Here is a 72089-nt window from a genome sequence, read left to right as displayed (position 1 = left end):
CATAACATTTACTTTGTGTGAGGTATTTTAAGTCATCTACAGATGATTCAAGGTATATAAGAGGAATGTGTATCTTATTTGCAAATACCACATGATTGTATAAGACAGAATTGAGCATCTACAGATTTTGGCATTCATCGGAGTCCTGGAACCAGTCCCCCATGGACACTGGGGATGACTGTACTTGTGAAATAAGTAAGTGAGGCAGCATCAATGGATACAGGTGTGTCCATTTTCATGGATCCCTGGTTACCCTGAGGGACCCCCTGCCTGCATTCTGCATGGCCTGGTATATGAGAACAAGGACCCTGGAGTCCCAGTGTGAGGGTTCACATCCTGATCCTGGCTCTGTCACTTATTAACTGCCTAATCTTATCTGAGCAATTACTTAGCATTTCTCTGCCTCAGTTATTCCATCTGTAAGACAGGGTAACAATAGGGACTTGAAGTAGATGGGAAAGTGGAGTGAGTGACTCCAGTGGAGTATGTAGGGACTCGAGAAGTGTCATCTCTTATTGTGCATCCACAACAGAGGAGTCTGCAGCCTTCATCTGACAGGTCATGTCCACGGGTCTGCTCTGGACCAGTGCCTCTGTCAGCATTTTGCCAGGAGAGCGGAGAGTCCAGGGTCACTGCATCTCTGTGGTAGTCACGTCCCAGGTCCCCAGCTGTCAACTCCCCCTGAATCTCTCTCCCCTTCTTTTCATTTTGTTTTTGACCTCAACAAATATTATCGTCTGCTTTTGTGCCAGATCGAGAGCCAGACAGATGAGACAGCAGAATAACTGGAAAGGCAGAATTTGTAACTGCAGCGACTGTGAAGGGTAAAATCGCAGGAACTTGGGGAAGTGTGTAAGGGCGAGCGCCTGACGAGCAAGGGGGACGTGGAGAAGGCTTCTTGGAGTCAAAGCCACAAGAGCAGAGACCTGGAGGAGGAACCAACCGTAGGAAACTGCAGATGCCCTCCAGGCTTCAGCAGTGTGAGGGTCTGGGGTATGTTTGGTCACTCGCAATACTAGCAGTGTGGCCAGAGCCTGGGAGGTGGGATGTCAGAGAGCCCCGGGGCATGTTCTCAGGTCCCTGTGTCTTTTGAAGGAGTTTGAACTTGACCTTAAAACAACAGAAACAGTTGGACACAGTGAGTATGCAAGTGGGAGGTGTCCAGGAAGGCTCTGGGTCCCAGGGTGGGAACTGGAAAGGGTGCTGGTGCCATTTCTGAAATGAAGAGCTTAGGAGGAGCATCCCATTCAGAGGCAGATGGTGAGTTTGGCTGACTGGAAGTCAATGAGGCAAGGTTTAACGTATAGTAATAGTCCTGATCTTTTTAAAAATTATTTTTATTGATGTATTCTAATCATACACGATAGTGAGGTTCATTATGTCACATTCATACATGTACATAACATAATTTGATCAGTCTCCCCTGATCTGCTTGCTCTATTCTACTAATCTCCCTTCTATTATCATTAGCATCGTTATTGTTAAGTATTGCAATATGTATGTATATATGCAGGATTCGCTGTGGAGTACTTGTACATGGACATTGCATAATTTGGGCACTTCCTCTTTAGGTTCCTCACTACTTTCCCATCCCTCCCTTCCATCCTTCCTTCTGATCACCTTTCTCTGTTCTATTGGTCTCTTTTCTATTTTCATGAGACCTTTTTTAAAAAAAAAAAAATTCCTCATTCCCTCTTTCTTTCTAACTTTTACATGACAGAAAACACTGAACCCTGGACTTTTTGAGCTTGGTTTATTTCACTTAGCATAAGGCTCTCCAGTTCCATCCATTTTCCAGCAGATACTGAGTAGAACCCCAGTGTATTTACATACCACAGTTTCCTTATCCATTTGTCTGTGGCAGGCATGTGTGTAGTCTGGCTCCATAACTTGTTGATGGCGAAATGTGCTGGACAGTCTTCATCTTTAAGGGGAGTCTGGTCTACAAACTGTTTGTTATCCATCTAAAAAGAGATCAGAATGAAAACCAAGATTGAGCATTGAGAAAATTTTTATAGCAATCAATATTGTGGTGACGTCAAAGTGCATGATCATTTTTCAAGTAGCTTATATTTATTATATTTTGTAATAGCATCAGTTCACAACAGAATGTTTTAAAAATCTGATCCGTCCTCACAGATATTTTGACAAGCACAGCTACAGAGGACTTCCATGGCCATCCCTACCACGTCAAATCTGTGTGGAACACAGAGGTGATTTGCTCTGAGGGGTGAGGAGTGGAGGCCTAGGTAGAGGGAAGTTGTTGGGAATTTTGCTGATTCTACAATCAGGTCAAATCCAAACCACACTCACACACACACACACACACACACACACGCACGCATGCACACACACAGTATACACTACTCATTGAATGTGAATCCTGCCTGTCCCAGAGCCCTTGCATGTGTTACTCCTTCTGCCTGTTTAGCCCTTCCAGTTCCCAATTCTCATGGGGATGGTGCACCTCCAGAGTGAGGTTCCTGCATTAATACCTACAGGATCTCTCCTGCTTCCCCGCCCCCCCATTACTGTTCTTCACGGCTCCATGTGCTTCTCCTATGTTGCAATGTTAACAAAACTAACTGTGCATGAGTGATTTTATTTCTATCTTCCCACTAAATAGTTTCCTGGGGCAAGACCCAAATCTATTTATTTCACTGTTGTCTGCATAGCCGGCACCCTGCCTGGCACATAGTTGATATTCAATACTTATTTGTGGAGCAAAGGAATGGATGGATAAATAGATGAGAGAAAGAGTGACTGCGTATAAGAGGCTCCTCTGGATAGTTGGAAGCTTTGTTTACCAGTCTCTTCTCCTACTTTTTCTGTCTCCTCCATGCATTATCCCTGGTTTTGCCAACACTGAAAGATAATAGTTGACAGGTGAAAAATTCCACTTCCTTGCTAGCAGAGCCCTACATGGTGCTGACAGAGAAAGCCTTGAAACCCCCCACCCAGCCCTGTGCTCTCCCCCTGTGGAGATGCTGCCGGGTGGGGCAGCAGTCATAGCCATTTGCTATCATAAAGCAAATTTGCAAACCTTTGTAATGTAGCAATCTCATTTCCTTTGAAAAACATACACCCAGATAGTCTTTAGATTGTGAACAGTGTTTTGTTTCATATTGCAGATATTTAAGAAATGTGAAGCAGGGATTGTTAATAACAGAAGGGGAAGAGTGGCCTCTTGTGTAAAGCCCCGAGTGCTGCGCTGTGCGTGCGTGCATTTACCACCATTACTGATAATAGGAGTTAGGCACATAATGCGTGTTCCTGTAAATCCATCCAGAGGATAATATACCCTTTCATTTAAAATAGCTGATAAAGTGTGAATAAAGGCCTCTCATTTTTACCACTTCTCATTTCTATTAAGAAAGGAATCACATAACATTTTAGGACTCTAAACTAATTAACTGTGCATATGGATTTGGAGGGCACGTGCTTTGAGCACAATAGGCTACTCCCGAGCCTGCATCTGTAGGAAGCTGAAGCTCCGGAGCTTGGATGTGATTGAACTTCATGGCTTTGGTTCAGATTGGAAGGACTGTCTGCTTACCTCCCCGCAAAGGAGAAGAATTGCAGTCAGTGGTAGAGAAGGAAGGACCAGAATAGACGAGGTAAATAGAGTGCTAGAGGAAAGAGATTAAATCCGGTAGGTGCCTGCCCCATTGCCTTCAAAACTCGACACACACACGCTGGGAGACCCTGAAACCTGCTCAGTAGTGGTGATTCTGCTGTCAAGACTGCAGAGGTCCACAGTATAGCATCTGACTAGGTTTAGAATGCAGAACTGAACAAAAAAGGAGAACAAAGAAATTTTGATTTAATATAAATATATAAAAAAAAGTATCTGCTTTCTAGTTGCTGTATTGTTTGCGATTTGCTACCCACCTAGCTTTTGATGTTTACCAGGCCTTTCTGGCTAATGTCGACCTTGCTGATGTGTGGTCTTCAGCTGTGACATATGTAATTAACAAACAAGATAAATACACACTTTGCCATTCTGATATAAGTGGTGTAATTAGATATTTCTCTTTACATTCCTTCCTTAGGGAGAGATTCACAATCAGCAAAAGAATGATTAAAACAACAAACTGATACGTTTTCAGGATTCAACAAAAGAAACCATTTCAATAAAAACCACTAATTCAAAAATCAAAGAAATTGCTTGATATGAACTCTTAGTAAGCACTCAATGAAGATGTGTTCAATTAAATTGAATTGCTCTGAAAATTCAAAGGAATCATTCATATTCAATTCAAAGTAGTGCTTTCCAAATGTCAGGAAGTTGGAAGCCACTCTTTATTCACAATTTCCATACAGTTTGTGGGGGAAAAGTATCTGTCTTGTTATTTCTTCTTCCCCATGTAATTAAACAAACACTATAAAGTCTTGTCGAGACAGTTTCTTGACTTTAAAATATGTGAACAATATAAAGCAGATAGATCTTTGGGGAGGAGAGGAATTGCGGGGGAGGGGGGGACACAAAACATGTCTTGCATTCTGGGAGACCCTTCAGTAATTGAGCCACCTTCAAGGACAACTGGGGCCATCAGCACTTAATGGAGAAACTGCACAATTTGCCAGTTAACAATTCTCATTTCCCTCTCCCCCTGCTCCAAACCCCCAACTGAGGTTTTCTTTTGTTTGGTTTATTTTCCATTTTTGATCCTGTACAGTTCTTGATTTGAGGGCAAATGCAGCAAACTGGCAGTATTTCCAGCTTGAAGGCAATTCTCTACTCCTGCTGAAGAACTTGGGGACTTTGCTGCACAGATTTGATCAGGCAACATGTGACTCGAGGCTTGTCTGTAAAATGCTCATGGAGCAAGAAGGAGGCTCATAATATTGCTTTTTCAAAGTGCAATAAAACGCCCAAGTCTACCAAGAGCTAGTGGGCCCTTGCCCATGACAATTAAACATTAACAGGCCCGGGGGCCCTGGGAGCAGGGCCCAGGAACCCTTTGAAGCCCTGTTTGCCAATTAAACACCGTCTGACATTTGCGTCAAGGTGGCAGGGATCCAAAGCAGAGATAGGAACGTCAACCACTTCAGGGGCATTCATTAGCTCCCCAGACATTCCTGGCGTGGCCTGTTTCTTTACTATTGCCAAATCCACACCCTGCTCAGGAACTCAGGGCTCTGAGAAAGTTTACTCAGATAAGCTTATTATGGAAATAGCACTTTGTCACCGTTTACTACTCACTCTTGTTCAATTATCTTTTATCTGTTTAGAGTATTTGCCAGCTCTCCCCAGGCTCCCCAGGATGAAGCCGCTGGATCCAAAGTCCTCACTGGGGCTGCAGGGAGGTGGGGGAGGTACCACTCTGTGCTCGCCTTTCTGGTCCAAGAGTGCCAGGCTCTCTCTAGAATTTCAGAAACTGCTAAGAGGATACTAGTAAAAGATCTTGTATTTTCTGATTATGGGAAAACTGCCTTCTCTTGAGACAAAGACCAAGGGGCCCCTGAGGCCTCCCAGCCAGCAGAAATAGGGACGGAGTGGTACTTGGAATACAGTGGGGAGCATTTCAGGTGTTCAGAGCCAGGAATTTCGCCACTGGGCCACCCTAGTGAGGGATGATCTCTGCAAATTAATGCATAGACGTGGAAGATGTCATTGAGGGTTTTATTGATGAGCCTCGATCAAGTCCTTATCCCCTCCCCTTTCATAATGCCTAAAGACTTGTCGGAGTCTATCACTGCTTGAACTGCATGGTTGTATCCTGATGCCTTCAGACTTAGTGACAGCTCTGCAGTCAGCTCATTAAGATGTCAGGATACAGGTGGCACTGTCGCGGCTGTGGTGGTTTTGCACTATGTCCACGTGGTGAAGAGATGGAGCTCACGTCTCTCCCCTCGAGTGTGGGCAGAACTTACTGACTCACTGCTACAAAAAATGCAAGATGGTGAACATAATGGACACGTGGGTCACAAACGACACTGCAGCTTGGTTTGGATGGTTCTCCTTGGGCCACTTATTCTTGGCTGCCATGTTGTGAGGCATCCCAAGAAGTCCCAGGGAGAGGAAATGAGGCCTCCTGCCTGCCACAGGCACAGACCCTTCAGCCAGACACCACGGGACCAAGTTTAGGCACCATCCCATGGCCCGGTCAAGCCTGAGATGACATGTCCCAGTTGTGCGACTGCAACCTCGCCTCAATCAGAGCTACTCAGTCACTCTGCTCCGGAATTCCTGACCTGCAGAAACCATGAGATAACAAATGCTTCTTGTTTAAACCACTGCTTGGAGTAATTTGTTAAGCAGAAACAGATAACTAAGACACCTGCTGCCAGCCATTGCCAAGAAACTGCTATAAGACCTCAGAGCAGAGAGTTGAATGATGGAACTGAATTCTACAAAAATTGTCATTATTTGCAGATTCTGTGCCCTTGGGATATCTACCAACTTCTGAGTGGACCCATACACTCTTCCAGGTTTTTCCTACCTTAGAGTTTCTTTGGCCCTGCCTGGGTTGGCAACTTCAGGAGTTGTCACTAAATTCATAGCTTTGTTCTGTTATTCAACTTTCAATGCATTACAGCCACAACTACCACCATGCTGTGGGCATTAGGGAGAGAGTGCAGTTTATTTACACCTGCATTCCCCATACTGAACCTTCCCTTAAGCTGGCGGAATCTACTAGCCTTACTGTTACTTAGGAAGGAACATGAGTGTTTCCTGGCACAGTATTCAACATTCATTCTAAGAGATTCCACCTCTGCTCACTCAGAAAGGCAACTTGCATGTAAGAATGGGGCCATGTAACAATCACCTCAAGCCACTTACTTACTTTTAAAAGCCACTGTTTTTTCTCCCCCCTTAGGTAGGTGAGCTAGAAAAATATAAAACCTCCTTGTAACATGGAGAGGATTGAAAAAGATACTGCATGTCAAACCCCTGTCAGTGCAGAGGATTTAGAGGTCAATGAAGAGCAGGTGCTCTATAGAATGGATGACACTTGGGTGGCATCTAGGCCATATCTACCAACATCAACTGAAGACAAGAACAGCCCAATTCAAAGGAATACTACTAAGCAATGAACTAGGCCTTTACCAAGAAGGAGATAAATTGTGGAGTGACTAAGACTTTATTAGAAAACATGACAGGCAGATGTGTGTCACTGCCTGGTTCTTTAAACCTTCCATTAAGAGTTCTGCCTGTCATAACCAGGTGCTGTAACAAAGTGTCTGTAACTTGGAAATGATTTTCTCTTCCGTGTAGGGCCAGAATGTAAATATGGAACTATGTCATTATTTTCCCATGGTCGAGTGCTGGTTCCTATTTTTCCTTCTCCCAGTTAAGAAACAGAGCCATGAAACTCCTCACTATTAACTGTAAACAATATTACCCCAAACAGTGCACGTTCCCAATCTCTAAAGTTTCAAAAAGTGAGACCTCTTGGGAAACCCTCCTTTTTCCTAAAATTGGAATTAGAAGTATGTGTCAATATTAGATGCGGTCCTGCGATCAGTATTCCCCACTTTCTTCCTTCTTTCCCCAAAAGCAGATAGAGATTATTTAATTTTAAATTAGAAAGGATCATTTCTGTGGGTCATAGTTAAATAGTGTGCCAAGGATTAGGTTCATGTCCTTTCATATAGTACTTTGTCCAAGATTGAACAAGAAGTCTCATGGGCCAAGAGGATGTTGGTCATCTTGACCAAGGGAAGTTGGAAACATATGGGCTCCTGTACCTTGACCATGGCTCTCACAGACCACAGGGTCCTTGGAGGCAGCCACAAGGCCTCCTTTGTCTCTGAGTGCACCACTACTCAGAGAGCCTGAGCCCACACCAGGCCTGTGAATGAGATGATGGTCACTCTGGATGTGCATTTTCTCTTCACAAAGCCAGTGTGATGTTTATTGTTTAATCACTCCATTTAATAAATTTAGAAGTGGTGGGTCTCATAGGAAATTGAAACAAAATTAGAAATATTCTGAAACATGCATAAGCTTTAGATGTTTCTCTTTAGCCATATTAGTCTGGATGTTTTATGGGAGTGAATTAGTTACTGCAGGCAGGGAGGGAAAAGAGAAAAATGTGTTGATGTTTCTTCCCATGAAGTAGCATTAAAATAAACTAAAGATCCCAAATATGGGTGTATGCTGGCATACTTCTGAATCGGTTGTTCAAGGGACCACTTTAAGAAATTTAAAGAAGGCAAAACTATTAAGAATATACTGGACAAAAATATTTGGGGACCCAGAAGAGATAAAATACACTTTCCATTTGTAGATTCAACAGACTTTTATAACCAAGTTGGGTAATGCCAACAGCTGAGAGGGAATATTACAAAGCCATTGTATTATAGTGCTTCTTACCTTCTATTTGCAAAGAAAAATGTTCACGTAAGAATTTAACTTTGTTGTTGATATTAATTTTTGAAGGAGTTCAGTGAGTTTGAGCCTCTAATGCAAAATTCAAGACTTAGAAAATTTATGAATATTTTTTTCTTAGCACCATAAGTTTAATCAGTTGCCATGGCTAAAACAAGCGAAGGACTTCCTAAGGGGGTCTTTCCTTCAAATATAATGCCAAGCCCAATCCCATTTGTTATAGAACTGTTGTTTCCCTTTGGGTCTTTGATGCTACTTTTACTGAATGTTTCATCTTCTTCAATATCTCCTCTGTTCTATTAAAATACCTGAAGAGTCTTGTAACAGTACTACATTTAAAAAAAAATGATGGTGGTTTTAGAAATTTTGTCATCTAAAAGGGAAATTCCTCCATCTTCCTCACTTTTGAAAACAACAATTTAAGTTATACTACAATAAATAAAACATTCCAAATATTTATCTGTTTATCTTCCAGATAAATCCCAAATGATTTTCAAATATCTGGCATTGGTATTATAGTCAATCTGTAAGTCAGTTGATGTCTTTATAGTACAAAATCTTTTATTTGAGGACTTTTTTTTTTTCCATCCACGTGGGTCTTCTTTTATAATAAAGTAAAATATTTTTGTTCTCATACAATTCTAATTTACATTAATATTGGGCATTTTATAGTATTTTTGCTTTTGTAAATACATCAGCTTCTTGATTATAGTATCTACTTATAACTGAAATAGAAGACATTCACAGAGGGTTCTATACTATAGGAATATAATACTCATGTCGTATTTTGGCTTTTTTGTTGGTCTCTTAATCATCTAAAGGAAGTTGTCTTGTCTTTGCTTCTTGGGGTGGATGACAGTGTCCCCTCCTTGGCACGTCTACTAATTCTGCTCCACGTGACTCTGTGCTGTGGGACCTGCCTGAGTCCCTCCATCTTCACCACCTCATTCAAGCTCCCAGAGGGTCAAGGCCAGAGTCTCCCAACGAGTCCACTCACTTCCTCCCAGCAGAGCTCCACACTGTGGGTGTCCTTCATGCTCGGGGGCCCTCTCCTCCCTGAATGGCCTTGAACAACACTCTCCCTGTTCACCAAGCTCCAGCCCCGGTGGCCTTCGACTCCTCTCCTCACAAGTCAATTCTACTCACTGTTCCACATACTCCTCCTCACTTAGCTCCCCACCCCTTCCACCTGGGTTCTAGAATCCTCTTTTGGGGGAAGCCTTTTTTGTCCTTCAAACCCCCAGATGCCTATGCTGAAAGTACCCTCAGAGCTCTCCTGTGTCGCATTTACCGCGAACACAGTTTTACATATTCTGTGCAGTCGCTTAGCAAATGTCTATCAATCCCCCTTACAGACACTCAGTAATACGTGCCAGGAGGCCAGATACCATCTCTCTCTTTTATTTTATTTGTAGTTGGACACAATACCTTTATTTTATTTATTTTTATATGGTGCTGAGGATAAAACCTGGTGCCTTGCTTGTGTTAGGCAAGCGCTCTACCTCTGAGCCACAACCCCAGCCCGCACTTACTGTTTCTCTTTTTGAACACCATTTTGTCCCCGACGTAACAATAGATACTTAATAATCCAGATTGAGTAAACATCTACAAATGCAGCATCTCAAAAAAATTAAGGAATAATTGTGCTTTCGATTTTTTTTCCTGATTTTAGAACAAATGCCTAGAACGTCTCGCCATTTAGGACATTTGCAGTTGGCTGCTTACACGGGCAATTCTTTTGCATCCTCTGCAAGTGTCCTCCAGATCATCGTTGTCTGCCACAGGGGTGCCAGTTAAAGGTCCTTCTCAGGTCAGTATTCTCAGCTTCTTTCTGTCCCAATCCTCACCCACAACACCTTGCTTCAGATCCATCCCCTCATCCCTCAGAGGTGAGGTTCTGTTGCCAGTGCCCCTCTGCTGTGGGTCTGGCAGTTCTCTGGGCTGTAGTCTTTTACTGGATATTGAATGGAGGCTGAGAGTGAGGGGGACCGACAGCAGCAATGCTGCAAAAACGATCGCCTTTTGAAAGTGGCTGCGTCAGAGAAGAGCATCAGAAGGACATCTCGTGGAGAATTCTCCTAAGCAGCCACTGGGCGCCCAGGCCCTGGAGAGGCAGCCGTGGGGAGGGGCAGTCAGCTCCTACCTTCTTTCCAGGATGGCCGTGTGCTGCGATCTTTCTGGCAGCAAAGCCTTTGCCAATTACGAGTCCTGACTCCCAGCCTGCTCTGCCAGTGTTGCCGTTGACAGGATTCCTCCCAGAGTCTCACCGAGTTCAGCTGCCTTTTCCCTGTGAGACTCTGAGAGCTTCTGGTAGGGGCACTTTGAAGTAGAAGTTTTTAGATCATTTCAAGAATGACAACCCCCGCCCCCCGAAGTGGGGAGGGGGGCACAGAGTTTTAACTCTCAATCAATAGATACTCTCCTGAGAGTAGGCACTGAGGGGAAAAAAGAGGAAGAGATCTCTAGAAACCTGAGACCTGAGCAGGGAAAGGGAGGACAGGTGGAAAACTGGTCTCACGAGCAGCTATTAAATGCTGGGACCCTTTGAATCAGGGACAGGGGTCCAATCGAAGCTTCTCTGTTCTCCAGGACTTACGTAGCTCATTCATGGGCTGAAATATACAACCTCTGGTGAGACAGACTATTCCCTTAAACTCCTGTGACCTCAGACCATTAGAAAGCTGTTGTCCTGGGTGGTGCCATGCGGGGGGCAGGCAGGGGGGCGCTGGGCCTGGTGACAGAGGTTGACACCAAGAAATTTTACACTCTTTTCCTTGTCCTTGTCAAAATGTCATGAAGAACCTGGTTCAGAACAAGACTGAATCATCTTCAAGGGACCCCCCTGGGGAAAATTTCTGTCTTGCACTTCTGGAAATAGGTGTATTGCCTGAGGAGCCGATGAATTTTCATCCCGTGTGACTGCATTGGGTAACTGATTGTCCTTCCCTCTCTGTATGAGCTATTGGGAAATTCAGATCAACTTTGATGGCAGGGAGGACATTAGAATATGCAATTAAGCATTAGCATTATTTTGCAAGGTTTATTGTGTTATTGGTCCATGCTAACTGTAGGTTCAGTAGTGATTTGATAGTTTTATCTCTTAAAATCCTCCATTAAAGGATCTCTAATTCAAATGCTATAATTCAAATCCCTGTGGAAATAAAACAGATGGGGAAAAATAATTTTTGGCTCTTATTCTGTCTGTGCTTCGCTGCAAAGAAGGTAACATGCTCTTCTGGCATTGCATGATCTCAAGGTCCCTCTGTGGTATGTGTAGCCATCCAAAGACATGGAAGAAATGTTCACAGGCAAGGAACTTGTGCCCATACACCAAATGAGAGCCATCAATCATTCATTCACTGGACAAGCATTGCGTGGCCACCAGCTATTCTATTATATGGCAACTCATAAACTCTTAAGCAGCCAAAATAAAATTTCAGAAAAAGATCATGCATGTGCTTGCATTTTCTCTCATTTTGTCTTCTGGGAGCACATGGGTTTTATATAAATCATTTTTGATATGTCTAGGTTTGCAAATACAATCAATGCCGTGTGATATCAAAGGCATCGAAAGCCACGGGTATGCCTGGAAGATATTGTTCTGTTTCGGGGTAAATTGGTTATGGTAGACTAGCTGCTATGGAATTAAATCCAACACATATTAGCTCAACAAAGCAGTAGAATTAAACTCTGACAGGCAATGGTCCAATAAAAATCCAGGCTACTTTTACTTCAGGTTGACAGTCCCAGGAATTAAATAAGAACACGCGGGTTCTCTCTTTTGCTTGGTCACTCTGGGACTCAGAACTCCTTCCACTTGTGGCTCTGCTGTTCGTAGGGACTCCTCATTATCTGCATTTAGCTGACAGGAAAGGAAAGCTCTGAGGACACTCCTGCCCCAGGGTCTCAGGGCTCAGGCCCAGCATGGTATCAGCTCGCCCAAACTTCCCTAGTTGTAATCAGCACATCTAACCGCAAAGAAGACTGGGAAGTGGAATCTAGCTGTGGTCCCTGAAGAGGAGAATAAAGATTTTGATAACTAGCAATTTCTGTTCACAGAAAGGAAAGCGAGTTCCAAAGGGTATTGAAGGAAGACACATCTGAGCTAAGTCACAGATAAACCTCCCTAAAAAAATGATAAGTGTCCAGTGGTTCAACAGAGTGCTTTATGGTGTTGTGAGAAGATTGGCATCCTTAGACCAAGGCCAGGCGTCCACATGGCACAGCTGCTGCAAAGATCAGTTCAGCCTGGTGTGCAGATTCCATTCATAAAACTGGGGCTGGTGTTGGCTCCCAATGACTTACAGCATGGGGAATGTACTTCTTCTAAACATGCACTCTTTCCAGATCTCTACTGAAATGGACCCTCATCACAGAGGCCTTCCCTGGCCATCCCCTGTAGAACAGAGTCTCCGTCTCCTTCTGACACCTTCCTCGAAGGCACCAGTGCCTGAATTTCTAAAATGGTGCGATATGCTTGTCTGTGTCTCTCTTCTGTTTCCCATTCTGATTCTAGAATGCAAGCTCCTTGAGGGAGGCTGATGCTGTTGTTCTAAGACATTTCCCTATTCCTGGGAGAGGGTCTGGGCAAAAACATTTATTTAATAACTAAATAGAAAGAAGATAAAATGTAGACACATAAAGACTAAATGTAATTGACCTAAAGCACAACATTCACATAAATTTAAGATCAAAAAGCTAGAAAAAGTCAGGGTTCTTTTTAAGTCAATATCCTCATTGCTTCCTCCTTTTGACGTGATTGCCAATCAAAAAACATTTGGAGGAGGGGAAAAAAGAGGGCAAAAGAGCTCTCTGGGATCCTCTATGTAAGGGCACCAATCCCATTTATGAGAGCTCCATGCTCATGAGCCAGCCACCTCCAAGAGGCCACATCCCCTAATATTAGCACATTGGGGTTTATGATTTCAATATGTAAATTTTGAAGGAACACCAAAATTCAACCCGTAATAGCCGATATCAACCTTCTGCCGCTAAGTATCTCTGTGAGTCTTCATAACCCTGATGTGTCCTCTTTTAAGGCTTAATACTCCCACGAGTAAAGAAGTATGTGCACTGTGTTTCACATAAGCATATTATAAAAAAATTTAAAAAATCACAAGACTTGAATCAGAACAATTCAGAGCTTGATTCTGCCACATGATAATTGTGCAAAATACTGCAAAAACCAATTTACCTATTGGACACTACTGTTCATTATTTGCAAACTAGATCTCTAAACATTCCCTTAGTTGTTGCAGCTCATTTAGGAATTTATCTCAGAAGACCTGGAACACACTGTTAAGTCAATAATACCATCTGAACTAAATAAGGTGAGGAGATGCAGTCAAGTACAAGTAGGAAATTCAGTACAACTGTCCAGCCTGGCTTCGTGACTGGGTGAGTGCATACCAAGGCTGGTCACTCCTCAAGGAAAGTGACCATCATCCCGACCTTCTAACCCTCACAATGCTGAACACCAGGTTGAATTTCATGCAGACGATCAGAAAATCAGTTTTAATTATTTGAGGCTTGAGTAATTAAGTGACACTTCACAACATGGAATTAGTCATTCACATATTCCCTGTTTTTGTGTACAATTATAGGAAATACACTGTCTTTATAATTGATGAGAACATTCAAATGTGTTGTTTCATTTTATCCTAAAATCCATCTTGAAAGAGCAGACGTCTTTCTCCCCACCGTTCAGTAAAGGAAAACGAGAGGCTCAGAAGGTAAATCATTTGCTCAAGGGAGAGAGCTCTGTGTGTGACAGAGACATAACCCCGAACACTGCCCTGCCTCTGCATCTGTTCCTGTCCCCTCCAGGGGAGTTCCCCCAAGAACACAAGGGAAATCTTCCCTGGCTAGAAACAACTTACAAATCCCTTCCTTCGCCTTACGAACATTGTCCAGGACTGGGGCGTCCCTGGGGGTAAACGGCATAGCTTAGCAGGCTCCTGAACTGGTGCTTCATGCTTCAGACCTTTACATCATGTCTGTAGGGTTATCTTCCCCTCTGCTAGGTAAAAATAGTCCTTGCACTCATCTCAGTCGGAGCTGGGGCACATGATGCTGCCTTATCTGGGACATGCAGGCCTCTCCTGCACTGAGCCCCACTTAGCCACATGCCTGGGAACCTCTGACCGCTGGTCAGCGGCACGGAAGCCAGCACATCCTGCGTGGTTCTGGGTCTGCCTCCTGCTGCCAGTTTCCCAAGCCTACCACTGTCTGCCAGTGTGTTCTTCCTAAGAGAGGAGAACCTACCCCTGTCTGGTTTGATCACTAGCTCATACTTAAAGGTTCCGTAATGGAACCAACATTGGTGAAATGCCTTCACTGAGTTGGGATTTGTTACATGGGTAAACTGAAGAGGTAGTAAGTCCCGTCCTAGCGGATTTTACGTTCTAGGAAGGGGGAATAAAGAGTCAATAATATACACAATAAATAAGTGGAGAACACAGTACAATAGTTCTGTTTTCCAAGATGGGAGAAATGTGTTTGTAGGTGAATGTGAAAGTGATGAAGGGAAATGGATTGGGATGATGCTCTTGACCAGACAGGGTGGACGGGATCTGGTGCAGAAGTGGAGGACATGGCTTCAGATGAGGTGTCATGTTCATTTAGAATAAAAAGATCTAAGGCCACATCTGGGGGCAGGGGCTAGAAAATATCCTTTCTGAGCAGATAGTCACTAGTTTAAACTTTGGGGCCACGTGCTTCCTGCTGCACTGACTCATTCTGCCGAGGTGGCTCTACAGTAGCCATAGGCAGTATCTAAGTGGTGGGTGTGGTTGAGTTCCAGGCCAGCTTGATTCAGAAGCAGGGGCCATGGTTTGCTGGCCCCTGGTTGAGAGTATGCTCCTGAGATGGCACACTCACATCTATTCTCTACATCAAATCCAAACACAGATGATGCGCGGGCAGATGGAGCTGCACTTCGCTGAATCCCTGTAGAAGTGAATTCTTGGTTAAGAATTCACTTCTACAGGGATTCAGAAAAGTGCAGCATGAGCAGGACCGCAGGGCCCTCCAGCAGGAAACCATCCCTACGCCCCTCCAGTGCTCCACCATCTAGTCCAGGCCAGCACATGGCAGAACAGTGCTGTCATGGGCACCTGCAGAGTCACTGCGTGGTGTAGGAGGGGCTGTTCATGCAGAGAGCAAATGAACCAATTCCACCTTCCCAATCTCATTTCACCCTGGATTCTGAGATAAAATTGGGCCATCTCTGCTGCCCCTTGAGAGGGACCAACGAGAAAAAATGAGGCTGATCATTTCTATGCCACATAATTGCCTTTCTTTGTTGAATAAAATTATTGATTAGGAAATGAGTGAGAGCTTCGTAGTGGTTGATTCATTTGGCTTTTAGTGGATTCAGGCAGATGGATTTATACAGGAGATGTAGCCGAGAGCAGGGATGGTACTTAGGGTTGAGCAGTGGGATTACCTTCGGGATGAAGAAGCTGATGATGGTGGCAGAGGCAATCATGGCACTGAGAGTGATGGTGGTGCTGATGGGGGAAGTGCTGGAGAAGCAGTGGTGGCTCCAGGCCACTCTTAGCAACCCCGCATCTGTCCCACTGGTGGGCAGTAGCTTATCATGGGTTTGAATCTCAGCCTTGAAAATGATTAGCTGCTCATCCTTGAACTAACTAATCACTTAGGATTTCCTGAAAGATTCCAGCTTGCTCGTTAATCTAGTAGGAATGAACATAATCTTGCATATTTAACAGATTCTTGGTGAGGGGCAAATTGGCTCTGAGGTCTGTACCAGACTCACAGTTAAGATCGTCCATCTCTTTTTCAGACTTTCACTATGGTGTTCTTGGTAGGATCTCATTCTTCCTCTGGGCCTTCAACTCTGAAGGAAAGAAGCTGAGCAAAGAGTTATTTTAAAATAGCAGGGATTATCATCAATTCACTTATCGGTCTATAGAAAAAATTATATATTTTCTCAATCCCCGTACACACCTAGTGACCAGGAAAAAGACCTGCTCCTGCAGGCTCAGGTGCTCTGGTCTTCAAGCTGTGGGTGACTTCTCCAAGACCCTTTTCAGTGGGTTCTAAAAATGGTTCATGGCTCCTCTCACTGGTTTTCACTGAGGTGAACTTTATCACCAAGGCACTAAAGCCACAACCTTTCTCTCTCCCCAGTGAGGTACATCAGTAGTCTCTCTTCCTGCCTGGACACCTAATCAGATAACACTCTTACAAGTTCCAAAGTTGCATCCAAACTCTGAGCCTACGACGGTCAACAGAGGCCCTTGCCTCTGATCAAAGTCATGTGGCCCTTTTCCAGAGTTCTCATGGGTGCTGATGGATCTCCGGATCTATGTTTGACACAGAAATCTTCAGATGATGCGGAAAACAGCATATCACTCCCACACACTGCCCAGCCCATCAGTACTGCCCAGGCTACCGCTCCCAGATTCTTCACAGAAACCGTAAACTTCTCCCTGAAGAGGCCAACCCTGCTCCCTGGGCTACTTTATCTGGGTACCTGAATCCCACAGCCACATCCTGCCCCTAAGCCATAGCAGAGAGCTAAAATGCCATCTCTATTGTTCCCTAGAGACGAGACAATTCCTGTTCAGCAGACGGTTCATGTGCTCTTCTACATTTCCCCACTTCCCTGGTGATTAGCATGGAACTATATTAATATTTCAGATTAGGGTGGGTAGAAATACTTTCATAATTGGGAGTAGAAGCTACTATAGGTCCATATACATCTTCCACCACTTCTTCCCAATTTATAAAAATCATAGAAACAACAATCCCCACAGCATGACCAGAAGATGAAGTTAAGATGCTCACCCTCTCAAAAAAACTAGGAATGCAAATGAAATTTGACCCATTTGTCTCACTCCTTGGTATATGTCCAAAGGAGTTAAGATCAGAATACCATAGTGATGCAACCACATCAATGTTTATAGCAACTCACTTCACAGTAGCTAAGTTATGGAGCCAACCTAGGTGTCCCTCAACAGATGAAAGGATAAAGAAAATGTGGTATATATATATACACACAATAGAATATTATTCAGCTATAAATGAAAATGATTTTATGACGTTTGATAGTAAATGGATGGATCTGGAGACTATCATGCTAAGTGAAATAAGTCAGCCCTCCCAAAACCAAAGGTCAATGTTCTCTCTGATATGTGGATGCTAACACCCAATGGGGGTGGGGGAGAGAATAGATGTTCAGTGTATTGGACAAAAACAAATGAAGGGGAGGGAGGGGGAAGGGAGTAGGAAAGATAGTGGAATAAATCTGACATAATTTTCCTATGTACATATGGGGACACACCACAGTGAATTTCAACACTGTGTACAAGGCTAGGATCCTAATTAGAATAAGACATACTCTTTGTTTGTATAATACAACAAAATAGATTCTACTGGTATGATAACTAAGAAGAACAAATAATTTAAAAAAAAAAAGGCCTGCCCTCAGCTGATCTCATCTGAATAACTCTTGTTATATGTACATTACAGTTTTAAGACTTGATTTTTGGGACAGCTAATAATAAGTACCTTGACTGGTCCATCCTGCAACCTATACTCAGCAAGGTGCATGTCTTCAGAATTCCCCTTCCAACCAAGCAGGTAAATATTTTAAGGAAAAGCTGCTTTGTGAAAAAAATTTTTAGGATGTGGCTCTACCTTCTGCTGTGCACAAAAAATCCCAAAAGAATACTCGCACATCTTTTATAAATCAAACTTTCAAGCTCTTGGACTGCAACTCTACCACCAAATGTCACAAATATCCTTGATTTATGGATCTCCTAGCACAAAACAAACACAGTGGTGAAATCTTCCTAAGTTGCTTTTGTCCTGCTAGACACCAGTGGCCAGAATGCAAATATAAATGTTACCTTCCGTGTCAGATACTCTATGTGGAAACAATGATATTGTTTATTGGTTTCATTTTAATGCCTTATCTCCTTAGCCCTGGAAGGCATTTTGTTATGCGGCTTTCTGTGATGTACTTCCCCAGCCTCTTTGCTGTAAGAAGTACTAAGCCTTCTCCAGATCTGCCATCCTAACATAGATTGCAAAAGGCTTCTGTGCAAATGCTAAATAGACCTGGAGCAAGAAGAGGTGATCTTTAAGCCCCTTGCCAGAAACAGAATTAACACAGACACATATCCCCAAAGCAGCGTGGGGAAGGGGACAATTATGTAGCACCCACCTTGCATCAGGCATTTGGCTAGGCCCTTTTTCCTAGGACCCCACGGCAGCTCTACAAATTGGGCATGCTATCGCTGCTGTGAAAGAGAGGACACTGAGTCTCAGAGAGGCTTAAAACAGAGACCTGTCACGCTCCAAAGCCATGCTTTTTCCATGACATCATGGGCCTTCCATTCAGATGCTTTTGCCACCAGCCAGATGCCTTCGAGACATTTGGCTGCTGGCCAGTCTAGGAGGGAGCAGGGCAGGGACACCAAGGAGCATTTTACGCACCTACTAAGTGCAAAGCCCTGGGCAAAGTGAGTGCTCTCTGGGCTCATCCTGCTGCCTGACCTTGGACCTGGAGAGGGGATGACTCTGGGGCCTCCTTCCAGGTCACACGCGCCTCCTTTATTAACGTGATAGCTGCCAGGATTCATTCTTTTGAATGAAATATTTTGGGCCACTCAATCAGTTGTTTGGGTTCAATGAGAAATTGATGCCTCTTTATTCAGAGCTCTGTCAGGAGCCTGGAAAACATCTTGCTACTTTGAAAAATGAGGGTTTTTTAAGATAAAAAAAAAAAAAAAAAAGCCCAAATGATTTGAGAACTTCTCTGGGTGCCAGTTGGCCTCGATCCTTCCCTGGGAGCCAATCAGGAGCCACCATCATAATAAAAGCACCCCCTCCCCCTTCCTGGCTGCTTTCAGGAGTGATTAGCAGAGGGGGGGATTCGTAGGCCTTGGTTTTGTGTTGTTTTGTTTTGGGGAGGGTGCTTTCTTTCTTGCACTTGGAGAATAAGTTAATTATGATTGGTTAAAATTTGTGTGTTTTTGCTTTTATCCCTGAGCCACAATTAGAGCTCCTGACAGCCTCCTGGCCCTCAGAAATTCCAGCTGGTATAATAATTGATAACCGTGGTTATGAATAGATTGGAAACAAGACTGTGAAAGAATGCTCAGCCACTTCAGAGGGTCATTTATAGCGGCTGGAGGGAAAGGAGAATTTCAGGCCTGGAAAGCTTAGAAACAGAACGAGTTTTTATCGGTTTCCTTGATACTGGCAGATCAAAGCCTGTGTTGCGCTCTCTAAGGGCTACAGATAATGGGGTGGCCGCTAATTCATTCTGCTGCTGGAGCGGAGGCCTATTCAGAAGGGTGAACCAGGGACTTTTCATAGCAGTGCTTTGTAGTCTTTATCATAGTACCAATGCGAGAATCACCTTTTTATTTTAATGAGACATTTGAAAAGTATTTGATTCCCTCTGGCTAGGGGCTCTTTCTCCCGGCTGAGACAGTAAGAAAGGGTCGCCCGATGGAGCCTCATTTTCTGAAAGCAATAGTATCTGCATTCCACCCCACCTACCCCCCTTGTCAGTTTAATAATTTCAGTGCGAGCAAAAGCCGGGCAAGTGGGAAAGGAACAGAATGCGCTTGCCATTAAATCTGAATTATTGTCACTTGGTTTTTTTGTGGTTTTTTTTTTTTTTTTCCTTTTGAGAATGAGATTGGCAGCAAAGCTGCAAGTTCAAATCCCTTCTTGACCATGCTCTGTGTGAGTAACTTCAGGAATGACTTTGAGATCCCTCTTCCCTAAGCAAGATCCTTTCCTCTGTGGAATGGAAAGTAATAACAGCTACCATGTCAATGCCATCCTGTGGCGTCTAAGTTGCTCACGGTTTCTGTGATGGAGGAATTCAGGTGCACTTGGTGATTGAATAAAAGAATGAATGACAAACCCTGCCCCCCCCCAAAACTCCCTTGACGGTGTGGAGTAGATATTTTTAATAGTCTAAGCATTCAGTAAGCATTCTTAAGGGCTGAATTTTATCTCCCTTATTGTCCTCAAATCCACATGTTGAAGTTCTTGCTTCAGCCCCTCAAAAAAGGGATGGTTCTTGGAAATAGGGCCTTCAAGAAGGCAACGAAGCTAAAATGAGTTTTTTTTGTGTGGGCCTGAATCCAATAAGACTGGTGTCCTTTCGAGAAGAGGAGATCTGGACACAGACGGTGAAGACCATCTGAAGACACGGGGCTAAGACAGCCATCTTCAAGCCAATGAAAGAAGCCGCATGAGAAACCAAAGACGATCACCAGGGTGGTGGGAAAGTAAACTCCTGTTAGTAGGCGCCAAGTCGGTGGTGTTTTGTTACCGCAGCCCTAGCAGACTAGGATAAGCATTTTACAAATTCAAATAAAAGCAGTTTTTTTAGGCTCCAGGAACTTTCTATTTGGCTGATATGAGAAGGGCACAGAGACAGTGTGGACTGGGCTCCGCATTTTGCCACTGTGGGTCTTTGGTCCTCATGCAATGTCCTCTCGGGCCTTCAGGTCTCTCGTTTAGGAAACTGGGAGCAGTAATTGAAAAGTGTCATGTAACAGGGACGCTGCACAGACTTTCAGCTCCCACCCTGGATTTCCCTGGGTGGGGTGCAGTGGAGCCAGAAGTTTGCACATGTCCGAGCCTGCAGTCTCTCTCCTCAGCCCATCTCAGTGACTCTCAGGATGTGACACCTGTTACTTAAGCCACCTAGAACTTCTATCTGAGAAAGCTTAGAAAATCCCAGGAGGGTTGCAAAGCTATTCAAAATCTGGTCATTGATTGTCACTCCTGGATAAGCCAGGGACAGGAGCCTCTGTGCTCTGGCCGGGCCTGGGCAGTCAGCCACACCTCTGTCTATTTCCGGAGAGGAACACAACCTGGTCCTGGTGACAGCACCCCCTCAGGCTTGAGCATGACACGTCCCTGCCCCGCTCCTCCCAGACCCTTCTGGAACTGCTGCATGGAGATGCCGCTCCCAGCAGAGCATCCTAACAGCCGTGCTAGGCCCCTCAAGGGCTAGTAAGGATCTCATCCCTACACTCCCTGCTCCCGAGAGTCCTTGTTTTCCCTACAAATCTTTACCTAGACCCAGTGACAAACTGCCTGCTGTCCAAGGACCCTGTCAAGTCATCTGAGAGCCCAGCAGGAAAAAAAAAAAAAAAAAATGGCTCCTAAATGAGGATGAACCACAGCTCCTTTTCCCCACCTAGAAGATAACAAGGAAACTAAAGACAAAAAACTCACATCTTTTACCTTTTCTTCATCATCCCTGAGGAGTCTGGCAGCATGTACTGAGCAGAATCTGTGCTCAGTAAATATTTGTGAGCTGAGTTTAATTTCTCATAAGTTTGAGTACACAGCTTACTGGCATTTTCAGTTTGATTGGCAGAAATGATTAAACAAATCAAAACACACAACGTAGTTTATGAGTGCAGACATATTCATAATGATTCAGGAGAAAATCTGACCTCATATATAAAAAGCATCACAGAGACCCTGGAAACTGTAATTCTGCCTCCCAGTTTGGAAACCGATTATCCTGGACCAGTGCAAACGCCTCCTCCTAGTGCTCTCTTGGTCTGATCCATCCTCCATATTATTTCTGGAATGAAAACTCCGATCCCATCATTCTCCCTGCTTCACACTCTGTCCCCCTAGGAGAAAAGCCTCGCTCCTTAGTAGCTTTTCAGATTACCTCCGTGTTGAGCTGGCGCACATTCCCATCCTCACCTGCCACCTTTCTTAGCTTCCATCACCTTCCCACGCACATTTCTCTGAATGTGCCTTGCCCTTGAGCCCCCTGTGTTCCAGGCTGTGCCTCCCTCAGCCTGGAACGCAGTTACTTACATTCCCTGTCTATCAAAATTTTACTCATTGTGACGGCTCTGCTCAAATTCCATTTCTATCTTCAGTCCTCTCTGATCTAGTTGGTAGTTTTCACTTCCATCTCCATTTGCCTGAACGCTCCCTCTTACAGCCGCCATGTTTTGGTGGGGTGGAAGGAAGAGGAACATGGGATGGAGATGAAGTTAAAGTATTTTGGCTTCTGAGTTTTGACCATGATATCTTGAGATTCTCAGAGGAGTCTCTGTGCCAGACTCAAATTAACTAAAAATACAGAAAATTATAAATAAATTGTCGGAACACAACTATTGGTAACTAAGGGAACCTATGTCAAGCACTAAAGTATTTGAGACCCCTGAGGAAACCCCCATCTTCTGCCTCATCCTCGAATGCTGGTAGCTAAGAATTAAAATTATTCCCACACTTGTTGCTCGGTTAGCATAAGTAGAATGATTTAGGGAAGATACCACACTGAACTCAAAGAGGTGAGGTGTGCTATTCCTCAAGAGGTCTGCCTCCAGAGTGAGCTGACAGTTGGTGGCCCAGATTCATCACAGGGACATTGTTAGAGGGATGCTGCCATTTGCACTTCCAATCCTAATTTTCTATGCCCCTGATCCTTCTGTTGGTATCTTGTTTAGACAATGTATTAATGCCATATCAAATTATGACCAACAGGCCTTGCTGATCTGAAAACACTCTGCTTCCTACTGGGCAATGGATATTTATTTAATCACACCCAGCATTGGAGGTGGCCTTTGGTATTAGAATTGTTTGTTAATAAATAATGTCTTCCAACCTTGACTGAGAGCAATGAAAACAAAGGGCTTGTGTTAGCTCAGTGTCTGGTACAAAACACGTGGTCAGTAGGTTTTGAGTGAATAGATGGCACAATGGATGGGAGTATCCATGGAGGGACGTTTGGATGGGTGAGTAGATAAATAAATAGATGGATGAGGAAATGAATGTTACCGGAATCCTGATTCTATCCTTGCTTTAGAAGGAAATTCAGTAAGAAAACAAATAAACAGAAAGCATTGACCTATCACCATGATGGATGCTGTAGAACTTCCCACGGTAATAAAGCAGATGGTTTGGAAAAACCCAGTTCGTGCTTTTTGCCACAAACCACCAAAAATTGCCATGCAACTACAAAATACCAGCTATCTAGTTTGACCAGAGGACAGTGCTTCTTATTGACCTCTCACTGAGCTGCACCAAATGCCAGTGTCCTCAATGTCCACATACAAGAAGCTCAACTGAACCTGTCTCTGTAAATTCAGACCTTTCTGTCTCATTTGATATGAAATTAGAATCTGGAAAGTGAACATTTGATTTCTGACTCATCCACTTATTAGCTGTGTGACCTCTGGCCTGGCTTCTCCTCTTTGACATTGATTTTCTCATCTGTGTAACGGGGATAATAATTTCTGTCCTGCAAAACTGATGAGGCTACCGTGAGTAGAGTGATACCCATAAAAGTCCACTGTATATGATAACGTATGACCTGAATGACCGCATACAGTGGCCATGTGTTGTTCTCCCATCATGCCCCCTTCCTTGTGGGAAGTGTTACACCCCATTCTGGGTGAGCCAGACGTCTGCAGGCAGCCTCACCATGCATCCTTGGTAGATACAGGGGGCGATGCGTGATCAGTCAGGGGCATCTGTGCCATTTTATTCCCGGGGAATAGCTGTGTGACCTGTGCTGTCTGTTTAAACTGGGAGCACAGAGAGAGACTCATTCCCTCCCTGGCAATGATATGAGATCTTTAGGGTTTATAACAAGTAAGCATGAGTCAGGGTAAAATGGAGAAGGAAAACCTAAGCAGCGAAACCCATTCACCAAGAGAGGTAGAGACAAGAGGCCCAGATCTCAGTGGCTGAAGGCCTGGCTTCAGAGGCCCCAGGACCAGCTGAATGGCTTCATTCACCTGGGCATGAAAAGTGGCACCTGTCACTGCCCATAGATAACCAAGCTGTACTCTTACCTGCAAACCAAATGTGTTTTGAAAAGCACGGCATTTGACAACTCATCACCTGTCACCTCGTTGTAAGCTGCAGGAAGAGGGACATTTGTAAATCACTTCAGGTCTGTTATCTGTGCATACCAGGTGAAAAATAAACATCTATTCCATAAATCACTATATTATGATGATTATAATAAATACTGGTTTATAAAGAGCTCTAATTATCAGCAAGTAGAATCAGGCACTCACAAGAATAGCAACACCCTCTCAGCGTCTTCCTCTCTCCACACAAAACACATGTTTTCATAATTTGATCTAATGTCAATTAGAAGCAAATAATTCAGAACAGTATCAGGAATGTGGCAATCGTCCATAATTTTAAGCTCAATCTGTTCACAATTAATGTGATATTTTCACTAATCACAGTGGTAGAAACAGGGGAGGTGAGAATTAAAATACTCTTTGCATTTCAACTCTCAAATCTTTAGTTCCCACATCTGCAAAATGGATTTGATATTGTCTCAGAGTTCTTGCAAGGATTCAGTTAAATACCTGACCCTGCAGTGTCTAGAACACAGTAGGTACTCAAGACAAACTCTGTAGTTTATACACAGTGTGTGTCGGCATATCTGTGAAGACACGCCCACACAAACACATGTACTGTTATTTTAACTACTGACAACCTGAAATTTCTTCAAAGTAATTTTTTCAGAAATGCATTCTATCCTACCCCCAACTCCACAACTGTCATTCCAAACTAAAAGTGAACTTTGCAAAATTTTCTAAAGCCACCGGAACCAGGCCTTCTTCAGTGTTATTTGCTTCCAGAAAAGCATCACTGTGTACTTGAGTCCTCCCAGCTCTCTGCAGCTGCCCTGTGATGTCCCCAGCAGAGGTGTTCCTCTGAAGTGCCTTGTTATCCCCCCAAGCATCGCATTCATTAAGTCTCAGGGCCCCCACCCCTGGTCACTGCCCCCAACTCGATAAGTGATAAGCCCAGACCCCCTCCCTGTAAGTGCCAGGAAAATGTGTGCAATTGTCAGGGGTCCCAGCTTTGAAGAGCTGTGCTTATCTTTATGGCTCCTGCTGGTCCCTGCAGAATATAAGAAAGGTCCTGACCTCCCCTTCCAGTCTCTCTGAGGAGAGGAGAAAAGGAAATGGCCAGGAATTACAGAAAGAGAGATTTTAACCCGATAAACAAGCAACTTCCCAGTCACACAGCACAGACCCGTTTCTTCTTCTGAGTTGTCTGATGGGCTCCTGCGATCCACATCCTCGGGGTTCCAGGCCCTGATTCTGTTCTGACAAACAGAGGCCCACTGGGATCATTACCTGGGATATCATGTATGCCTCTCACCCCAGGACTCTTCAGTGGAGTTGGGTTCTGGGAATGTCACTGCCCCGAGTGCCCTCAGGTGGGCACGACCCCCAGCAGGTAGAATGCAGTGATGGTAGTTTAGTGTATAGTGTGCTTTCCTGAGACACAGGCATCTGAAAACAATTTGCCACCTGGAATAAACATGTGTTAATTTTTATAACCACAGAGAATCTACATATTATGTACATATTTATTAATATTTCTACCCAAGATTTTATATCAAATCCAATGGGCACTGGGTGATAAATTCTCATACAAAGTAAATGAGTATATCTTGAACTGTTAGATAAGTATATTCAAGTATCTATGGTTTATGAGGACATAAATGCTTATATTTATAGATTTATGTATATTAAATACTACTCATAAATGCCTACACCTCTGTACATAACCCCAGACCTATGAACTTACGTCTACTTAAGAATCTGAAAAGTTGCATCTGGTATGAACTTTGAATTTTGATCTACTCTGTGTATTTATAACAAAAATGATGTAATAAACTATGATAATGTGATTTGAAAATCATATCAAGAAATAATAAAACTAGTGAATTAAAGTGAGATAGAATGGATAGAATAGCTCCTCCTTTCTTAGCATGATATTTGAATTTTTGTAAGTCTTGGGAATCAAATGTTATATGAATTTCTAAGACACACTCTTCAGCTGAAGGTAATGATGATGTGATAGAGGCTACTTTTCCACATCTGCTACACACCAAGTACAATGCTAGGTACATTAGAGACACTTAATCCTTAAATCTCTGTGTGCTCAGTCTCACTGAGACACTAGAATCCCTATTTTACAGGTTATGAGGAAGTTCAGAGAAGCACATGGTAGTCTAGTGTGTGGCCAAGATTTCAGGTCTAATGCCAGAGCCCTGTTTCTCCTTCTACAATGAGCTGCCCCCCACTCTCCCCATCATAAACTGACTGGGCAACAGACTGGCCACTGCTCCTCTGTGGCTCATGACTACCTAATCTACAGCCCCATGAGCGTCTGTCAGACCAGAAGAGAACAGCAGCAACTGGGCAGGCTGTAGTACTGGTACTGGGTGAATTAGACTTGAGTTGCTAAGCACTTAACATCAATGTGCACTGGCATGCAAGGAATTCTGAAAAATGACCATTCGGTGAATAACCCCCATGTTGCCAGGAAAGCATACAAATGAGGTAGGAAAAAATATAAAGTAATAATTCGGGCTTCTTATGAGTAATATGTTTTTGTTTAGAAAGATGGCCTTTTATTTAAATAAGAAAAAAAAAACAACTAAGATACATTTTCTAAGTAATCAGCTTTGATTGTGAGACTAAACTTTATTTTTACCGTCTGCTTCAACTCTCTGTGTGATTAATGGTAGGCACATCTGGATTGAAAGACTTATTTCTAAACCATGGGTTCCCGAACAAACTTCAGCTTAGAAGCCTCATCCTCCTGGTGAGAAAATATTTGGGAGATAGGGGTTGGAATCTGACACCAATCACCATCCATCCAGAGACCCCTGAGCCACCATCAGAGGCTCAAGTTAGGGATCCAATGTCCAAAGAGGAAGAAGCATCCAGTCCATCTCAAATTAGATCTATTAGCTCAGGGAAAACCAATGAGTCCAAGCAAACAAAGGAGGCCAGCCTATGCAACACCTCACAAGGAAATGATGGGTCCCAAGATCAAAAACAGAGTAGCCGGGGCTGGGGATGTGGCTCAAGCGGTAGCACGCTCGCCTGGCATGCGTGTGGCCCGGGTTCGATCCTCAGCACCACATACAAAGAAAGATGTTGTGTCCGCCGAAAACTAAAAAAATAAAGAAATATTTTAAAAAAAATTCTCTCTCTCTCTGTCTCCCTCTCTCTCTAAAAAAAAAAAAAAAGAAACAGTAGCCGTAGTCTCCCACATGAGAAGACAGAAAGCAACATACCCAGCCAACCTGAGCGACCCCTCCAAGGGCAGATTCTTTCAGAAGACATTTTTATGTCTTGAAAGGGAGGTGACCTCTCTTCTTTGGAACTCCATAATCCTTTCTGTCATCTCTCCTGGGTCAATACTGTGAATGCCAACTTTCGTGTGGAGCTCCCTTTGTTCAAAGAATTCCCAGTCCATGTCAGAACCGAAAAAGACAACGGACTTACATGCTTCGACCTTTACGGCACACATACTCTGAGCTAAGAGTTGGGGATTAAAGGTCTCAGGGCCTAGGAGGAAAACATTCACAAATATGTGTGTCAGTGGGATCTGCACGATCTGCACTCTGCCAGAGGGACCTGTGGCATAGTGAAGGCACTGAGACAAACCAGGTATTGGGCAGGCCTTTACATGGAAGGAGGTAATTGACTTGAGTTTTGAAGGAACTGATAGAATTTATAGACACGTTGGTTTATTTTTTTCCAGCAGAGGTATTAGCTGTCTAAAATGTACCAATATGGTGCAGACACAATCAGTGCCCTTCAACAAAGCAGGCTTGGGGAAGAAAGTGTGAGCTACTGGCCTAGGGGTGAAAATTCAGTGGGAGGGAACAGCACCCTCTCTGTCCACCAGCACTGCCTACCAAGCACCCAGCTCCTAGCCCTGAAGGCAATCAGGCGCTACCCAAGCCTGCCTCCAGCTGCATGCCCTCTTCCTTTTCCAATCCACCTCACTCCATTACTCAGAGACTCCAGAGAATCTGAAAAATGGATACAGATTACCCTGAAAACTTTTGAAAAAAGGGTATAGTAGAGGGGCTGGGGTTGTGGCTCAGCAGTAGAGTACTTGCCTAGCATGTGCGAGTACTTGTCTAGCATGAACTTGGGTTCGATCCTCAGCACCACATAAAAATAAAATAAAGATGTTGTGTCCACCAAAAACTAAAAAAAAAAAAATATTTTAAAAAGGGTGTAGTAGAGAAAAGGAGGGCAGAGCACTGGAGTCAGAGTTCAGGAGCCCTGGAGCTCAAGCCAGACACTTCATGAAGTGGCCCCCAAAAGAACCATAAAGATAACTAGTCCCTCGGCTTCGATCTGTCAAGTACCCTGTGCCTGATCCCTTCTCTAGCTAGTCACATCAGCTCTATTTTACAGATGGGCTCAGTACAGGGACACTCTTGGGCAAAGTCACAGAGAAAGTGAACCATGGATGCTGAGCTGAGGCCTGCATTCCCACAGTGCCTGGCCCTTCCTCCCTCTCTGGTCCTAGTGTCCTCCCCCTTCGTGGGAGGGATGGAGGGATGCCCCCTTGGTCTGTAAGCCATGTTGTTCTGAGATCTGGAAAACTCCCACTGCCAATACCATCTTCCTTCCCTGCTGGACATGGTGGGCACAGACCAGCCCCTTTTCTCCTCAGGGTCTGCACCACTCCACAAACATGTCCCTCTCCACAAGCCAGCTTGGGGTTCTCCGGGAGTCTCCACATTGGATACACACAAGTGGGGCAAGTGATGGGTCTGTTCAGATGTTGTGTGCCTACCCACACATCCATGTTTCTCTAATGGTGTTTTGTCTTTTTATAATAGGTGTGGGGGGCACATATGTACAGACATCCCGATGTCGCATGTGGTGTGTGCCAATGAATGTCTGAGACAGCATAGATTCTTTATGGTGCATTGAAGGCTGGTGGATGAGCATGTAGATGCACTGTGTGTTTCTCTGTAGTGCATGTGTGCACGTGTGCGTGTGGGTGTGTGTGGTCTGATCCTACATGGATCCCTGGCTTTTCTTTTCTTTTTTAATCTATTTTTCAATTGTAGTTGGACACGATACCTTTTATTTATTTATTTATTTTTATGTGGTGCTGAGGATTGAACTCAGGGCCTCGCATGTGCTAAGCGAGCGCTCTACCACTGAGCCACAACCCCAGCTCGATCCCTGGCTTTTCCAGGAGCACCGACCACACAGCTGACACAGCACAACGCTGCAAGAAGCCTCAGGGGAGCGTGGGCCAGCGCCCCCTCACATGCTGGAGGAGGAGCCTGCAGCTGCTGGTGTCTTTCAGGTAGCCGTAGCTCCCCAAACCCAGACGCTCCCTGAAGGAGCAGGGCCAGGGACTGCCCAGGGCACCCACGGAGGGTCCTGCTATCATTCTGAGGGATCCGCGTTGAGGGCAGGGACTGGTCTGAGAGGGCTGGAAGAGGGTCTCCTGAAGATAGAGGAGAGCAAAGTGCTCAGCTGAGCTGGAGGGGACGGTGGCAGAGGTCCCTGGGAGGCACAGATGTGAGGGTGCGCGTGCCTGGGTGATTTGTATGCATGTGTGCACGCATTTGTGTTGTGCGTGTGTCTGCATGTGTGTTGACCCTCAGGATCCACACCCTTTTTTCTCAATCCACTTCCAACTCACCAAGCAGAGTAACCTCCAACCTTCCAGCAGGGCAGGTGTGGCTCAGCCCTCACCTTCTCCCACTGCCCCTCTGCATAGGGTGACACCCTGCTATTCTTCACCACTGGGGGCTCCACGGGATCTTGGTGGGAAGGCCCCAGCTCAGGGTCACCATTTCTTCCAAAGGCAGGGCCTTTGTTCCAGACACTTCGTCTATAGGCGTGCCTTGGACAAATCCTGTTCAAAGTTACAACCTCCGATGACAGTCTAAACTCCACAGCCACACCAGTTCGGAGAAAGGCAGGATTCCTGGGCGCTTCAGAAAACCTCTCTGAATAATCCCTTGAGCCTCCCTACAGGGCTCTCGTCCCCTAATGGATGCTTTGATGACAGCAGATAAAGGCCAAAGGTACTTTTATTCTCTCAGAAATTGCTCCAAATAAACAACCTTGATGATTAAAGCAATAGAAATCCCTGCAAGATTGACGGCTTGGAAAATGCTGTTGAGTGAATGAATAACTTCCCTCTTTATTTCCAAGAGCTAATATTTGTCCACATTTGCTGCCTTTTAGAGAAAAGTGCAACCTTTTTTTTGTGCTGAGTGTTGGTCAGAGACAAATAGTCACCATCCAGTTATTACTTGAACTTTAAACCAAACTCCATTTGTAAGTGACAGGCCTCTTGTCAGCATCCACCCATTGATCAGGCCCCTTTTCGGATCTGCCCCTGGACGTGCCATACCTGTGGGTGGACTGCTAGGGCGGGGCCAGACATTGAAGCACCTTTTGAAGGACTTAAGAGGTCCCATCTCCTTTGCAGCTGCCCCTGGGTCTCATTTTTCAATGGCCACTTTCATTCTGTTTCTAAACAAAATCTGCCTTTGAATGCCAAAAGTAGACGTCAGTCACCCTGTCCTGGCCGACACGGGATTATGGTTCCCTACCACGTACCCTACTCAGGGTGCCATTGTTGGATGAGTTGCCACCTTCAGTGGCTGTCTCTGTACAGCAGGTGACAAGCAGGCCCAGCACAATTCAGGGACTCTGGAAGGAATAAGACTGCACAGTAGTGGAAGGAACTTCCTAAGGTTGATGTAAATGTGCAATGTGCTGCATTGTAAATGTAGCACAGCTCGAAGGTTGAGTGCCTCACACACACACAGATGAGCCCATGTTCCCCTTCTTCCGAATGTGGAGGATGAATGTCCACCCTCCCCAACAGCTGTTCTACCTCCTGAACCCTCTCATCCCCCCAAAGATCATGACTCCACAACTCAGGATTTCCCTCCACTTCCAAGCAGGCTTCATCCTGAGAAACTCAGCTACACGTGATCTGCCAGTTCCCTAGTCCACTCAGTTCCTGTCTTTCCTTCCACCCCAGTTCATCTTCCCATTCCCATGACTTCTCCTAAGAATGACCATTGCCTGCAGTTGCTCCAGCTCTGCAAAATGGAACGCAAACCCGTCTGTCTCTGATTATGCCTCTCAAACTCTTCCAGCTTTGCCTGGGTCCATCCCACTACTTCTCCAGTCCATGCATCTGGCTTTCCTGAGACCTCGTAGCTTAGACCCTTCTTCCTGGCCACCCCCATCCTTCAGCTTGTCCTGCTTCTGTTAATATTTCTTTATACGAATGTAGAAGCGTGGAAACCCTGCAGTCAGCCAGCCAGCCATCTTATCGGCACCCACACCCCACAAGGGGCACATTTGCAGAAAATAACAGGTGCACTGGTTGCTGACCCCTCAAACTGGTGGTCTCTCACCCCATCTGGACCTGTGATATTTCCCCCAAATTCCCCATACTTCCTGAGACTGGCTGGCATCCATCTGCCACAGCCATATTAACTCAACTCCTCACTCTCCTAGAGCCCCGTCTCCTAAGCTTGCCCTGACTGTGAGCTTTGTCACTCATGGTGTCACACACAGATCAGAAGCCACCAGGAAGAAAATCCTACCAGTTGGAAACTATGTCTGCCAAAAGTCCCCAGGAACTTCTTTATTGCTAAGCTATCCGAGGTGTTTCTACCTCCATCTTCTTCCTGGAAGTCTGTGGGGTTCAAATTTTTAGCCCTCTCCTTGCTCTTGTTTACTTTACTTCCACACTCTTCAGTTCTTGCTCCTGCCTATGGGGTAAACTGATCTCAGGGCCCCTCTTCCATTGCTCTTCTTTAGATAGCTCTTCTTTTAAAACATACTCATTCTGAGCATTACCCTCCCTTCTGAGCTCGAGACCTGTCTATCTGGGGACTCCCAGCATGTGCCTACAGAGTTGCTTCTGGTGAGCAGACAGATGTGCATCCCTGTTAGACCAGGCAGCGCTACACATGGCCTCACCCCGGGCATTTCAAACCCTGTATGGTTTGGACTGAGTTTATATTCTCCCCAACCCAGGCCTGGCTCTTCTCCTCTGTTCTTTCTCTTTGTGAATTGTATCCTCATCTTCCTGGCTTTGGAAGCCAGAACCCTGGGTGGAATCCTTCCCCACTTCCTTTCTCACACCCCAGGGACACCAGCACCTCTTCCCTGTGTCTGTGCCAATCCCCCTTTTGGTCCTCTGGGGTTCTCCAGGGTAAGGGTGTGGCGGAGCCATTGGGCAGTTCAGCACCTCACCTGGTGCCAACGTCTTGCTAGGATCTCAATACGTGTCAAATGAATGAGTGACTAATTCCCTGAGTCTAGTGCCATCCCCCTGTTACAGATGCCTGAGGCTCAGAAGAGTTAAATAAGTTAACCAAAGTCATGCAGTTAGTGAGAAGAGCCAAGCTCTGAACCTAGATCTGTCTAAATCCAGAATCTGAACACTTATATTTTTGTCCCGTGTCAGGTTTAGGGATGTGGCATTTTCATGTGCCAACAGTTCTACCCATATTTATGGAAAGTTGAGAGCTAAGCATGTAAGAAATTAGCATTGTGAATTGAACTTGGAAATAAACTTTCATTTTAGTCTCTCGGGCTTTAAAATACCATTTTTTTCCTGCCATGATTTTCTTCAGATAGGGTCCAAGATCCTCCATATCATTGTGACAGGCATTTTAATCACCTCTGCTGGCTGGCCCAGACTCCTCCTAACCCTTCCTCCATTCTTTCCCTTCTCTCTAAGTGGCAATGTGCCATCTGGCAGTGGTGTCCAAGGCCCCACAATGCCAAAAGCACTTCATCTCCAACAGAAGGCAGCAGAGCCCAGAGCTGCCACACTCACACACAGGTACACACACATATGCATGCACAAGCCCATGCACATAGAGGTGCACATGCACACACACATATGCACACACATTTGGCTGGCCTGGCTGAGACAAGGTCTCTGTGCCCAGGTTTTACAACAGCATAAGGATACTTGCTGGGACTCTAGAGGGGCTAGCCAAAATATCCACTGGACTTGGCCTGAAGTTCACACATCTCCTATGCACTGAGTCCTGCAGGATGGGAAATGTCCAACAGCCTGGACATATGGATCAGTGCCAAGCCTGATCAGGAGGAAAGAACTGAAATCTATTTGCTTGTAGATGGCAAGTGCTGGAAAGGGGAGGCAGGAGTTAACCCAGGGGCAGCAAGAAGAGGAGGATGGGGAAGGTCCAAAGATGGAGTGGGAGAACCCACCGCAGAAGAAAGGAGACCAAGACCATGGGCAGCGGGAACAGAAGACGGTGAGAAGCACTGGGCAGCAGCTGTCATGAGACTCAAGAACTTCTCAAAAGATAGGAATGGATGATGGTGTCTGGTATAACCAGAAGGCCCTGGAATGATAGCAACAGCAGCAATAACAACAACCCAGAGAAGAGATGGAGGAAGGGAAATAAAACCATCCATTAAATGCTTATTCCAGGGCTGGGGTTGTGGCTCAGTGGTAGAGCGCTTGCCTAGCATGTGTGAGGTACTAGGTTCCATCCTCAGCACCATATAAAAACAAATAAAATAAAAGTATTGTGTCCATCTACAACTTAAAAAAATTAAAATAAATAAATAAATGCATATTCCATCTCAGTTCTGCACCAAGAAGTCCCCATACATCTGTTCAGTCATTCTTAAAACATCCTGTAAGTATTAATATCTGTATTCCACAGATGAAGGGGGACTGAAAAATATCCTTTGGACTTGGCCCAAAGTAGATCACTGGTAACCTCAGAAGAAGCGACTTTTGTGAAGGAGAGAGACTGACTGAAGTGGCTGAGGACTGAATAGGAGGTGAGAATGAAGAGAGGCGAGAGCACGCCCTCCAGAAGTCTGGGTGAGCAGGAAACGAGAGAGATTTTGGAGTGACCAGATGGGAAGATGGTATCCACGGGGGCTGTGTTTCCGTGTTGGAGAGGTTTAAACATGTTTCTAATCTGAGAAGAGCAATGGAAAGGTGATTCAGAATACAAAGCTCGGGGACCTTGGGAGAATGGAGAGGACCTGAACGGCAGAAAATCTCAAGTTCCCCAAAGAGGACCAGGAGCAGAGAAGCAATTAAAAGGGAGGAAAGGGGCTTCCTCCTCAGGACTAGAGAAAAGGGGTTTGAGAGGAGATGGACCCAGGTAAATTTGTGAACGATGGATGAGGAGCTGAGGGAGTCGGTGGCAATTTTCTTAATGAGGGAAGATGGGACATCTTTGGGAGAGGAAGAGCTGCAGTAAGGCAAGGTTCCTGAAGAGAGAGGTGAATGTCAAGCCACTCCTCGAGGGAGGCCAGAGGAAGCAATCCCCTAGGGAACCAAGTGCCGGGTGACTCTGTGGTCCCCTCTGATGAGGGAGCACATGAATGTGCAATGCAGGGTTCTTATCTTTGTCCCTGCAGCGACCCAGGGGTTGGAGCTTCCTTCAAAGGCAGAGGAAGAGTGAATGAATGCTCTCGGCAGAAGGATCCAGACTGGCCACAAAGGAAAAATGAACACCAGCTTGCCATTTGACACTTGCCATTTGACCCACGCCGTGGGCACGGTGGACAGGAACCTACCGTCTTCTCAGCAGCAGAATGGGGAAGTTGTACCAGAGGCCTCTCACTCTGATAATATGAGTTCACGCGGTCATTTCCAAGAAGCCTAAATTGGGTGCATCTCAAAAGTGCGGCTGTGTGGTCCACTTCCCACTAGGGAGTTTCTAGAAATTCAGATTTTGACCTGCTGCCTCCAAAAGCGAGAATCTTTGTGGAGGGGGCGGAGCTGCAGAGTCAAGCTGAAAGCCATGTCTCCGGTGGTCATGACACTATCCCACCTGGCTGGTCAGGGGGACATTGTACAAGTGCTGGCTATGGTATTAGTGGTGAACATATGGCAAGAAGTGCCAAGACTAGGTACAGCAGTGGTTTTGTTTGTTTGTTTGTTTTTGAAATATTTTTTAGTTGTCAGTGGACCTTTATTTTATTTATGGATGCGGTGCCGAGAATCGCACCCAGTGCCTCACACACGCTAGGCAAGCACTCTACCACTGAGCCACAACCCCAGCCCCCAAGGTGCAGCAATGTTGACAGGCAATGACTAAAGCCCTGTATGAGTGAGGCTTCCAGGGTGGAAAGGGATACGAGCTCTTTCCCAAGGAACTTCCTGGTGAAGCAGTGGAGCAGGATGCTTGTTTCAGCCCACTGAGTCCCGGCTTAGCCTACACAGCTGCTGTGCCTTGGATGTGGACATTGGTCAGTGTGCCCTTTGGTTCACCTTCGCCCCTGGGTGCATTTGTATATAAACAGCCCATTCCTCTCCTTCACAATACCTGGCCATGAGGAAGGACCCCCACGGGAAGATCAGCAAACTCCTCTTTATGACGGCTCTGCCTTCTCTGCACATCCCTATGAAGTGCGTTTGGCAGCTGCCCATGTTTTCCTCATATTCCACAATCCCGTGATTGTATAGCAATCACAATCTCTGTTCAGAATTGCAATAACTAAAGTCCCAAGTGATTAGGCAGCGTGCGCATCACCGAAAGCTAAGAGAGTAGTAGCAGAGTCCACACCAGGGTTTTCTACCTTCAGCTCTAAAATTCTCCTCCAAAATTAATTAGCTAATTAATTAAAATCAGAGCAAGGCCTCCTGAAGGTCCTTTTCCTGTCCGCAGACTCTGCAGCTCCTACATTCTCTGAAGCTTCCCAAGTCACCAGCTCTGATCTCTTCCTCAACGAGATGGCTGTCAGCGTCCACCCTGAAGACCATTCCAACAAAACTGGCTCAGGTCTGGATGGCTTTTCAGAGAAGCTTCTCGGGATAGCAGCTGCCAGGTCTCTGGCTGGCGTCTGCACCCATGGCTTTGATGAGGCCCCCCACCCCACTTCTCAGCCCCCTGACATGGTACCTGATGCTGCAACGTGGGGTCCTGGAGAGACCCAAAAGAACATGGTGGGGAGGAAAAGACAGGCAGAACCCCCACGGAGGCGCCTGTCCTGTGCCCAAGTGTTGTGTCACCCAGTGGTTGGTTAAAAGGTGTTGGGCTATTTAAATGGTTGCTAACTTCATGACTAAAGTTCCAAACCAATTTTTGGAAACTTTAGAAAATACATGTGAAAAGCTATTTAAATGGAAACTTTTTTTTCTGTCAAATTCCACCATAGCACACATTTTTACAGCCCTTATAATTCCTTGAAAAAACTCAATGTATAATAGAAGTGCTGACAGATGCTGGGCCATAGCAGCTAGCCGAACAGCTCAGCTGTATTTATTTTTCATTACACTTGACTCTAATTGGTGCCAGTTTAACTGTGGCTCATACCAGCCAGAACCTTTTAACTCTAACATCAGCCCAGGGAAATTGGCCTTTTCCCCCTGTCTTGGCTCTTCATATTAGCAACTTCCCATATTTCTTTCCCATCAAACTGTCTTTATGTTTGTTGAGAGACAGATTCACTTTGTTAGGAAGCGCAAGACTTAAAATAAAATAGACCTACACTATAATCCAGAGTCCTCCGTTCAGTGGCCTTTAGAAAGTCATTGGACCTCGGTGAACCTCATTTTCCTCATCTGCGCTTGGAAACCATATTTCTATTTTGCCGGGTGAGGGTGAGGATTAGATTTCAGCTAGGTAAAATGTCTAGCCGTGTGCCTGGAGCACAAGGTTGGTTTGACACTTGATTTAATATCATATGTATAGTATATGATTGGTATTATAACTAATGATGATAATGTCATTGAGAAAGAACTCCTTCTCTGATTAGTCCCCATGATGTCCTCTGCTACTTTGATGAATGCAAAACCACAAGCTCACACCAGAAAACCCTGTGACAATCCCACAGAGAGCAAACCCCTTTCCATTCTGCAGCTCATGTTCTAGGGCAAGACACAAATGCCCAGGCCATCCCGGCTGCTCTGAGATGGGCCTGGGTGTGGGGATTCAAGTGACTTTCAAGTGGCCTCCTTAGAGATGCTGACAGGTCCAATCAGACTCTTCTCCTGGGCCCTGAGATCAAAGACTGCGGCAGAGGTGTCTGAGAAATTAAAAAGGTGTCCTGGATAATCCCAGGGAAACTCCCTGGGGAGAAAGCAGAGTACATCCCAGGCACCTATTTCTCCAATGTCCTACAGGCAGGCAGTGTCAAGGAGAGTGTCTGCTCACCTGATGAACCCACTGGAAGCCCCTTAGCTGCAGCAAAGACCCCCCCCCGTGCTGGCCTGGAACCCAAAGTGGACTAATTCTGCCAACCCACCTGGATCCATATGGGAGATGGGGAGGATGAGTTTTTTCATTTATTAACTGCTATGCATAATACACTTTACACAGGTGACCTTGACAGAGCCTCATATCAACCCTTCAAAGCCTTTATGATCATGACTATTTTACTGCTAATGATGTAACTTACTCAGAGATGTAACATGGCTTGCCAAGACCACACTGGGGCCAAAGGTCAGCATTGAAACCTTGGTCGTTTGGAACAAGGCCTCTTGACCATAGTTCCAACTGTGAAGAAGTCAAAAGAATTAAAGGACTCATAAAAACATTGTAATAGTCAAACACGAAACTTTAAAAAAAGAGAATCCACAGAATCTTTCCTTTGTATCAAACTACTTCACACTTCCTTCATCCTGGGCAGAGGCAGAAAGGTAATTATGCGGATGAGGATGGTTTCAGCAAAAGCTGTATCAAGCACCTACTGACTGTGTGCAGTAGCTCCTGCATCCATATGGTGTGCCTCCCAGTTAGATCATGTGAACTCTATCACGCAGTGGTTGAGGTGATACATGTGGCCACCTGGTCCCTTAGCAAGGTAGGGCATGATCTGCTGATCACCTGGCACACATGCATGAAGAAAAGTGTTAGAGGAGATGCCAACCAGCATGGGCTATAATCACGAGCCAGAAGGTCCTGAGGGGCCTGAGTGTCATCCTATCCACCTGACAGAGGTGAAGGTCCCTAGATCTGATCCCCAGGGGGAAAGGCATAGAAGTGAGAGAGCACCAAGGCCACAGGAAGCCCCACACAGCGAGAAGATGGCTGCTTTTGCTATATCGCACTTTCCTGTGCACCAATGACGTGGATATGCCTTACAACAATCGCAAGTTATCACAGTATTTATTTAGCAATTTAACCAGTCATAGAAACACCAGGAAAAGAATCATAGGTATTATTTTACATTAGTTCCTTCCAGTCTGCTTACATGGGATTAGGCAGTATGCACTATTTTTACTTAGTTGGTATTATAGTACAAGTAGAGTTGATAGAACCTTATTTTTCCAGTTAATATTATAACACTAGAATTTTCCAATGTCTGTATAATTATATTAAAAACCTTAAAAGTCTGCATAAAATTCTATATGGTGAAAGTACTATAATATTGTTAATCATTCTTTCATGCTTGATCTTTAGGTCATTTCAAAAATTTTACCATTAAAATTGATGCTGGCTTTTAGTCAAAATAGGACCATGAGTTCCTAAATAGACCACCTCACCCCATCCTTGCATTCCAACCACAGATCAATTAGATACAAAACTAAAAATACATCAAAAGATAGCTATGCTTAAAAATAATACTATCAAATTTTAAAACGTAAATCAGAGAAATAGATAATCTCATTAGGCTCCAGAAACAGAACAGGCCAACTAAGCCAAAAATCTGACATGTCCAGGGTGAACATGGAAGACCTAGCAAGCATGACCACCATGTGTGGTTAAGCAAGTAGTACACAATACAATTCCTAGAGCTGCTCTTCACAGGGTAGTCTAAGTGAATAGTTTTCACTGACATTACCACCGTCACTGCCACCCTAAGAAGTTTTATTCAATGTAACTCCAATAAAAAAAAAATATCAATAATTTTGTTGAACTTGGCAAATTCCTATGTCCTGATCCAGCAATAACTAAGATATGCAGTTCTCAAACTGTGCACCGAAGCACTTAGGACCTTGCAATTGACTCACAAGTGTGCTGTGAGAAATTTTAAATTTCAAGGGAGACCCAGAGACATCTTTCAGTCATTCCATGAACTACTAACTCATAAAAGTGCAGTTTTAAGATCTGTACTCTTAGCCATGATGTGATATTTGAAAAGTTGGGTTTCCATTAGTTGCTATACTAAAAAAGGAAGTATCTCACAAAACCAAATGAAGGAATGAGGGTGATGGTGTCGATTCTTGTCCCAAGGTTGGAGAAGCAGTACAGTGGTCAACAGGCATGCACATTCCATTAGTAAGTCATTGTGGTGTTTAAAGATGAAATCGAATACTGTGTTCTCTCTCAATGTCGGTGTACTCTTTATTCAAATGTTTGCCTAGCTGTTAGGATATAAGACTTGATTAAGCTATATGGAACTTAACTATGTAATGGATCTGGCTTTCCGGTTTGCTTTTGGCCCAAGAGGCCATGAAAAAGTAATTGTGACACAACTGCATCATGATTCATGAAGTGCTGGGAACCTCTGATCAAGAGGATCAGGAAAAGTAAGACTGGAGAAGGATTTGCCCTACCTGATGTCAAGACTAATGATAAAGGAATAGCTTGCAATTAAGTCTGCATAGTTAATGAAGGCAGATAGATCAGTGGAGCCAAATGAGAGTCCCCAACCAGATCCAAGCATAAATAGGAATTGGGGAGGTTACAGCTGTGTCTATCAGTGGTTCAGAAAGATAGACCTCACAATAAATGGTGTTAGGACCACTGGCTTCATTGGTATGGAGGAAAAGAGGTTCTTACATTAGATAAACACAAATCCTGATTTGGGATGGTTTCCTCTCCATTTGAGTGGACGATAGAGGCCTCAATCTTAAGTCTAGAACTTCTGAACTCACCATTGTCTTCCCCAACTCACTGATGACCACTCCATTGATCCAGTTCAATTGCTAATTCCTTAAAATTGTCCTTGATTCTTTCCCTTAATTTACACATTCAATCAGACTGAATCTGCTAGATCTTTAAAATTTATCCCCAATCCAAACAGATCTCCTCAGCCCTGCCATCACCACCATGACCCAACACCACTATCTCCTGCCTGCATAGTTGCAATTGTTTCTCTGTCTCCACAGCCAGGTCTCGACATTCTATTGTCGACAAAGCTGCCAACAGGGTTTTTAAAAAATCTGTCTGATCAAATCACACATCAGCTCAAAACTTCCTTCACTGGGTTCCTGTTTAACCCCTTTAGTGATCCCTTTATGATCAGACTCCTGCAAGGTTTCAAACTCTGCCTCAGCTTAAACCACACTGGCCTCCTGGCTCTTTGTTTTAGCCAGTTTTTTTGGTCCTGTGACTACAAGACCTGACAAGAACAACGAACAACACAGAGAACAAATAATTTATTTGGCTCACAGTGTCAGGAGGTTCAGTACCTCATCAGGAGACTCCATGGCTCTGTACCTCCACTGAGGCAGAACATCATGGCAGAGGAGAGCAGCTCAGGGTGTGATGTCTAGAAAGCAGAGAGAGCTCTGATTACCAGGAACAAACTGTAAATCTCAAAGGTACTCGTCCAATGACCTACTTCCTCCAGCCACACCCTACCTGCTTACAGTTATTCCAAATCAGTGGATTAATCCACTTATTAGATTATACTTCTCCTAATCTAATCATCTCACCTCTTGACATTGTTGTACACATGAGCTTGTGGGGGACACCTCATATCTAAACCACAATGCTGTTCCTTAAACACACCTCACACCTCTCCCATTAGGGCTTTTACCCTATTGCTCCCCACCCCTGGAACAGTTGGCCAATGTCCCCTTGCTCATTCATTCACTGTCTTCACATCTGGGCCCAAGTTTCACCTTCTCAATGAGGATGCTGACCATCCTATTAAAAACTTTAACTGACCATTCCGAAACTCCAGCTTTCTCAATTCCTTTTATTCACCTTTGCTTTTCCATTTTTCATAGTCTGATCATCTTCTAAGTAATAGCTAATATTCTTATTTAATTTTTTTTTATCCTGTACCAGAGAATGAAGTCAGGGGCACTCGATCACTGAGCCACATCCCCTACTTTGTATTTTATCTAGAGACAGGGACTCACTGAGTTGCTTAGCGCCTCACTGTTGCTGAGGCTGGCTTTGAACTTGTGATTCTCCTGCCTCGGCATCCCGAGCCATTGAGATTACAAGTGTGCACCACCATGCCCGTAAAATTCTTGTATGATATTTGGTCTATCTCCTTCCATCAAAATATAAGTTCCATGAAGACAAGGATCTATTTCTTTAACTGATGCAGCTTAAGTATTCTGAACAGTGCCCACACATAGTAGATATTGAATAAATATTTATTAAATAAGTGAAATAAAGACAGTAAAAAAAAAACCTGTGAAACAATTAGAAAAGCTATAATGATTTATCCAACCATACAGTTATTTCAAATGCAAAAACTACTACATGTAGCTGATATGGATATGGAGTAGCTATAGGTTTCTAAAGATTTAAAAAGCTAGAAAGACATATACCAAATTCATATTGATCATTGCCTCCTGGAGTATAGTAGAAACAGTCTCAGGATGAGAACAAAGAAGATACAAACTTTATATAAAAATTTTGAATTTTAAAAAATATGTAGCTGATATGAGAAAATATGCACAATTTTTAAAATTATAATAAGTACGTTATTGTTTCTTATATTATTCCTTGTATTTCTCTACATTAAGAAAATAGATATTGGTAAATATACTAAGGAAAGAATTCTGTAGCAAACATTCTGATCAACAACTACTTATTGCGCTAAGATTACTAAGCGAAAATTAAATTACAGCACTGACTCAATGAATATTAATTAATGGACTATTTTAAACCTAGTTCTAAATTTCTTTCCAGAAAAGTTTTCCCAATTTTAATTCTTAATAATAGTGAGTATGTATTAAGAGGCATCTCATTGCACCTTTGCCAATTTAAGCACTGTTATAATTTTATTGTTACCAAATTAATTTGTGAAAATATCAATACCACTTTATTTCCCAGATCAAATTTTTTAATATAGATTTACATATTTATTGAAAATGCTTAAATATATTTTCATACATTTATTGACCATTTATTTTATTTTTTTGGTTAATTATTTTGTCCATACCATTTGCTGATCTTGGAACTGTGAGGACTGAATCTATTATTACACAGTTAAGTTAAAAAAATTTCTTCTTCTTTTGAAGTCTTTGCCATAAATTATTTTTCTAGTTTACATTTCACTTTTTGAGTATTAATTCTTTTTTCTACTAAGTGAAGCTTATCAGTTATTTGTCATGTATATAGTGTCATCACTATTAAGTTTAGGAAATATTCCTCCATTGAAAGATTCTAACAAAATATTTTTAATGTTTATGGGTTTAAGCTTTAATTCATTTTCATGTGTGACGTAGTATGTGATCTTCCTACTTATCTTCTACAGTTTTCTGTGGTGGATCTAGGTGTGGACTTGTTTTACATTTGCTCTACTCAAATTCGGGCCACGTCCTGAGAGGTCATGTCCAAATTCAGTTCTGAAAAATTCTCAGATTTGCTTTACCTCTGCTTTCATTAGGTGCCAGCTTGAGGTGCCCTTCATAGTTGTGAGCCAGTAGATGTATTCTTGCTTGAGTATGTACTAAGAGCTACCTTTTGGTGTATACCACTTCATAAGTAACCATGCTCCCTCAGCTGACTTCTGATACCAGCTCTATCACATATTAAATGATATGTCAGAATGTGTTTGTGATTACCTTTCTGTTCCACCCATTTATCTCCCTTTTCTTGCTTCTGCAGCACACTGATTTTACTATTGAAGCTATAGAACAAATTCCTGGTGGTTTCATAGCTCTTTAAACAGTAATGTACTCATTACTCTTTTTCTATCATACTTTTCTGCTGCACATAATAGTGACACACACACACACACACAAAAAGTTAAATTCAAGTGTTGGCCTCGGGGATTTACTTGAAGTGAGAAAATATAAGGTTATGGTTATTAACATGCTAAATGTCAATCAGTAGTTAAAAAAATTTTATCAATCTTTTTGCAAATTTTCGCAATAAGAGGGATGTGTGCAGAAAGAGTGATAATGGACCTCATTGTTCGGAGGCTGTTTGGAACAGGTAACCTTGAGCTGAGTGTTTAAGGTTGAGTATACATTTACTAGGCAGAGGATTAGAGTATATGAGATCATGCCATGCTGAGGGAAAGTGTGGACAAAGGGCAGAGACGTGCAGTGTATGGTGAGTTCAAGGAGTTCTGACAACTTCTCTAGCAAGAGGGTGAGGCCAGGCAGGCCAGTGAGAGTCTCCTTCCATTCAACACCCCTAGGTTCTTATGCCTAAGGAAATAGGAAATGCTGGGGACTTTAAAACAATCATTGTTTTTAATGATTGGCTACTTAAAAACAACATCTAAGGAAGAATAGTTCAGCAGCAGAAATGATGGACTAGAGATAGAGAGGGGCCAGATGGTTAGGACAAGAGCAGAGCTGTCCAGTAGAAATAGTATGTGAGCCACGTGTATAGATTATGATTTCCTAGTGAATTAATTTTAATTATATATTTTATTCAACCTGTGTTGTAGCTTTCTATGGCTGTGACAAAATATATAAGAAAAATAACTAAAAGGAGGAAAACTTCATTTTGGCTCATGGTTTCAGAGGTTTCAGTCCATGGTCATTTGGCTGTTGATTCGGGGCCTATGGTGAGGCAGAACATCTGGCAGAAGCATATGGTGGAGGGAAGCTACTCAGCTCATGGTAGCCAGGAAGAAGACAGAGACAGAGAAACAGAGAAAGAGGCCAGGAAAAAGACAGAGTGCCCAAAAACTGGTTCTCAAGAACCCATTCCCTTTGAATAGGTCCCACCTCCTACAGTATTCACCGCCTCCCAATGGTCACTCAGCTACAGGGCCATGAATGGGTTAATCCGTTGACGAGATCAGAGCCCTCATGATCAAATCACATCCCCAAATCACCACCTTTGAACACTGTTGCATTGGGAACGATGCCTTCGACACATCAACCTTTAGGAAACATTCCAAATCGAAACCACAATAAACCCTATTTGTTTAACTCATTCAATATGCTTTATTTAATCAACACAGAAAATTGCCAGTCAGATGTTTTACTTGTTCATATTAATTCTTCAGTGGGTATTGCCCATTTATAGCATATCTTGACTTGGACTAGCCACACTTGAAGTGCTCAATAGCTACATATGGCTATTGAGCACTATAATGGCGAACATATTGGACATTTTGGAATGAGCAAGTTGTAACAAGGATGGAAAAGAACAAACCAAGAAGAGAGAAATTTGAAATGTGGGTCTTACATTTGCCGTTGTCATGGGAGAGTGATTGGGAAGGAAGCACTAAGATCCCCCAGAAGGAAAAGGAAGAATCATTGAGATTCTGGGAGCATGCAATGTAGCTAAAGGACTACTTTAGTTGAACCAAGGATGTGTGTGCCTATTCTCGACAAATTTCCTAACATCAGTTCCACCAGATACTTCCATGAACAGAAAATGGGTTTTCACAAAGCAGAGGAAGCCCAGTACATTCATGGAGCCAAATGAGCAACTGCTACTTAAACATAATTGTGCATATAAACAGCATAAAAAAAGTAGCTAATCTTTTTTAACACCTTTTGTTGAGTGTCAAGTACAGCTCTAGCACATTACATAGTTTAACTGATTTTATATTCATAAAAACCCTGCGGTGTATAGTAGCATAATTTGTATTTCATAGATAAGAAATGAGTCAGAGAATTAAAGTAACTTTACTGACCTCACACAAGTGTGAATAGGGCTGGGATTCACCATCATTTTCTTGTTTAATCTTTGAAAATGATTAGGTAAGTATTAATATCCCACTCTACAAAACTGAGGTTCACGGAGTTTATCATCTAGACGTGCAAATTTTAAACTCTAGACTGCCCAACTCTTTTTCCTTCTCCAGCACCATTTTGGGATAATGCAAAGTACCCTTAGCCCATAAGTAAGTAATAAATAATGAGATTTTTGGTGATATTGTATGGGCTATAACTAAAGTTGGATTTGTTTTTACATAGCTTTTTTTGTCCTTCTTGGAAAAAGTACAGATGCTGTGAAGCCTGATATTTCTAGTGTAGATCAGCATTCTATCAGAACCTCAACACTGTCGGACAATGGTATAGATGCTGCCTTTAAGTTACAGGAGTCTGGAACAGCTGTTGGAACTATAACAAGTCACCAACAGAAATAATTTTGCTTTTCCTGTAGGAAAAGGAGAAGAATTGCATCTTCCAAATCTTGACTGGAGGAGTAAAATTTTTGCAGAGCACAGCTGAGGAGTAGGACACCTGCCTGCTCCTCCATGTGTGTCAAAGAATGTGAGACATTTTCACCCTATAAACAATGCATCTCCGGTGCTTATGAATAAGTATCACGGGGCTTTGCTCTTTGATGACCCATGACTATTTAGCTTAGGTACTATTAGCCACCCTGCTTTGTGTTCAGTTTTTAGTTATTTGAATTTACTTTATAAAAAAAATGTCTTCTATCTTCACCAATAAGATAGCCTAAAACTTGGCATCTAGGAATAAGTTTTAAATTACTTTTCTGACATACAAGGAATTGCTTTCGTGTTTCTTGACTCTCTTCCTGTATTGTGGACCATTGATTCCAGGTTATTTCTTGTTCATCACATGATCTCCTTAGTGCTTGGTAATGTTCTGCATGTCATAGGCTCCATGAATCATTGATGGATGAATGATAAATCTGAGATGATGAAAAGATCAGGAGATTTGAAATTAAAAGGCTTGAGTCTTATAGAGACATAGAGGGGTCAGGGACAGAGATAGTGCCCAAGGTCACCATCTGTGACTCCTTCCTCTACCTGTGCTCTAACTGCCTGTCACTTGGACTGCCATCCAGTAGTCTATTCCAAATATGAATCCATCAAATGAATCAATCCACTGAGGAGGTCAGGCCCCTCGTGATCCCATCTCTTCATCTCTGGACGCTGCTGCATTGCCTAGCACATGAACTTTGGGAGGACATTCTAGATACAAACCATAATATTAGGTGATTTAGAGAAAAAAAAACAACAACAACAACAACAAAAAATAAGCAATCACAGAACAGGTACACACATGTGCAAAAACACACACATAATCATGACCAAGGTGAGTTTTCTTAGGGATATGGCTGATTTTAAAAGAGATACACATTACCATAACCACAGGTAATTTTATGATCACTTCAAAAATTTCAGAAAAAGATTTTTCTTAAATTCAATCTCATTAAAAACAAAAACATTAAAAATAACAATAGCCACTTAGCAAACTACAAAAGATAAATATCAACTTCATAAAAGGTTTTCCTCAAATACCTGTGGTAAATACCATACTTGCTGATAAACTGTGAAAAACAGAAAAGAAATGTTCACTATCAACATGTCTATTTAATGTAATATCGAATGCAAATCTGAGCTCAATAAAGAAAAATAAATTGTATAAAAACTGAAAATAAGAAAACAAAACTTTAATTACTTATAGGCAATTTTGTTGCTCACATAGAAAATCCAAAGCATTTATAATTAAATTTATGAGACCTGATTACATAGTTTAACAAGGAAATAAGGTCATTTTCTAAAAGCTGGTTTTATTTTTTATGCTAGTAAGAAATTTTAGAAATTGCAATTTTAAAAATATAATCTTGAAATAGCAACAACAAACAATTTTAATTTCCAAAAGACAAATTCAAAATATGTCAAAGACATATAGATAAAAACATAACCAGAGAGGGATAGAAAGAAAACTAAATAAATGAAAGATATATCATAGCTGCAGATTGGAAGAGTCACTAATATCATAAAGACATCAAATGAGAGACTCATAACAATTCTAACCAAAATTTCAACAAAAACAGAACTTCACTGATTCAAAAGTTAAAATATAAAACAAAAAGCAAAGAAGAGTCAGAACACGCCTGAAATAGAAGATCAAATTGGAAGGGTTGTCCCTACTTGGTGTCAGGAATTAAGATATAACTGTAGTGACTCAGAGGATGTATTTGCCCACTCAGAGATTAACAGATAAATGAAAGTAATAAAGCGGAGAGGCCAAAAGTAGCTCCTGTTTCTCACATTGCAGTCCAGTGGGGGAAGGGACCATTGGCTAACTGTACCAAAAGAAAAAAAAAAAGAATGTGAATCTGTATCAAGACACTTACAAAAATTAACTTGATGAGACTATATTGCAAAAGAAAAAACTAGATAATGTGTAGATGACAGAGTAAGGTATTGTTACAATGTCAGAGTTCTATACGAATCTAAATCCCAGGAATAGATGAGAATACAGTGATATGGATACCACTGCACATCATTTGACCAATATCAGATTGATAAAACTTATTTCCCTAAAAATGTCATTAAATATCATATGAAACATATAATATAGACACAATATGTTAAAAGCATATATCAGTGTAATAAAAAAAGTTATTATAAAATGAATATCCGAGTCCCCAGTTATTAGGTTCATGAAACCTAAAGCTGGTATGTTCTCCCATCCGTGCCTTTCTGTAAACAGTAGACCTATTTACCCACCATTATAGCTACACATTTTATTAACCTAAATCACCCTGAAACACTCTTAATTCTGCAGTGGTCAAGTAAAGCTGGCAAAGATTCTGCCTTCATCATGCAAATTCTTAATCTTAGCAATGACCTCCCTCACAATGAGCAGGACATGGGCATCAGCCACGCACTTCATTCAGTCCACAGGCCCTATGCTTCCTCCGCTCTGGGTCAGCTACGGCAAGGGTGACCGTAAGTCTAGTTTCCCCAGGACAGTCTCAGTGTCTGCTCAGCACTCCAGCTTAATTATTGATGGTATCCTCTTTGACTCTAGAAGAATCTTGGCCACACCCATCGTGTTCACCTCAGCCAAGTGCTTATTCATGTGCTTCATTAGCCCTCAAGCCTGCACAAGACCTGGCCACAGAGCCGTGGTTCTGGGAAGAACATACTGCCTTTTGTTAAAGGAAACACATCTTACCTCTCTGTCACCTGGAGTCTTTTGGCCCCTTCCTTTTACACAAGACGCCCCTTTCCTTGGCTCTTCTCACAGGACTAGGAATGCACTGTGGCTTCTCTCTTCTCCATATGTTCCAGCCTCACAAGTGCAATGTCATAAAGAAATTCCATAAAACAGAGAGGCAGAGGGAGCTTCGAGCCCACTGACGACCATGTGCACCCTGAAGGGGGTAGGATCTCCCTATCTCAAGGCCCCCTTTATGGATTGACAGCACAGTTTGGACTTTTTCCCTTCAAAACATAAATGTATTCTCTGTTCTCTGCAAATAAAGCCGTTGAAGTGAAACCCGCTTTGCAATGACTTTTAGGCACCGTCCGTGCAGGGGACAGAAGGTGGTCAGCAGTGTGGGTTCTGGCAGAGAAATCAAGACTGGATGCTAGCCTTCCTCTCAGCTCTTCTCTCAGCTCTTCCTTCCCCATGAACATTCACCATAATTTAATTGGAAAATGAAAAGTTTTCTGCATAAGACAAAGGATAGGTGATTAATATACAGAGTAAGTGTGTCTCTCTTGTATACAAGAGAGCTTCTTGACCCACTGTTCAGCTGAGAAACATGATTGTCAATAAATTCCTTCGAATTGAGAGTCACTAGTTTTATACACATAATTCAGAGCTACTATTGTTTCCCTAGACTTGCTGAGACCTTTATGTTTACTTTCCCTATTTTTTTTTTTTGTTCTTTTGTTTTTTGGTCTCTATACTGATCAGAGAAGTTTAACTCCTTCTAAATGATCAAATCTTCTAAATATAATTATGATTCCATTTCTGAACATAATTTGCTGGGGACACCAAACAAGTGCTCCTTTATTAACTGAATGGAGACTCGCATTTTTCTCCTTCCTAAGAAATCTTTTTCAACTATAACTTATGCAGTCTACAGGCACACTTACTTTTAAATAACCAGGGGTATACGCTGATCAAGGATAATGGGTTTCATGGAAAAATGTTTTTATGATCAATATAAGGGCATGTTTTATTTGCAAATTATATTAAAAGCATAAAGGTCAAAACCCATTTTTAACAAGGTTATAGGTGCGATCAGATAAATCTTAGAATTTGAGGAGCAGCACTTATGAAAAATTGTATACTGTGCTACAATATACTAAAACATTTTTCAATTTGCATTTGGATTTTACTGTATCATAATAATGATCATATGCTTTCAGAAAAAAAAAAAAAAACAGTTACTTCATTAATTTGTCCAAGGACTTTGATGTTAAATTATCCAGTCATCAACCTTTCTAATTTTCTGTTTTAGCTGGATAGTCACTGAAAGTTACTGATTTGCCAGCAACATTGTGTCTGATCCAAGCAGCAAGTAATGGAACTTTCATTAACTTCAAGAAATTTGACATCTTGTACAAAATAGCTGATCTCCATTTGCAGTTGATTTGGGTAATGTGGTTGGAAGTTTATAATGAATGGTTAATATCTAAAAACAGCAAACAACTGATAGCAATTGAAGCAATGGATAAGGACAGATATTAGTGTAAAGAAGAGGATATTTAGAGACTAATTTTATAAATTACCATTTTAAAGGCTATAACATCCCTTTGAAATCTCTTAACTGTGAGACTCAGATGATATGTTCTGGTCTGATGGTGACAAACTCCTGCTTGCATGATACACAGAGATAGTATACATGTAAATTTCACTTGGTTCTGTGTCTACACATTCATTAATGAAATTATAAATTTCACTTATAACTGAAATTATTATCTGCATATTTCTGACATTTGACTCCTGTCATAGAGCGTTTCATAGACCCTGTGCTTGACACTTCAGATACATTTTCGATACATCCTGTATTTTACAAGAAAAATTGCCCCGAACTTCTCTGGGATAGCAGTCCATGTGGTATTTGAGCCATTTGCTTGGAAACTCCCTCCCAGAAGCATAAGTTCTAGAGGGAAGATATGAAACCACCTACACCTTGAGCTTAGGTCTGGGAGCTTCAGGGTGGTCTTTTCTTTCTTTTCTGGACAGTAAATTTCTCGGCCCGATTTTGTTAGTGTAGTGTCAGCTCCTGCATCAGAGCCAGTAAGGCCCTGGGCAGCATGCCGTCAGCATAGTGTAGAATACCTCAGGGCCTCCATCTTCAAGAAGGGATCAATGCTGTGAGGATTACATGAGCTACGCCTTTGACAGCACTTAAATAGCACCTGGACAGAGTAAGAGTTTTGCGGATATTGACTACTAACACTTAGGGCATGTAGTTGCTGATTCATAGCTTTTGGATCTTTCAATAACCATTTCAGTTGGACCTAAAAGAAAAAGTAGGATCCAAACAGAAAACAAGTAAGAGTAGTGGATTCTTAACCAGAAAGTGATGCTCAAGTTTGAGGGAGGAATGGTCAACAAAGGCTTACCGCGAAAGTGGCATCTGGGCTGGTCCATCTCTCAGGGCTGGTTGGCCCCAGGTAGGTTCGTTGTCTTTTCTGGGTTTTCTCCCTTGGCACAATCAGTAGGGCCTGGCTAGTTACCCTGGAGATCCTTCTTCATTCTACCATCTAATAGCTTAATCTGCCTGAAATAGGAAAGACCAAGGGTCAACAGCAGACGTAAAAAGACCAAAGGTCCTTGGTGTTACCTGCCATGTTCTCCCTGTCCTGCAAGAGATGGATTCTTATTTGAGGACAACCTGGGAAGACCATTGAGGTAGGTCATTTTATTTTGTAGCGAGAGGTAAAGCCTGCGTTTAGTGATCTGGGTTCTCAGAAGAGCTAAAGTCCTCATTGGCAAAACAAATATTCCTACAGGGAAGAATATTTTGGAGGAAGGAGCTATAGGAGCAGCCTGGATGGTCTCTCTGCTCTCATCTCAGTCACTTGGAAAGGGAAGAAAAGAGCTCTTATCTACTAATTGCCTCATGTGTGCCAACCACGGTGCTAGACATTCAATAGATGTTTCCGGTTTGAAAACATCTATTTTCCCTATTTTACAAATGTACAACTTAAAGCTCAGAGAAGGAAAGTGGATTTTCCAGCATAAGTAATGGAAGAGCTAGAATTTGAATTTGCAATCTTTCCGGTTTCTGCTCTTTTCACTCCAGCTCATCGCCATGGGCTCCACCTTACCGTCTCCTGCAACCAATGAGAACGAGACCTGATGGTATGTGACGACCCAACCCCACCAGCTGGTAGGTGGCAGAATGAGCTGTGGCCCGAAGCCCATTCTCTGAATGCCAAGGACAGGCCTGCAGATGCTTGCATATTTCATCCTCACTCTGTGTTCCAAAGTCTGTCTTATAAGAAATGCCTAAATTAAATTATAGAATTATTCTTACATTGATTGTACTCCAGTTCCAATTCTTCAAGATGTGAATTAATTCAATTTGGATGATTTAGGAAAACAATATAGGATAGTAGATGGAACACAGAATTTGGACTCGCGTCCTGGCCTCCACCACTTACAAACTAGATGAAATTGGGCAAGTCACACGAACTCCCTGAGCTTCAGTTTCTTTGCATGTGAAGTATGAATAATGATGTACAAATCGGAGGAGAGTGCCAGGATTGAAGGCTGAAACGCATGTAGGTTGCCCAATACAATACTTGATAGACTCTTCATAACCGTCAACGCCCCTTTTACAACCAATTATCATCATTTCATCGGCCTGACTCTTTCTTACATGGAAAATGAGGTCCATACGGGAGCAAAACTGAGAACACAGAAACAGATCCAATCATATAAGGAATTTTCACATATGGCAAGGGAGGCAGGAAGAGTAAAAAGGAGGGGAAATTGGTCAATAAATATTTTTTACATGGACAGGTGAAATGTGATTGCAACCTCATACTGTACACAAGTATCAACCTTTTGAACCCAAATGTCAATAACAAAATTGTAAAATGTTTGGAAGAAAATATAAGAGCAAACATGTTTGGCGTTAGTGTAAATAAGAATTTCTCCAGCAAGATATAATTTTAACTTTAAAATAAGATTGATGAATTTGGCTACATTAAGACATGAGATTCTGTTCATAGAAATCCTCTTTTTAAAATCGTTTTTTAAAAAAATCAACAAACTAGACAAAGATGCTTGTCATGTCATATCAGACAGAAAGGGTGGAGATGTCTTTGAAGAACTTCTAAAAATCAAAGTGAAAAAAAAGACAACTCAATAAGAGAACAAGGGTCCATAAGCAGATAAGTCAAATAAAAGGAAAAGTGTATGGCTAATAAAAATATGAAGTTATGTCCAAGTTCACTCTTGATCCAGGGAATACAAATCAGGTTCACAATGTACATTGGTTTTAGCCTTTCTTATTGAAACTAAAAAGTTAGACAATGAAAGTAATGGAGAGGATATGAACCAATGGACTTTCTCTTATATGCTAATAATGATAATAATTGGGGTCATTTATGAAGTTTGACTTGTGCATACTTTATGGTTGTGCAGTTATATTGCTATAAAAAAGAAAAAAAACTGACATATTCACAAGGAACATGTACAATAATGTTCCAAGAAGCACAGCATATAATAACAAAAACAGTGAAAACTATCAGTCAGGATCCATCAAGAAAGACAAAACACAAGGTAATTTGAACAGGGAATGTTGAACACTAATAAATGGAGTACGAACGAAGTAAAGAGATCTCTAAAGAATACAGGAATGACAGGCGTAAGGTACAGCCACTGCTCCTAAAGCAGACTTAGAGCACTAGGGACAAGAACACCTCAAGAAGAGGCCCCTCCCCAGAGACTGACTGACAGATTCCGCAGGGAAGAGAACAGCTGTCACACACTGGGTGCTGGAGATGTCTACTGGGGTGCTTGGTGGGCCTCTATTTTTTCAGATGCCAGTGGAATCTGCCCCCAGGGAGGCCAGGTGTCTTAGTGCTCACTTCAAGGCCACTTAAAGGATAGCATGGGAAGCTTCCCCCAGGGAGATTCCACATCCTGCTGGACCCACAGGTCCTGCAGTGTGCTGCGAAGGCCAGCACTGGAGAAGCCATGCCTGCAGCAAAGGCCCTCCAAGAAGAGCACCGGAGAACTGGGAAAGAAGGCCGTGTTCCCCCAGCACCCGTTACTGACAGAGGTGAAATGTTTACAGGGTCCATCCTAGTTATCACAAACAGGCAATGGAGAGTACATCTGGAGCTGGGGGTCAATGAATATGTGGCTGATACACCACCCAAATACCCTTTCAGGAGATAAATGAAAATATTCACATCATGAAATATTATGACCTCATGACAATAAATGAATAATTCTAAGCAACAACATCCACAGTTAGAACACGGGTGATTCTTGGGGACATAATGTTGAGGAAGGGGAGAGGGAAGCAGAGAGAATCATGAGGAGTTTTTAGGGAGTCCTAAGTTAATGGAATTGGCCTGCAGCATCAGTTGGATGGTGGTGATTCATGAGTGTTTGCTGTATTATTACCTCCTATCATAGGGGTGCATAAATTGAAAAGGGCCATATATGATACTGAGACTACACTATGAACAATTTTGAATTGTACTATGAGACTACAACTCAGTTCCATGTACATGATATACTAAAAATTTTTAAATGAAAATTAAAATAAACTATTAAAAATAGAATCTGAACAAATTTCCACTATTACATTCTTAGTATCCCATCTTTCAGCTTATCCTACAGCTATAAAAAAATGATAATACTTTTTTTAAAAAAAATAGATGTCCCAATTTTTCTGGTATACCTAAGGCAATGCTTCTCAACTCCCCTGTGTCAGAAGGCCAGGGGGCTGTACCCCAGTCCACAGTGTGTTGATACTTTGGGATCTATAATCTGTTTGAGGCAATGAGTGCATTGGTCATGGGCTTGGTTTTGTAAGGGTAAAGTCGGGTTGCTGCATAGCTTCCAAATGTTTTCTCCCAGGTTCTATATTCCCCTAGAGCAGACCAACAGCTGCCGGCCCAGGACCAGTCTTGTTCCTGATGGTTAAAATCACGTGCCTCCAACTCAGATCAGCTTAGCTCTGATCTACTCACGGCCTGCTTAGGTGGACAAGATATGTTAACTTTCTATTTCTTCACTTATATAATGAAAAGAAAAAAAAAATATTTGATTGAATGATTGTAAGGCAGGCCTGAGCTAGCCTATGTCAAACACCCACTCTCAGGGTCCCGTTCAGGCAATTATATGTACGCTGTCGTGGCTGAGGCTTTCCTAGAGCTGGTCTGAGCCTTCAAGCTCCCCCACCCGTCATTGCCTTCTTCGTCTGTGAGGGGTATGACATAAAACAGGCAAATAAAGAGGGCGTAAACAGGGCCAGCTCTGAGTCAGGTCTTTGGGAACAATATTTATGACTATAACTGGGGCTCGGTCTTCATGTTATGGAGGACTGTTTTGTCATGTTATTGTTATTGTCTATCTGATGTACTCTCTTTGCTCTGCATGTCTATTACCACACTGAAAACAAAGTGGAAACCCTTTGGAGAGAAAATGTTCCTGGGGGAAAAAGACAAATGATTCAACTTTAATGTTCTCTCATCTGTTTATTCACTTGGCAACACTTTGTAGAGTGCCTCTTACGAACCAGAACCATTGCATTCACTGGAGAGAGAATGAATAAGGGATAGTCTGCAATCTCAGAGAACTCACAGTCTGAGGTCATTCAGGTAGTAGCGACAAAATGGAAACTGCCCCTACCAGAGGGATGAGTTGGGGCTGAGACAGCTCCGAGGAGGAGAAAGTGCTTATGTTTGAAGAGACCAAGGAATCTTCCAGAAGGTACTGACCATGATGGGCTTGAGTCATGACATTTTACAAGCCTTCCAAAATGTAATAGGTTTGTTTCCCCCAGCTTATTTCTCCGACTGGTGAAAGTGATTGACAGGTAGAGAAAAAAAATACCCCCTCTCAGAGATGAAATAGACTGCAGAGATCGCAGGTGCCAATGGTAACCAACCAGAGGAAGTACCGCCCTCTAGGGGGTGTTTGGAAATGTGCTGGGGTGTTTTTAGTTGTCCTGATAACTGTGGTTTGATTACTAAGCTTTTTGTGGGCAGGGAGCTCAAGATGGTAAACCTCCTACGATACCCAGGGCCGTCCAACACAGGAAGAATTGCATCTGCAAAATACCAAGAGTGTTCTCTTTGGGAAACACTGGAGATAATTCATTGTTTATAGATATATGTGAGGTCAAAAAAGCAGAGATAAAGATGACAGAGACGTTCAGGCAATTATATGTACGCTGTCATGGCTGAGGCTTTCCTAGAGCTGGTCTGAGCCTTCAAGCTCCCCTACTTGGTGAACCACAAACATTCCCTGAGTGTGCATCAATGTGGACTTGGCAGCCTGGGCCTCAGGCCTTTTTTCTACATAAACATGACCCTCTTTGTCACTCTACCTGCCACACAGGACCCCCGCCAAAACCATGTTGACAAGCAATCTTAAATTACAACTTACAAAAATGTCCTGTGGTTTTTTGGTTAAATGTCCCTGATACTTTTCCAACTAAGATAGCTCTCTTTCTTTCTAATCCTTGAAGAAATGCCATTTTTTTCCCTTCAATCAATATCCCATTTCTCTTCAAAGATCTACATTTATAATGCTCTATTATTTAAATTGAAACTTTTTACAACTTTATTTTTATCTTACTGAAATGCATAAATTAAATGATTTATTAAGCCAAGAAGGACTGTTTTTGTCGTTGCTCTTAATAGGTTGTACTGAATGAAAGGTCAATTTTCATTTGGTAAGGCCCACAGGTTGCCAGGAAACTGTACAGGACTGAGAAATTTTGCTTACCCTGAAGTAGGAGCATAGGCAGAGTTTTGACTCAGAAGATATGAAAACTTTAGTAGGCAGTGCTGAGTAGGGTTTCCCATGGTTTTCTACAAAGCAATACTAATCTTCACGAGTACAAGAAAAAAAATTACTATGAAAGGTCTGAATTATGAAAACTCATTCCTGATGGAAACTCAACATGTTCAATATGATCTGTGTTTTATTTTAGGAATAAAATAAGTGAATGAAAACATTTTTAAAATTTTTTTGTTACCATAGGATAGGCCTGTAAATTTAACACTACAATGTTTATATATTGTACCAGTTGCTTAGCTTGTTGGAGAGACACACACTGGTTTTGATGCATAAAAACCGTCAGAGTTAGTACACAACCAGCAGGCAATCAGATGTTATTGTGTTTTACATCTGACTCTAAAGACTCAATTATACCGTGATTGCAGCAAGATCTTGGTTGACTGAAGTAAGAAAAGTCGGGGCCTTGCAGAACCAGCCTGCAACTCAAGGGACATTGTAATTAAACTAGCTTTAAGAATGGAACTAAGTTACTTAGTCGCAAGCACTTCTGCAAAACCGTAATACTATATACCTGAAGGAGACTCAACTTCCTTCAAAATGGGAAACGTGTTTTCTAAAGAGAGAAGGTGCTACAGTTGTTGATGGTGTTGTTTTAGATGAATCTCCTATACAGATGGAGAGCATTGGCCCAGTCAAGATAATCATTTTGTACATACTCGTATAACAAGATAGTAGGAGAGTTGGAAGTCAAATTAGTCCCACAGAATTATACAATCAGCATGAGAAAAACCCTATGGGTCACACTGTAACCAACACTATCACCCCTGACCCCAGCTATCCTCTTTCTTCTGATTCCCAATTCAAGACTGTATCAACATCCTGGGAACAAATCTTAACTCCTCACACTTCAGATAGAGCCCTAATATCCAGAGTACACAAAGAACTCAAAAAATTAAACAACAAGAAAACAAATAACCCAATCAACAAATGGACCAAGGACCTGAACAGACACTTCTCAGAGGAGGACATACAATCAATCAACAAGTACATGAAAAAATGCTCACCATCTCTAGCAGTCAGAGAAATGCAAATCAAAACCACCCTAAGATACCATCTCACTCCAGTAAGATTGGCAGCCATTATGAAGTCAAACAACAACAAGTGCTGGCGAGGATGTGGGGAAAAGGGTACACTTGTACATTGTTGGTGGGACTGCAAATTGGTGCAGCCAATTTGGAAAGCAGTATGGAGATTTCTTGGAAAGCTGGGAATGGAACCACCATTTGACCCAGCTATTCCCCTTCTTGGTCTATTCCCTAAAGACCTAAAAAGAGCATGCTACAGGGACACTGCTACATCAATGTTCATAGCAGCACAATTCACAATAGCAAGACTGTGGAACCAACCTAGATGCCCTTCAATAGACGAATGGATAAAAAAAATGTGGCATTTACACACAATGGAGTATTACTCGGCATTAAAAAATGACAAAATCATAGAATTTGCAGGGAAATGGATGGCATTAGAGCAGATTATGCTAAGTGAAGCTAGCCAATCCCTAAAAAACAAATGCCAAATGTTTTCTTTGATATAAGGAGAGTAAATAAGAACAGAGTTGGGAGGAAGAGCATGAGAAGAAGATTAACATTAAACAGGGATGAGAGGTGGGAGGGAAAGGGAGAGAGAAGGGAAATTGCATGGAAATGGAAGGAGACCCTCCTGGTTATACAAAATTACATACAAGAGGAAGTGAGGGGAAAGGGAAAAAAACAAGGGGGAGAAATGAATTACAGTAGATGGGGTAGAGAGAGAAGATGGGAGGGGAGGGGAAGAGAGGGGAGGGGGGATACTAGAGGATAGGAAAGGCAGCAGAATACAACAGACACTAATATGGCAATATATAAAACATGGATGTGTAACCGATATGATGCTGCAATCTGTATACGGGGTAAAAATGGGAGTTCATAACCCACTTGAATCAAAGTGTGAAATATGATATGTCAAGAACTATGTAATGTTTTGAACAACCAACAATAAAAATTTTTTTAAAAGACTGTATCAATATTCCATGATTTGCCAAAGACCCACACTGACAGTAATATGTGTATATAAATTACAGGGACTTAAATTTATTTTTATTGGAATGTACAAATTATTTATTTGTCATATCTAGAAGAAGCAAAAATTCATTAAATCCATGTTCAATATTCATTGGACATATTTCAGTGCCCCACATAGAGCCTATCAATTCCTTATTTTTTTGTGGGGGAGGGGGGTGGGTACCAGGGATTGAACATAAGGGCACTCAACCACTGAACCACATCTCCAGCCCTATTTTGTATTTTTTTTATTTAGAGACAGGGTATCACTGAGTTCCTGAGCACCTCACTTTCTGATCACTTGAACTAGTGATCCTCCTGTCTCAGCCTCCTGAGCCCCTGGGATTACAAGTGTGTGCCACCATGCTGGGCTCAATACCTTCTTTATGTACATTTTTACTAAATAGATTGCCAAGGAGAGGCAGAATGGTCTAAGCAAGAGCTCACAGTTGATAAGCTGGCCATGAGCTGAGACAGGAAAACGAAAAAGATATAAATCAATATAAAAAGTTTTAGCATTGCCACTTGTGGGTAAAACCACTCACATTCTGATAGATGTTTATCAGAAAGGGGAAAAAGTCTCTGCTTATCGGGACTTAAGTTCATCTGCACAGGAGAGCTCATCTCCATTTTCCTGATCACATTTAGAATATTCTGTTTTGCCCAGTAGACACTGAAACTATCAAAAATGAATTTTTAAAATATGTAATGAAGATAAATTTCTCAGAGTCAGAAAAAGATAAAAGACCTTAAACTGAAAGAGGAAAGATGGAGATGAAGATTATATCTGGACCTACTTGAATGATATTAATAATACCAAAGAGAAAACTCTAGAATTTCTGAAGGAAGAGTATAAATCATACATGAAGAAACAAGAACCAGATGACCCTTGATTTCTCAGTAGCAACACTGATTTGAGAAAGTAATAAAATGGCATTTTTAGAGAATTAAAAAAAAGAATCCAAAATTTAATTTCTAGCCTACCTGGCATTCATTCAAATATGAAGACATGTTAAAAATGTCATACTGTGATAAAAATTTTCATTATCAAAAAAATAGTGAAGAGTAAAGAAAAAAGAAATGAAATTATAATAATCCATGGTTTATCTTGAGTGTAAAATTTCAGATAATATCAATATGGAAGGTGTGGATGAGGGGCCCAAGGGATCTGAGATACTTCTTAGTTCTTATTTTATGTAGGTCGATACAGATGTCAACTTTTAAAAATATAATAAAGGATTTTTTAATCACAAAAGGTGGAAAGCACTAAAATAATCTGCTAAAATGGAAGAAACAAATCCCAGTACATCAATAATTCAAGTAAAAGTAAATGGATAAAATTCATCCAAAGAAAGACAAAATTAAATTTCATTTTATAAACCCATGCATATGTGTTTACAAAAGACACACTAAGACATAAGGTTAAGCATAAAATGATGGAGAAAATATGCTGAGAGCCATTAGCCAAGTAGGTATGACAATTTCCTTGCCAGCGTACCCCATGTTGCTTACAGGAAGGACTCCTGGTAAAATGGACTTGCTTTGGACATTTTGCAGTGACACTGCATGTAAGGTGACCTTGCTCAAGGACCAGGGCGGATCCGGGTTTAGGGCGGATCAGGGTTTAAGGCTCTCCTTGGATTTAGGGCGTTCCCGGTTTAGGACAATCCGGGTTTAGGGCGGTTCCAGGTTTAAGATTATTCCTGCTGGGAATAGGGCATATCCTGCTGCCTGAGTTCCCCTTGAGTTCTCCCGGGATTCAGAGAGTATTTGGGAGGCAGAGGAGGTGGATTTGGGCAGAGAACGTGGATTTCCCTAGAACGTGATTGTAGACGGCTGGTGTGAGTTCGGGAATAAAGAGTTGCTGTTTGAATCTACAAGCTGTGTGGTGGCTCGTGATTTTGTGCCCAGCCAGACTGCGGCAAAAATATAAGATAAATGTTAACTAAAAGAAAATCACTCTAGCTAATCCCTCTCCCTCTCTCTTCCTTCTCCCTCTCCCTCTCATTCTCCCTCCCCCACCTTTCTTTCTCTCTCCTGTATTAACAAAGTGAAATATATTCTAAGATGTAAAACATTATTAAGGATGGAGTGGGCCACTATGTAAGTGATTAAGCCGTTCACGTATACATACATACCTAGGACATTAATTTCAATTAATTTAGAAGCTACAACTTCTGTTTTTTAACTTAATAAAGTGGGCTCAACATATGTGAAGCAAGGTATAAAAAAAAGTTGACAAATTCTTTACCACATCTGAAGACTTCAACACATTTCTCTTGAATCCAATCTCTGCTTTTTCAGACAACACTATATATTCTATTCATTATTAGATAACATTTTCTAATTACAAAAAGGCAAAGTTTCACATTCCCCACTTTGTCAGCAAGGATTTTATGAAGATATTTATAAAAACTTTGAGAAGGATTAAGGCCATACCAACCTGGACCAGGCAATGTCATTTGGGATTGACCACAGGCCAGAAGTCTTGCCAAGTAGAACCAGCTAATCTCTAGCCTGAATCCCACATGCTGTGCCTTTGCCCTGTCTATCTCTGGCCTCAAAGTCACAGAAAAAGCATGGCAACTTCAGACAAAGATTTGGTCTTTTGAAAGCCCTTCTTACTTTTACTGTAGTAAAATATACCTAAGATTTTTTTTTCAATTTTAACCATTTTTAACTGTGTAATTCAATGCATTAAGTATATTTATATTGTGGTGCATCGATCACCACCATTCATCTCCAGAAATTTTTCTTTGTCCCAACTGTACAGTATTCATGAAACAACTCTTCATCCAACTCCTAGTAATCACCCATCTACTTTCTTTCTGTATGTATTGGAGTCTTCTAGGTATCTCATCTGAATAGTATCATACAATGTTTGTCCTTTGGGTCTTGACTTATTTCATTCAGCCTGATGTTTTCAAGGTTGATTGAAACTAGAGCATGAATCAGAATTTCAATTGTGAATAATAGTCACGGTATGCATACAACCACACTGTGCTTATGTTTTTATCTATCAATATGCATATATGTTATTTGTACCTTTTTTAAAATTTTACCTTTTGACCATTGTGCATGATATGAGTGAGTATGTACAAATATCTGTTCGAGTCTCTGCTTTCAATTCTTTGGGGTATATATGCAGATTGGGACTGCCAGATCATATGCTAATTCTGGTTTTGTTTTGTTTTATTAAGGAAGTGTTAGACTATTTTCCATAGTGCTGCACCATTTTGAATTCCCATGAGCCAGGAAAAATGGTCCCATTTTGTTCATACATGTGCCATCTTGAAAGTCTTTGTAAAAAGCACTTATTACCTGGCAACTCCTGGGAGGAAGGAAGAGTGTCTTACTTATGTCGTCCATTTTAGCAATGAGCACAGGGCTTCATATAGTTGAAGTGTCAAGTAAACATTTTTGAGATAAATATAGATGGATGAATGGATGGATAAAAATACTCATTAAATAGCTCTTCCATGAAATTCCTAAAATGCCCCCAAAATGGAGGTTCTCCATTCTTTGTATTCCCATAGGAATTTAAACTTTTCTTAAACCACATGGCATATATTTTCTAGTCAATTTTAAAAGTAGTATCTTTTCCCCTAAAGATTGTGAGTTTCTTAAATGGAAAATCTATGGATAGGCTCTTCTTGATCTATTCACACATTTCCAGTCTTTAAGACCTAACTCCCCAAATAATTTTCTTAACTATTGCAGCTTGGAGAATTTTTACTCCATGGGTATTAATACCTCTTTGATTGGTCTGATCATTGATAGCCTCCATGATTATTCAATAACTCAATGAATCAAAAACTAAAGGAATAAATGAGCAAATAATAATGTACTTAGCATAAATTATTTTTTAATTTGACTCAAGTTGCTGACTACTCTCTATATGATATATGAGAATAATACACAATACCTGTCCTTGAGAAAAACATGTGATATTTATTTATTTCAACAGTAGAAGACTATATGGGTAACCATGAGAATGCAATAAAAGTGGCCAGTGTCCCAGGTAAAGGGATAATATGCAAGGTGTATAATAGGTTTCATATAGAAGATATTTTTTTTCAGCTGAATCATAAAAAGCAGTGTTTTTTGAATATATAAAAAAAGAAGTTTTGTACTCCAGACAATAGGACTAGAAGGAGCAAAGTATGAAATTATAAAGTGGGCTTTCCCTTCTAAAAACCTACACATGGGGCATCCTTGTTGAAGTGAGGAGGAAGACAACTTTGACTCACCCATCAGATAGATCTCATGTGGCCAAAACACACCAGTGTTCCTGTCACTGAGTCGCTGTGTCCACCAAAATTCTGTGTTTGCCCCTGCCTTGGTTTTTACTGATCCCTGCTTTTCTACTTAGAATGTCTGTCATCTCTTCCCTTTTCTGGATCCATGAATATCTAGATTTGTACCCAAGTGACATAGATACAGCTAGATAAGTCAATTAATCACTCCGGATAGAGAGGGATTGCTGAGGGAAAGAAGAGGACAAAAGTCCAAAGATATTCTGAACATGATGGAGCCTGCTCTGGTGTGCCCAGCTTTTAGTTATCAGTGTTACCACTAGACACTCATCCTATCCTGGTGAGAAGAGATGAAGATTAAAGATGGTGGACCGAGAATACACACTACCCTCATTAAATAACCCAAGTAATATGCCAATAACTGACATATTTTTTGCAAAGACAAAGAAAATTGGAATAAAAAACAATTGCAACAAAATTTTTGAAGCTGGAATGCAGAAGGACCAGTGATTTACTGACCCGGCCAATTCAAGAAAGCTATATCCTAAACCAGTGAGGGGGAAAGCTTCCACTAAAAGAAATCTCAAAGGTGCTATAGATGGGTGAAAACAGGATGATGCATTGAAATTTTATTCAATGCTGTAAATCCAATTTGTTCAATTTCTTCCCTCACCCCAGCAGAAGAATTAAGACTAATTCTCTGATTATTGCAAACCAGAGACTCTCTTGACACATGAAGAGAGGCATAGTTGAGAGCATAGGTAAGCTAAACCCCCACTCCCAGCGCTACCACCACCCAGCCTTCCTCTCCTTCTCAACTTCAGAAGGTGAAGCCAAGCTTACAAAGCTCAGCACTAAATTAAAAGAGTCTCCTCTGAGCTGAGCAGCCCGAGAATAAACCCAGAGGCCCTGATAAGGACTTTTGCAACACAGAGTGCTACAGGATCACCCTGAGAGCAGCTCATGTCCACAAGTCTCACATTCCCCATAAGCATTTTTGCAGTCATTGTTGTCTTAAACATCTCAGTTCTCACAGACTCTCCATATTACAATCAGCTGTAGCCTCCTCCTGCTGGCCCAGATTTACGAAGCACAGAAACATTTAGGCCATCAACTAGCCAGTGTGTCAATGTGGTGACATCAGTAGGTAGGAGCCACCTTTGCCCTTTGAAGTCATGATTAAGACCCTCTGCATCTTGATGAGAATGATGAGCTGAGAGGTGACAGAACTTTACAAGTTGTGCCTTTGTGCAATCTCTGAAATAAGACTGAATCTTTGAAGATATACCTAGTAACTTGTAAAACGACTGCTAACTATTGGAAAGATGGCAGGTGGAGATGACTGCCTCCTAGTTGCCCCACTCCTCACAGTCAGTGCCTATGATGGGCCTCTGCTAATTCCTTTGAGCCTATGGACGGCAGGCTCTCAAGAGCTTGTGTCTCTATCTGATGTATATAGTCAGCTCTCTCCTAGTGTGACTGTGCCTGTCACTACTGGGTCCTGTTCATAGCTTCATGGCAAGGTGAGAGATTTCCAGAAAGGGCAGGTAAGGCAGACAGGAGAACAATGGACTCTTAGTCCACATCACCCCCAGTTAACTCTTGAGTGTGCACAGAGCTTTCTCCTCTTCCCTCCTGTTGTGCTTTTCCCAAATTACCAACCAGTTCAGGGTCATTAATATCCAAAATCAAGGAAGAGGTATTGCACAAATGTCATCTCTGGCTGCAGAGAGGTTTGGTGTGGTTGTCAAGAGTGGAGAGTGCGGCATAGGCCAGAGATACTGTATCCTGACCTCTGAAAGATCCAAGTTTGGGGATGAGCATTGTGACACTAGAGCAGGCTTAGGTGCAAAGTGACATTCTCTTTCTTGACTTCTTGAAACCCCCAAGAAGTGTGGGTTAGCAGGCAGGTAGACTGAATCTTGCTGGATGTCAAATAATTGAGTGAACTTGGATAAGTCCCATCCCCTTTAGATTTCCATTTCCCCAGCTATGGCATGGAGGGATCTCTAAGTCTCCCATCCTTTAGTACTCTGGGATTCTAAGAAAAGTCCTTGAGAAAACTGAGACCTACGTGTCAAATGGCCACCAAGAAGGCAGGCCAGAAGGTGTTTGCCTGATGACCCTTTGGTAATTAGCAACAATGCATTTCTCCTTTTATACTTTCCAAGAATTCTAATGGACCATCAAGTACCAAATCAGGACCATTGGAACGTTCTTAAATGAGTTATCTTTAATCTTCCTCCATTCTTAAGTCCTGCTTCTTTCAGCTCAGCTGAAATTGCATCCTACCCTGTGGTTTGCTGAAAAAGTCCACAGTGGTTTTGTCTCCTGGTTTCAATTTAGGGTCCTCTCTCCTCTAATCACCAGATGCCAGTATGTTTTCTAATAATTCCTGTTTTGCCAGTTTCTGAGTTAACAAACTTCCTCTGCCGCTGGGTCTGCAGCTCTGGCCTGGTACTAGTAGTTGAGGAGCTTAGGTTTTACTTATGTGCCATCTTTCTAAGCCACCAATAAAGCCAAAACAACAATTAGCTTCATGTAAATACAGAGCTGCAGTTATTTCCTTCTCCTGTTCTGGAGTCATCCTGAGCTCGTCCCAGCGATAGTGTGGGTGTGTGGTGGGTTTAATTTCTTGTGGATTGTTGCACCAAGTATCCTAACTAAGGCTCCTTGAAGAGGGTCCCTGGGAGTCTTGTGGGATAGGCTAGGTCACTTGGGAGGCTGTTCCCCCTCTACCATTTGCACTGGTGGCTGTTGGTTCCCTCTAGCTCAGCATGTGGCCACCAAGCTTCATACTGGAGATGTCTGTGCAGCTTTGGCACTACAGCCTTTGTCTGCCTGGGAAGGCAGTTTGGAAAACACATTTTTTGTGTGTTTGTTTATTTATTTGTTGTTTGTTTTTTAAGCCCTGAATTGACCTTTGGCCTTAATTCAATATACTCAGAAACAATTGCCTGGGCCATCTAGATTAATCTGATTGTGTCCCCAGAGGCTTCTACCTAGAGCAATCTGCTTAGCTCCTGAGGGTTAGGAGTTAACTCCTAACACTGCTGACAGTCTGCCCCTACTCTCTGCTACCACAGGACACAGTCACACAAAGCCGTAGTCCCTTATTGCTAGAGAAATCCAGAGTCACCCAGTGCTGGGGCTCCCGGCCCACCTTCAAATACCCAGATCCTAAGGAGGACAAAATATTTTCAACTCATGCCAATGTTCATAAAACCTAACATAAGGATTTCTTTATTTTTACAGGATACTATTGTCAGTCCTTAGAGAAAAAAAGGTGGGGTAAGAGAAGTAGGAAATACAGTATCCCAGTCGGGGACTCTGGAAGCAGACACTGAAAGGGAGTTTAGAGGACAAGATGTTTATTAAAGAACAACAATTTTGAATCAAAGATGGAGGCAGAGTGGCAGAGGGAGAAGATGAAATGCAGGCCCACCCTCTGGGGGAACTTTATGGGGAGAGTGTTCCTCAGAACATTCAGCATTGGGATGAAATGGCTGGGTCCCCATGTCCCTCTTACCTTGCATTGTCACCTGATACAGGCTGTCCCCAGAAGTGTGTGACCTTGTACGAGGCAGTTGTCTGCCACCACAGCAGCCCTGAAAGTGGCAGGAGGTTGTCTGTTGGCCTCACTTGTAAATGCTGGGGCAGCGAGTCTTTTCCTGAAGGATCTGGGAGGCATATCTCCATGTCCAGCTCTGCTCGGGATGTGAAAACGGCACTGATCTTGAGTCCATTCAACCCTGTATTGGATGGAGTGCAGCAAATTTTCCTTCTCCCTCAGATGGATGTAGGAGGCAGGCCAGAATAACGTACCCTTGCCAGACTGTGCCTCTGTGGGTATCTTGCATCTTGAAGCATGGTAACATGGAGGCTGCTCAGCCAGTCCCCTGGGCCTCTGGCCAGCACCAGGACAAGGAATTTAGAACATTTCTTCCCAACACTGTGCTGGGTGAATCTCTTAGTTCAGCTCAAATCTCTTTGTATCTCAGTCAACATGTCAGTGGTGGTATAAAGAGGCAAACTTTTCCACTTTCATTAGATGTGACTCGTGAAAAATGCAGTTGGTAATGAGCATGTTTTCAATATCTACAAGTAGGCATTGTGTGATAGGAAATGGATGACATTTGCTTTCCTTAGACTTCTGCGAAAGTGTTTATTTTTACAAAGAGAGTCCGTCAAACTGCAAATTAGCATGCACACAGCCTTTCCTGTTCCCTCCTCCCATCTGGCTTACCCACAGAAATTACACTTCTTCTCAGCTTGCCCAAACTGTTAGCACACAATTCAGCTCCCATTTGCTTGGTGTCAATTTAATATTGCATTAATTAGACAATTAGAGAGGGGCCAAAGAAGATTCTAGCTAGAGTACCTTAAGTGGGAGTCAAGTTGATTAGAAATGGCTCTTTTTCATTTTAAAATAGTTTGTTTGGTTTTGCCTTAACACAGAAATTTTGGTTGATTAAAGTCTTAGAAGATACTTATGAATTGACTTGACGAGATTAAAGTATTTCCATGGAATCAGAACTCCAGGAAAAGCATCTGACCCCTGCCTACTGTGACTATGCACCACCTAAATTAAAGAATCACTCATAGCTTTTTTTTATGACATTCAAACAAATGGAGGAAAAGTGAAAAATTCCATGACATGACTGAAGCAGCAGCTCTTGGCTTCCACCTGACAACATAGGATTTGGGGGCTCCGGTGGCAGGGGACAGCGTTTCAGGACACCGATCGACAGCCCTTGTTCTCTGTGTCTGTGAGATGGAGGTCGATCAGTTTTCTCTCAGCCTTACGTGGGAAAGGTGAGTTTGCCAATGTCGCAGGATCATCACTGGGATGGAACGAGAAGGTTGGGTTACACCGACATGGAATATTCAGATGAAGTGGAGCAATCGGAAAATGACATGGAACTCTACAAAAACAGGCTTAAGCAAAAGAGCTTTGTCTCCCTGTTTCTGTTCAAATTCTTGGCAACCTGGGGACCATTATATTTAGTAATGATAATTAAACTATTCCATGTGTTCTGGTGCTCCCGCAATATCATGAAACATTCACTCTGGAACAGATCTTAAGGCTAATCTACTCTAATAGCTTCATTTTAGAAATGCTCAAAGGTTTTAAGGGACTTAGAAGCACACATGTGGAATGTTAGGACACCAGCCCAGGCCCCTGGCTCCCCAGCCAGTGCTTTGGCCCTTGGGCCAGACTTTTCTCGAGCAATTTCTCTAAAAAACACTTTGTCCTGGGAATTTATTCCTAAAGCTGCCATGGGATTACCTAAGGTGAATATCTATCAGATCAAAGCATCTCTTGAGCCAGCCTGGGGCCTGCTCCCTGTCATGCCCCTGTTGCCTGCCTCAGCCTCTCTCCCTGTGGATTCTTGGTTCTTCTCTCCCTTGTTCTCCAGCCCTTTAGTATATTAAGATCTTAAAAATAAATGTTGCAGAATCCAAGGGAGTTTATAAGCCCTGGGTTTCCAACTAAGTGAGCTGAGCTGAGGGCTTTCCTGGTGAGGGCTAATCTCAGTCTTCTATCTTAAAACCAGAGCATTGCCTTGCCTTAGCCTGGAATGTGGTCAGACACACATGCTCCATGGCCAGGGAGCAGGTTCTTGGTGGCCTGGGGCAGAGATGGTGTCTGAAATGGAAACCATGATCATTCATGTAGAGTCAGAGAAGCATGACCAGCTCTTATCCAAAGGTCCCTGATGGGGACAAGACCCCCACTTTCCCCCTTGTAATTCTCACACTAAAATAAAGAACATCAGTTCTTCCCTTCCTGTTCTGGAAATGCTAATGATATAAAAACATGGTACGTGAGATATTTCATTCAGTCCAAAAGCAGGAATGTGATGAGTCTGGTTGGAATAAAGGAACAAGGGAAGGAATTCTCTAAAAGTGCGGCAAACCAGCCATAATTACATTTATAAATTGAAAGAGGCGAACTCAGGACCAGGAATGCATCAGATCTGGGTTGTTTCCGATTCTAATATGCTGTATTTTAATCTAGAATTCGGAAGAGGGGCTCGCCAGAGCCCAGCGTCTACTATGACGCTGCGGAAAGTCAAAGAGAGGTTGGGAAATGACGTTTATCAGTCATTTGATGCCTCCTACTACCTTGCAGTGAACCTTGTAAGAATCCTCAAGAGCCCCGGGAGGGGCTCATTTTGCTGCTCTCAGCTAGAAACTTACTGCCGTCATCAGAGCAACCTGCAGGAGTCAGGAGCACTGGCGCAGTCCACACCTGGCCAGGAAGCCCCTCTCTTGTCTTGCATCCCAAACATGCTGGTCTGAGAGTCCTGAAAATCCTGGTGGCCAATGAACCCCAGCTGTCGGTGAGCTGCTCACTGCCCCCACCTGCCCTCTTCTGCACCCTGAAGAAAGGTGCTGCTTTCACTCTCTAACCAGCCCCACTGCACCCCCCGCTGTGCTGCCAGTGCTCTGCCCTTTCCCCATCCCCACCCCGCCCCTTGCTTCCCAGAGGCCTGTTGCTGGCCATGTCCTGTCTGAGGACATCCCCACCCCAAGGACCCCATCTCCTCCCTCTGCTCAGTTCTTCTCTGCCTCCCACCCCTCTTCTCGCCTCCTTTCCTTTCTTTATGGTGTAAGCCTGTGGGCTGGTGTCTCTCCAAGTGTCTCCTCTCCCCAGAACCAGAGTCACTTCTATCCCTTGGCCCCTCGAGTGCCAGCCCCAGACCCTGGAATGGCTTGGTTGAGCCTGTTGCCCCCGACGCTAGCCCAGTGTCATTTTGTTATATAAAAATCTCATTTCTCAAGTCACACTGCTCCCATCATGGCTCTTTGCCTACAGAGAAGCACTGAGCAATATGCAGAATCTCCCTGTCTTGAGGGTCAGGAACCTTGGCTTAGGGGCCCGACTCTGCCACCGGCTCCCTGAAGGACACTGGGCAAGTCACTTTCCCTTTCTGGGCTTGGAAGGCGCAGGCTATAAAATGAAAAGGCAAGACTAAAGGGTTACACTCTGGGATGCTGAGATGGGGGAGCAACCCACATTCCTGGGGAGTGACACAATCCCAAACAGGGAGATCAAGGGCTCCACCGGGGGAGGCCCCAACCAGGAGCTTGCAGGCCCCTGGCTGAGGGCTGAGGGTCGGTAATTAGCTCCTACCTTCCTCTCCTGTGGGCAAGCACTGTGGGCCCAGAGACCTGGGTAGTGCTCCCAAGCCCAGAGGGAGCCCGGGGGAGGGAAGGGAGAGAGCCCACCAGGAACTGTGACATCTGCGTTGAACTTTCTGTTAGACAGATGCAAAGTTTAAACATTTTAACAAAAAGCAGTCCACTCCGCGCTCTCCCGGCACCAGTGTGAGAACTGCACTGTGTGGATACCTCTTAAAGTATTTGATGAGAGGCTAAAAGGCTGACAGCCTAACACTTCACTTCCTTCCAATTAGGGGCCTTTAACATCAAAGGCCCAGGCCCCACTCAGCCGGGCTTACTTGAATGAATTAGGGAAGAGAATGCGTCCAGGGGTTGCTGGTTCTCTCCCTCATGGAGACTGGGGCTCCAGGGGCTTTAATAAGACGTTTGAGGTCAGAAGGGTCAGGTCTCTGACTGGGAGCACCGGGAAACTGCCAGAGTGTTTCAATATGTGTGGTGTTTGTCATGCAATCAGGCCAGCCAAAACCTCCCCTTGTGGGGCCCGTCTTGTGGGGAACCTTCCGGAGACAGAGCACTCAGGCTGGCGGGGGGCCCCTAGGTCCCACCCTGGTGGGTGTTGGAGGCCTGGGTGCACAGGGAGTCAGGCCCATCTGTCTAGCTTGAGAGCTGGGTGGACAGGTACCTAGGAGCAGCCAGATGAGGGTCAGTGCAGTGGTTGCTTCCTAGGTCTATCGTGGAGACACCATGGCAGGTAGGACAGAAAGGCAAGAGTGATTCTTAGCCCTGAGCTGGCTCTTGGCCACAATCAGAGGAGAATGCACCTCAATAAGCAGGCAAAGCCAGGAGAGAGAAATGCTTCCGATTTCACTGAAGTCTGTGGTTGCAAGAGACCTGAATTCCCCCGCTCCCCATAGCGGTCCCTAATGACTGCTTTCAACTCCAGCTTGCGTCACCCCAAAAGGTGACAATCCACGGTGAGCGACTCTCATTGTCAGGAAGAGCATCCCTCCCCTTGAGCCAAGAGACATTCCTGTGATGCCCACCAACCAAACTGGTTCTGCTTTATGCATCTGAACGAAGGACCTCAGGGACGAGAAGGATCTGGGTTCAAACCAGCTCCCCCAGGTCCACCGCTGCACATGTGGACAGTGACTTCACCCGTAAGCTTCTGCTTCCTTTTTAGCAAAATGGGGTGTGAGTATTGAATATTGAGAGTAAGGGAAAAAAATGTTCATAAAGTCTCTATCAGAGAATCGAGCTCAAAGTAGGTACTTACTGAAAGGCACTTCTATCACCTGTCCTGCTCAGTGCCTCCCACTCTGAAGCTCTCTTCATAGCAGAGCGAGACAGAGGGCCTTGCAGCAGGGAGGTGTCCCCGCAGAGGAGAACTCTGGCCTCTGGCATCAGAGGAAGAAAGTAGACTTCGCAGCGAGGGCAGATGAGGCTAGTTCTAGGAAATCAGGTGAAATGGAGTAAAACGGAGAAGCCCCTGGTCAGGAGAGGACCAGCAGCAACAGAGCAGGAGTCTGCCGTGGACGGTGGGAGTGATCCCTCTCCATCACTGGGAAGGAAGGAGAGGCCGTAGAGCCGGGGAAGAGCTCTAAGTGGCAGAAGCAGCTACTGTGCCCCATAGCTGGGCAGGGAGGGCCATGAACACAGGACGACTTTCAGTCTATAGTGAAACAAAGAAGTAGGTCTTATTTCTCCATTGGATGGAGGTGGATACTGAGATGAAGAGTCTCAGGGACTTGTCCCAGTCACAGAAAAGAGGTGCACTCCCTAGAACCTACCTTTTCTGACATCAGACTTAGATTTGTGAAATGGTTCATGGTCTTAATGAAACGATAAAAGCAATGCAGACAGATACAATGGAGTGAGGGGAGGGCAGGGTGGCTGGGCTGGGGAGTGGACACTTCCTGGAAAGGCCTTACTTAAGTCTACTCTGCGCAGGATGCCTTCAATTTCTTAAAATCCTGTTACTAGGCCACCAACCAACCACTTCTAAGGAGAGGCAGCCAGTGCCCAGATGTGAGCCCAGAGTTGGCACTCAGAAGAGTTTCAGATGTCCACAGAGTCAGGAGGTAATGTCCTGTGAGTGTCAAGCGAAGGAGGCGGCTGTGGGGTGTGGACTAATATTCATAACACACCCACTGAGCTAGCAGCTCTTTCGGAAGTTCTCTGCATACATCTTCAGCCAACCCTGGAAGTCTGTGTTTTTATCTCTACTACCCAGATGTGAATGGTGAGCTGTCAAAAGATTCTATAACCTGTCCAGTCACACCTTTTAGTCTAAGTTCTGGGTGCCTCTGGCTCCGAAGGTGAGCTCTTGCACCCCATTTGTTTTACTTCTGAACCTGGAATTGGTGCTCTGTCTGGGGTCACATGGAGGATCCTAAGTCCCAGGAACATACAGCTTCAGAGTGAGAAAGAAGAGACAGTGGCTATCACCTCTCTCTACCTCCCAGAGCAGAGTTGAGGGCCAGGCACCAATCTACTGAGCCACTCCCACATCTTATTCATTCTCTAATTGAAAAGGTCCTGAGGACTTTCCAGAAACCCTGTTTTAATTCACCATTAATTAACAGGTCATTATTTTTAAGACCCTATCAATATTTCCCCATGGCATAGTCAGCTTTAACCCACAACATTTGCATACAGATTGCAATG

The sequence above is a fragment of the Callospermophilus lateralis genome, chromosome 14 (genome assembly GCF_048772815.1).
Source record: "Callospermophilus lateralis isolate mCalLat2 chromosome 14, mCalLat2.hap1, whole genome shotgun sequence".
Lineage (NCBI taxonomy): Eukaryota > Metazoa > Chordata > Mammalia > Rodentia > Sciuridae > Callospermophilus > Callospermophilus lateralis.
The sequence above is the reverse complement of the archived record's forward strand: the minus strand, read 5'-3'. Positions refer to the sequence as shown.